Raw genomic sequence first — 72,089 nt, forward strand, 5'->3', positions numbered from 1 at the left:
CTGGGATGCACAAAAGCTGCCACTCAATGAGAAGTGCAAGGTGCTGTACTTGAAAAGAGGGATCAAGGCTGTGACAGCCTGGAGGGAGAGAACCCAGGGCATTGAATGACTGGTGCTTGCTTTTCCAGATAGAAACAATTTTGGCGAGGCACATTTTGCACAGGAACCTCCTAATGTTTTCTCATGACCTCTCAGAAGTTCTGCTTAGGAAATGAAATGTAAAACACGTTTATCTTGTTGTATGTCATTTCCTAAGTGACAGCTGATTACATTTTAGGAATGTTTTCTCATTTTCTGAATTAAATCAGTTTGGCATTCTGTAGCAGACAGTACTCATTAACCTTTTAAAGACTGCCAAACTAGTTTGAAGCATTCAATGGAGGAAAAAAAAGAAAAGGAAAAACCCCTCTGTTAAACATCTTTTTAATCTGATGCTTCTGAAGCAACAGGCAACAAAGTCTAGGTATTCTTGCTGTAATGTATTAGATGTGACGCTGGTTTACACTCTACTTGAGCAGATTTGAGGAGGGTACAAAATATGAACCAAGCTTGTGACGTGTAGTAGGAATGTAATTTATCTTCTTATCAAAGTTTGATGTTTAGAATGATACTGATTTTCATGATTAATCATTCCATATAACTCTCCTAGACTGTTGAGAAGGAGAAAATAAAAGTCCACTTTCTGAGCCTCACTAAGCACACATGGCAGAAGCCAGGAGATAAGGAGTTGCAAGATCTCAAACCACTGGTGCTGATGAATCCATGAATATGTAAGTAGAACTAAATGAGAAACTTAATGTGATTCTGCGGGTTTTTTGCTTCCCTTACCTCCCCAGCCCTCAAAATACATTATGGATAGTGACTGCATAATATTCAAGCCATGACTGTTACTAAAAAGTAGCTATTGAGTTGGTGAGAGAGGGGAAATTTTTAAAAATGCTGGTACTATATGTGTACTTCCAATGTTTGTGTGTCTGAGCAGCATCTATGATATTTATCTTGTTAGTCTCTGCAATAATTGTTGGTCTCTAATTCTTCAGTCTGTAAAGACTTCATAATATCCCTGTTTTGGGAAGGGTCAGTAATAAACTAAAGATACACAAATTAATCTGTTACTTGATTTATATCTTCCACAAGTACTGTGTAAGCAGAAAAGGTCTGTAGCCACATCCCCAATAATGTTGCTCTTCCATGCAGGGCATGTGTGTGCCATCACAAAATGGCATCTGTACGTGTTTTGGTGGGCTCTTTGGCTAATTAGGTTTTAAAAGAACATGGTTAAATCCCTGGCACAGCTCTTCTCACAAGAGAGGGAGCTGGCTCAGACACATTACTTTGGGGACCAATCAATAGGGATCAATTCCTGCAGTGTGGGGCTAGAATGTTCCCAGATCCAGACTTCTTGCCCGGGGGGATTTCTCCCAAATCCACTTTCTGGTAGCTTTGCTACCTTGTAATGCAATGAAGGCAGCTCCTAGATCATTTGGCTCACGAGGAGTGCAGTACTTAGAGATGAGTGTGCTGGTGCCATGGAATCAGCCAGCTGGCCATAATAAAGCCAGCCAAGGCAACTGGAGGCCAGCTGAGAGAAATCCCCCTCCTTTCCACAGCTTCTGGCAAGGTGGAGAGCTGTCCTCAGCAGATCCATGGCAGGAGCTGTGGCATTTTAAGATACCTTCTTTGCTGTACCTCCCCGCCCATTTTTCCTCTTCTGAAGGTAAGAAAAAAGGCAAGTAAAACTGTGAAGATATTGAAACTTATTCCTCACATTCCCCAAACCCAGCTTGGAATAGAAAAAAAAGAATGCAAAGGATACCAGTGTACCATCCATTCAGCATTGCCAGAGTAAAGATGTGTCCTTTGGCTTTTTAGGAGGCTTCCATTTAAACAGCAGCCATCACCACCAATACTTATCTAGAGGGTATGGTGAGATATTTTTTTTGTGCTGCTGAAAGAGCCACACAACACACTGAAAAAGTAGGAACTCTTGTAATTAAAGGAGGTTTTATGGTTCCTTTAAATTGTGTCCTGGTGAAACAGTTGTGTGGAAAACCCTAAGACACGGAATTGCAAATTAAATCTTTATAGGAAATGTCCCTGCAAATACAAGATGTATTTTAACTTGCAGTAAGCACAATATAACCACAATCATATGGGCTGAACATCAGCAAGGGGAGTATTGCTGGGGATTGTGAGCTTTTCAACTCTGTTGTAGGTAACTTCTCACACCAGTAGTGAGTCATGCCTAATATGCATTGGATTTAAGCCAAATTTACTGAAGGGAAATGTGGTGCACACACCCCACTCCCTTGTACCTGCATATTGAATGCCTGGCCACCACAGAGGAAAAGAGGTGAGGGCAGACTCCTTGGGGCTTTTTTTCCTGCCTGATGGCACAAATTTCACTGGGTTGACAGGAAGGTCCTATCAAGCAATGACTCTTCCCGAGCTTAGATGGAGTTTCTGGCCACCAGAACATGTCAGCTAAGTAGTATTTAAACATCTGTGTAGCAAAGGCTGTATATATATGAATTTAATGTTATATTGAAATTATTTTCAACTCATAAAATTTAATTTTATATTTTTTCAAGAATTTCTGATCTCTCAAGACAAGTGTTGTTTAAAAAATACATATTCATATACACACTTATGTAGCAGTAATATACAGGTTAGAATTTTTCTCCTTGCCTTAAAAACCACAAAGGAATGGAAAAAAAATTATATGTTTGGTGTCCACACAGTAAAAGCAATTAACAATTTAGAGCATTTTGAGACAGAGGAGCCCAAAATGGGGGAAGAAGTAAAAAAACTGTATCCAGCATACACACAGAGCCTGGCACAGCTCAGCCCATGCTGTGGGTGCCTTAGTCCCAGCAGTTTGTGTCCCCACACCCTCTCCAGGGACAGAGCTTGCCTAAATAAGCAGAAGGCACACACGGTTATCTTTCTAGAGCATGGTTAAGAAAGCAATCCATCCTCTGATGTTGTTTTCTAATTTGTCCCATCCTGGGATGAATGCACAGCCACTGTACATACCAACTGTGCTATATGGGGCTGTCCTTCCCAGGCCCTCTGCACTGGGGCTCAATGGATGTACGAGGAAGGTCTGGCTGTAGAACCATTGCCACAAGATGCTTTAAAGAAGATAGTGTTAATTTCTTAAATATGTTTCACCTTTCCACATGCATGAGGCTTCCTAACTGGCAGCCTTTGGATTTTGTTGGTTCTGGCTGCACACCTGCGCCTGTCTGTGCATTAAACCTTGACTGTAGGACTCTCGTCACAAATGAACTGTCAAATCATTACTACGTTTGATGCAGCATAATCTGTCTTGAAACTAGAATTGGTCCATCCAGGCTCAAATTTCACTTGCTACTGAGGCTAATATGCTGTTTTGAATATGCATTCATGGAGACTCGCATCCATTGGGATCCAGAGGGAGTACAAGCTAAGAGCAGATTTTCTGAATTAGCATGTCGAGAGGGAAGGGTCTTTCATTTAGACTGCTGCAGATGCCTCTCCCTCTTGTTCATTACAATTGCATTTCATCAGCTTTATGATGTCCACATGTCAATTGAGTGTGAGGATTTTGCACACAAAAGAGCCTCAGGGAAAACGACTTCACTAGCTAATCAGCTGATTATCATACCTCAAATGGGCTGCAGTGTGCTGCTCCAAATACTATATCAGCGAGAGTGGAATTGAAGATTAAGACAGCAAAAAGAAAGCTCTACAGCCCAGTTTAAAGAAATCAAACAGGAATTTGTCAGGGATAGAAAGAAGCAAATATAGCCAGGACAAGTGCCTTGAAAATATCCTGAGGCTGATTAAAAAAAAATAACAAATGCCTTTCTTCAAAAGGTGTTGGGGGGTGAAAGGTTAATTAACTGTATTATCTGCCTGTTTATGCCCAGCTGTGTAAAGCTCAATAACACAAGCTCCCACCCTGGTTTTAACATTGCATCCAAGAACCAAGACCAGTTGCAAGAACAGCCTCTCCTAATAATTTAATTAGCCTCCGAACAAGCTGGATGCTCACAGCAAAGCAGGCTTGTTCTCACAGCCTCCCTTTATGTGGATCTCTGTTCTTTTTGGATCTGCTGTCTGGATGGGGTTCTTAGAGACCAATTTCAATAAATGATCCAAACAGTAATGAAGAGGCTGCTGTGGAGTCTCGCACAATAGCTCCTGGTTGCTCGTATGTATGGATTCCTCCAGCCCATGAATACAGATCTATAAGAAGCACCATTTAATGGTTAGCCTGGGCTTTTACTTTTTGTCTGAAATTTACCAAAGTTTTATCCCAGCTCCCAGGAGTCCTCCCCAAGTCTATCTAAAATGCAGTTAGAGCAGAGGCTGTCTTTTGCTTCACAGAGCGTCTGCCTTATGCTTTCATCAGAGTAGTCTAACTCACACAGATGCACTATTTAACAATGCCATCCCCTGCTTTCATCAGAAGGGGGAAGGTTGCAGAGCTGAGCCCTGAAGAATAAGGGGGGCAGGTCCCCTGTGATCGGCGAAAGCTGAACATCGGTGCCAGTTTCCATCTGTCATGATAGCCTATCTCCGAACCTTCAATCTGTCAAAAGCTTGCTGCCTAGCTGAAGGCTCCAGGAGATTTGGTGCACTAAACACATTTGACAACAGCATTATCACTGCAAGGAGCCCAGCAAAATGCCATCAATGTGTTAATTGTAGCCGGCTATGTAAAATGTCACTTCCCATATCATTTTACAGCGGCTTTGCCTATTTTGCAGCTCCTAATTTTCCACCCTTTATAAATACGTGGATTGTTCATGTGGAAATGTGGTTCTTTTTCATGTCAGCTATAGTTTGTTGGGTTTTTTTTTCCCCCTCCTTAAATGGAGGTATAATTTGGGTCTAATACATTGCTCCAAGAAAGCAGCAGTATCTGTGGAAAAATAAATAAAAAGCATTCATGGAAATGAATTGTCTGTACATTGCTGCTGTTCTAATTTTATATCTCAATGGAGATTTATTTCTGGGTTTGCACATTCTTTAGTGTATAAATGATTCATTTTGCTGCTGTTGCTGCAAACTCCCTTTATCGAGTGCATGGTATTTTTACATTCCTGAGAGTTTTCCTCCACCATGATGCAAGAACACTTTTGTAATGATAAACATGAGAGTACAGCATAAATAAATGAAAAATCCCCCTTGAAGGTATGAATGTGCTTTTTAGCACCCAAGTAACTAATATTCAATTTCTGGTACAACCACTGCCAGGTGTTAAATTTCTCTAGTTACTGTCACTAATGCAAATTAGATTCTTTTTGCGCTCGTAAAAAATCAAATCCACATTAGAAATTAGCTATAAAATGTAATGACTTAAATGCTATAGTGTTTTACAAATCTCCCTGCATTTCTATAGCAGATAATGCTATAAAACTAGGAAAGGATAATAAAATATGGTAGAAAGTTGGGTTATTTAAAGGTCTATTGTGACTGCTTATTCAGGGATTTGATGTATTATTTTGCTTCCTTTCCTCGTTGGTTGAAATAAGCATGCTTATGATTTCATTTCTTTACCAGATTAGATGTAATCAAAGCTCTCCTTTGAATTTCATGTTACCTTAGCTGCAAAGGCTGTTTGTATTATTGGAAAATATCATGTGGTGAAGTTTATAATATATTTGCAACTTTTAATCATTGGAATCGTAAATTTGTCTGACAGCTATTAAGAAAGTTGCAGTGATCTTAGTAGTAGTTGTAATATTGAGCTATATGGGGCTCTGTGACAATTTTCTAAATAGATTCTTTTTTGCCCCATCCCCCATAGAGCTTTCAAAAACTCTGGTGAAAATAACTAATCAATTTATTCTTTTATATATTGAGGTAAAGGCTTTAAAAATGGTGAATAGCAAAAATTGTGTTTGCCAACCTTTAAATCCAAGGAAATGTTGCCCATGCAAAATGCCCATTTTGTCGTCTCTTGCCAAGTATTTAATTAAAGGTATTAAAACAAAATTACAGTAAAACTCTTAAGTCCTAGGTGTATAGCATATTTCCTGCATACTAAAGGAAGTTTTAATTAAAATTAGCATTTCTGAATTGTTGCGTTAGTATAAAGTGAATTCAAGCTCTGCAGTTCACATTCTGCCTCTTTTCCATAGGAAGCATAAAAGAAATTCATGCAGTCCCCCTGCAGTCACTGCCATGGGATGTGACCAGGGCACAGCACTTTCTCTGCAGAGCTCAGGCCCCCCCTACTTTAGAAGACATTTTCCCTGTTTCCTGTGTTCCCAAGACAAAAGTCACTGGAGAGGTGAAGTATTTTTGTTCCGTGTACAACCTGTTATGCATCCCAGTTCTCATTTCGTAATTGCGAATTGGATAGTCCCAATGCAGGTCCCATCTGCATCTAAGCATAAATCTATGGACTGGCTCAAACCCAGTTGGGGAGACTGGTAGAAATCCCTTTTAGGAGTAAAAGTGATGTGTGTGCAATTCTCAGCTTTGAGTTACTGTGGTAAAACAATTAGCTTTGTTACCTGCAATTGGACAAGAGGAGGAGAAATATGCAATTGGAGAGAGCAGAAATATGGCTTTGACAGCTAGCTGGGAGAGTGATGGTTTTTTTGAGAATGATCCTGTTCAAGATTGAGACTATGGAAATAGTCTCAATACTATACTCAATACTATTCAACAGCTAGCTATCATTACTGTCTCATTGTTTCACAGTTAACAGTCTGTTCTGGCACCTAAAATCTGTGTCACACCGTTCTTTTTCTTGAATTCTAGGTTTTCAAAAGTGACTAGGAAGAAGAAAGAGTGAGAGATTAGTATGGGAGTCCTAGCCTTCCTTAGAAAGTGCTATGGACCTTCTCTCCAAAACTCATCTGAAGCGTTGCAGGTACAACAAATAAAAATCTGTGGTGCCTTGAAAATCTTGGTGCAAGGATTCCCCGTCAAAGCAGGGAATGTGCACTCCTTGGGCACCTGGCTGGTGAGTCAAGTCTTCATCCCCAGTAGCACAGGTATGGAACATTGATATAAAATATAAATATTTATTGATATGATAGAAATATATATATATATATAAAATATTAATATTTATTTGTATAAAATATATCTTTAAAAGAGTCAATAATTTAGAACAAAAGAATGAGGTACTGAAACATAAGGGGCAGTACCTGCTATGGAAATCTCTTGGTTCCACCATCAAGAGTGGTTTAAGGGCTGGGGATGGGCAGAGCACTGCTCTGTGCCAGCTTTTCCTGCTGACCCATGCAGCCCCAGCCACACCAGTTAGTGATCTTCATGAATTGTATGAAAATGCAAAATGCAAGAATGCTTTGATTTTTGTTGGTTTATTTGTTTGTAATTTAAATCTTTTCAGAAATTTCCAGTAAAAGCACAGCCTCTACATTTCCACATCAGAACCCCATCAGTCAATGTCTCACTTCTACATGTTGAGTTCAAGCAAAGCTTGCAAGACATACACTCATCTCAGACAGTTTGTGTGTATGGCCCCAAATTAAGTAATTAAGTAATTGTGCCATACAATGTGATCAAAAGCTATTGGGAAGTCCAGAGCTGAAGTCTAATGCACTGTCACCAAATATATAACTGGTGTTAAACAACCTTGGGGTTTTCTGTATTCCCAGCATCACACAATCCTGTTTAGGCAGCTGAAAAGGTAAATACCAGAAATTATTCTGTTCCTGACTGCTCAGCTCAAAAGGACTGCATGAGAAAGCATCTGTACTTCTAGCAGACAAAAGTACTCGAATTCTTCTGTAATTTCTCTGGCAGTTTTTATTTATGCATTCAGCCCTCATGTATGCCTTCCAGGTATTGAGGTGCTGCAAAATTAAAACTGAAATCAGCACAAGTGATTATTTAGATTAGATTGCTTTATTCTAGCCAAACTTTTCTAATACTAATTAGCAGTTTCAAATATATCTTGTCAAGGCAGGTCCTTAGCTGACACCTTGCTGCATGTTCTCAGTGGGCCTGTGCTACCAAGAATTTGTCCTGCCTTGTAACAAAGTTTTGCAAGATTTTGTAGCAGTCAGGATTTAGCTCACACTGCAAGAAGTAGAAACCTAATTTTTCTGCATGCACTTGAGAGTCAGCCTCCAGAAGCTTGAGCAATGGGACTTCAGAAAACATTTCTGTTCTGCTCAATGTTTAATGTGTAGTCTTTCCATTTGCAGTGCCATAAACATGCAAAGAGGTAGACAATATTTTCCTGTGATTGTCTGTGGTTAGTTCCTCTGCTACAAATGTTGAAATCTTATTTCTTAATTTTTGCAGATATTGTAACAGATTGACAAATAGACACTTCTGCTGTTAATGAAAGGTAAGGAAGTTTTCAACCATAAAAAGAAAAAAATTTGAAATTTAAATAACAGTAACAGAACCCTAATTGTAAAAATAATGCAGTCATAGTAAGAAATATAAAATAATAGCACATTATATTCTGCCCAAATAAAATGAATGGATAACACTTTCATTTTAAGCAGCAGACATTCTATTTGTTATTTTTTATTTAACAGTTATATTTTAGTGAATGACTGAATGACTTTGTATAACATATATACCTGCAAAAAATATAAACTCTTTGAAGAGCCTGAAAAACAGGGAAATGGCACCTTTCTCAAACTATTTAGCTGAACTGTTGATTTCTGAGTTATAAAAAAAGTTATTATTTTTATCTGAAGGGATATCCAAATGCTTTTGTCAATAATGCATCAGCTTCTAGCAAACACATTATTTACTCTGAGGTAACAAAGATAAATAGTAAGCAAGATGAACAAACATGTGATCAGAAGTGTGATCTTTCTTTTTATATTCTCTGTATTGATGTCACTAAGGCAGTATTAGGCAGATGCCATTGGGTCACCTAATTCTGATTTGTTTTCTGGACAGAATCATGGACTCATCACCACAGAAGCCTCTGGGGTGGCATCTTCCAGTTCAGTATAGGTGGCACATAAGTCTGAACTGGAAGGTTTGGTTCTGGTAAGTAAGTTCTTCCCTCACCAAAGCCAATGGGAATTTAATCACTGACTGTGGGAACAACCTCACCATGATGAATCTTGGGCAATTTCTGGATTGTTTGAAACTTGGAGGGAAAAGGGTTACACATGCTTTAACAGTCTGTGCTGAGCCATGAGGAGAGAGACAGCCCTAAAAAGCAGAGATCTGTTATTATGTTTTACATGAGTTGTCATTAAGACCTCATCTTCACTAAAATGAGATTTTTGAACTCTATTTTCTTTCACCCCTTTTCTTAAATTTACTTTAACATCGCAGAAACTGCTTTTTCTCAAAGCACACTAATGATAGCGTGGGAAAAGGAGATCTTTACTTTCATACCTCCTTATAGGCAGTTTTACAAGATAACCATATACATGTTTAGCATTGCTACCTATGACAGTCTTTGTTATCTACTAAGCAGAATGTTGTTTTTCCAGCAACATATAAAAGCAGGCAAATGGCTGCTCATCATCTTCTTTTCAAGAATGTTTTACATACAATTCTCTCCTGGCTAATAGCTCCTTCTATTGTCCGTGACTTATCATTGTCAGGATTCTGTGCATTTCATCCGAATCTATTTTGTTGGAAATCTGACCATTTTCAAAGGACAGGCTGAATATAAATAGCCCATGCAGTATAGTCTCATGTAGAGTAAAGCATATATTGTTTTAGAATGTATAAGAATATTACTTTCACTGGTATGCTTTTGCTCAAATTCTTTCCTTTTCTCTTCCTCTGACTCACTCATTTTTTTAAACTCTTCTAAAGCACTATAAAGTAAGTATCAAAGGTATCCTGGGTAATTAGCCATTACAATACTGTCACAGAGGCTTCTGCAGTCAATACAGAGATAATTTGGGCAATGGTGAATGACAGCATTGTCCAGACTTTTGGGATAATCAAGGACACATCCAGCTGTACCAGACATCTGTCAGACCCATGAATCATTTCAAGTAGCTTTGCAATATCCAGGCAAGTCGAGCAAAGATAAACACTTCAGCAGCACGCAGCCACGGAAAAATACTGCTGCCACCAGAAAGCATTTAGCTGCTCAGAGCTGCAGGCCTGGCTCTCAGAGCACAAGGGGTACCACACACATCTCTGGGAATTTGAAGGGGCACACACCTTTAACATTACCTATTCTAGTATGATTGAAGTGGCATCCCCTGCACATGCACACACGTGTTCATTAGAATTACTGAGGCAAAAAGAAAACAAGGGGAAAAATCGTGCAAAAAACTCAAAGGCTGAAGTAATCCTTATAAATGCAACATGCCCTCTTGCAAATTTGTCCTATTTATGTTGGCCTGAAATGGCTAGTTGTACGTTTTCTAGGTTTTGCATACCTGTGGTGGAACTGTTACTCTAAATGTGCATCAAGATTAACAAGGAGCTGGAAAACTCTTGGAGTTTCCTGTTGCTGTCACCTTAGTCACATACTTGTGTTGGAGAGCTGAAAGGAAACAAAAGCAGTGCTTTGATGTCCTGGGTAAGTAATGAGGCAAACCTCTGGAGCTGTGAGGTTTGGATTTTGCTGTGCCACAGTCACCTGCATGGCGTGGGCAGGTATTCTCCAGTCTCTGTGATTTGGATTCTCCCTCTAATTACAAAGCCCATCTTTGCAAATCCCACTGACACCCCTCCTTTGAACTAAGTTATTCTCAGTGCTTTTTAGGTGTGTGGGCATGGCTGCTCTGTCCTAGCACACTGGCTCTCAAGGATGAGTTAAGATGAAGGGGAAACAGCTGGCAGGATCAGGTGAGGCAGTTTCCTTTCCTGTTTGAGGTGACCACAGACTATGGAGGTGAGCAAGGAGTAGCACAACTTGCATTCAGACAGTGTGGGTTTTGCTGCACTCTGCAGGCAGAAAAACTATATGGAATTGCTCCTAAAAATTCTATAAAAATGCTATAATTACGCCAGAAAGTAAAGCAGATTTCTGAACAACTGTGAGATACCTGTCATACGAATATCTGCCATAGACTTCTTTGAAATGTCACAGTCCACACTGGAGTTGAAATTGGTTGTGTTTCTCCCTTGTTATCTTTATATGGCGCTGATGGGAAAGAGTGTTATTAAGATTTCAGAGTAGCGCTGAAGAGCTTTGTTCAACTCCATCCAAGAGCCTGTGTCTAAGAGCAAAGCAGCACTGGCAGAGAGAGCTCCTGAAAGCTGTTGCTGCTGAGTGGAAGGGCAGCATGGATGGAGCTGGGCTGGGAGGTGCTGGAAGCAGTTGGTGATCAGGCAGGATGCAGAGATTGATTTGCTGTGAGTGCTGTGGCTGAAGCAATTGCTTTTGGAAAGCAAGAGGAAGAATTACTGGTGAGATATCAGGGGCTGTGATTGACAGATTGGTAGCTTTCCAGTGACAGAATGAGGGGCACTGAAGTATTTGGGGAGAAAGAGTGAGCCCACCACAGAGAAAATGCAATGCATTGATGTTGCTTCTGATTATGAAGATGCAGAAATGCACCTTGAAGAGCTGACAGAGGTGTTGACAAACTGTTGCTGCATCTTCTAAACTTGCATTTGTCTTTGTTCCCTGCTTTGGCATTTTCCTCTACCACCATTCCCAGCTACCACTGCAGTTCAGTGTCATTGTCACTTAGCTCTGAAGTTTGGGTAATTTAGGAACGTGGGTTCTGTTATACCAACAAAGGTCTTCCTCTCATTTCCATGCTCACGCATATTTTTCTGTTGTGATAGAACTGTGGTAGATTGCCAGTTTCTACCAACCCTTGCTGGTAGAGGACAGGCCCAGGGCAGTCAGGGACACTTCAATAAAACAGTGTACTTGAGCTCAGGTATTCCCCCTTGATTTCTGAGTTCTGACACCAACTGCTGGTGGTTCTGTACTGACCCACACTCTCCACAACTCCAGTTCCTAATCTGTAATGCAATGCCCATGCTGTTTTGATATGATATTGGCTGGACATAAGTTTTTGATATGATATTGGCTGGACATAAGTTTTTGCCTCAGTGGTTATTCAAGTCTGAGCACCTGAGTAAAATAATGCAGTTGTTAGGGATTGCAACATCCCTCCAGTTGTGTTGGCCCCTTAATGTCCCCATTTGCATTGGTAAATAATTTGATCATTTGATAAGAGAGTAGTTATTGATTGGAATACACAGAAATAATGCTGTCCTTGCCGTATCTATTTAATTTGTAGGTTATTTCTGTTATTTCAGTTTCCCAAGTTTAAGTGTAGAAAGATGCTGTTGACTTCATATATCCAGATGAAGATTTGATTTATTGTGAAATCATTTCTAGAATCTCATAGTAGCAATCTCTTCAGGTCACCTACCCTGTCATCCTCAAGCTTTTTTTCAGTATCTTTATGGAACTATTTCAACCTTCTTTGCTTTAAAATAATCTCTAGTTAATTGCAATTCATTTTCCCCAGTAATATTCTTCAAGCTTTTGCAGTTTGTGCAGACCTCCAGAACCAGAATCCTCCCTGTAGCCAAAAGCCTGGAGCGCATTCATTATTTCTGTGCTGAAAGCACTTCACTAATTTTGCTGTGTTGCAGCAGGGAACCTTTAAGTTTATTTGCTTTTATACCTGGCTTTGCACAGTTGTGTTCATTCATAAATGTGGAAACTCACTTCTCCTACTTCCTAAAGTGTACATATAATTCTTCCACTGGAAACTGTGCAAACTGCCTGGATATTTTTACCTCTTTAAGGAAACTACCTCTCTTAAACACACTGCTCTCATATGATAGATTCTCTAGGGCTGTTACTGCTCTTTATTCTTGTGGTTAGCTTTGAAGAAAGATTTGCTCCAAGTCAATGGGTCAAATTCTTTGGATTGGCAGAGCCCTGTCAAGTACAAATAGCAATGATCCTGAGGAACTCCTTGCCACAGAATATCCTGAACACCAAGATTATTAATGGGTTTTTAAAGTGGTTAGATAAATTCATAGATATTTGAGCTATTTGGTAAAAATTAAATAAAGTGATCCTGAGAAAACACTTAATACAGCCAGTCCATAAACATCTGGTTATTGGAAATTAGTTTACTATAGCTGAGAAGAAATTACTCTGCACACATCTTAGATTTTTTACTTGCTTCCTAAAGAACCAGAGCTGTTGGAGAGGAAGTACAGATGCAGGAGGATATCTGTCCTAACCCAGTTTATACTATCAGGCAATGTTTGTGGCCTTCGAATTCTTGTAAGTTCATATTTACAAATAGGCTAATCAAAATATATGAAAACTGACCCAAAGTATCCTAAAAAAAAAAAAATTACAGGGGTTGGTACAGTAATATGTCTTGTGTGAGCATGGGCAGTTGAGTCTCAATAACAGAACTGGCTCCCAGTTATTACAGGATCTCCCATCAGGAACCAGTTCAAAGGTTCCAGGAAAGGAGAGACTTTGCTCCTCAGAGCCACAGCAATCTCTAGCCCATCAGCATAGGGGAAGAATCTGGCTGTGCACTTTCAGCTCACTTTAATCACACAAAGACCCAACCATCCACTATTGCTTTTTCATAATCTGCTTTAATTGTCATTGATTTGTACGTTCAGGATGTGCCCTGAGCTAACTGAAGCATTTTGTCTGTGTTTGTGGCTGACTGCCTGTGTTGCAGTTCTCAAACTGCTCTCCTTGGGGTCCCTGACGAAACCTTTTTCTGGACAGCACCTCTGTGTTGTCCAGGCAGGGTCTTGCTTGCAATGCAAGGATTACCTGAGGCAAGTCCCTTCTGCACAGGTTTCATTGTCACATTGTTATCCTCTTCCTGGCTTCCATTCCTCACAGTCATCCACACTTAAAACAATGAACAAACATATTTTAACAAGATAAACTGGCAGACAGATATTTAATCAATTATGCAGGAAAAATTTATCACTGAGAACAATCTGGATGACCACAACCCACAAAAATCACATTTAACCGAAAGGACAATGAAATGAAAGAAAGTGTTTCCTTACTTGAACTCTGTGAAGTGACTACTCCAGTGGAGACTCTAATGTGATCAAGAAACCATTTAACACATGCAGGTATCTTTCAACTTGAAACTTACAATTTTAATTTACAGTTAATCTTCTGGGCATTCCAATAATACACAGTCTGATTTTTAGTAACAAAGTTGCTGTGTTTTAAACATGATTTGGTACTTTGCTGATTTAAGAAATGAGGTAAGCTAACTGGACAAAAATTCCATGAAAAGGAAGGATGGGTCAAAAGGACAGAAAGGATGGTTTCTTCTAAATGTCATGTGTCATGGTGAGCAGGCACATATTGGGCTCATTGATCATACTTCTACCACCTGGAAGGAAGTGTCATTGTCCCTGCTCCATCTTTAGTAAGGATGCTGTGCCTTGCACAACACAGGCAGCCTGCAGCAAGGATCCAAAGCAGACAAGAAGATGGGTAGTTTAGTTGAGTGAAATGATTAGAATTCAGTTTGAGTAAGCTGAGGTGCTGCTGGGAATTTTGATGTGACCTCCTCGTTTTGATCACCTGCAGTGCCACCCCTGTGGTGACAGACAATTCTCTGCTTGGGGCAGCTGGGAAGGGATGGGCTGGTTTGTGTCCATGTCCTCCATGTGGAGGGCTGGGCTTTAGACGTGAGACAGAAGTTCAAGAGAGGGAGCCATTACATCAGCAAGTGGGACCAAGGGTAACCTGCATCTCAAGAGGGTCTGGGACTGCCACAGGCACCTCCTGCTGAGAAGCAGATCTGGGACAGCCTGGGGGTCTGGAACATCATTTTCTGTGGCACCAGAAAATCTTAGCGAATATTTCAGATTACTTACCAAAATTCCGCAGTAAATATTAAATAATGGAACTTGATCTTATTTCTGCCAGTAATGGCAACATAACAAAAGAAAGGAAACATTAAGAAGACTGAAAAATTAATTTAATTTTTTGAGTACCTATCTCTTAAAACAATTTTAGTTACTCTCAATGATGAAGAAATAAAAAGTACAGAATACACAATGTCTTCTTAGATTAGCAGAAAAATATTTTTTATTTCACTTGTACAGACAAAATTAAAATATTGGGGTGGGAGGGGGGGAATTTATGGAACCAGGCACAGAAAAAAAGTAGAATTTGCTGTGTAGAAGTTTTTCTCAGGAAAATATTCCTTTAAAAGAGAAAGAATAATCTCTTGAGAATGATCAAGAGCAGTAACTGTTAATATTTTGCAATTTTTAATAGTCCTTATCACCTGATAGAATTGTGGCTGCTCATGATGGGACTATAGCTTGCTGATAAAAGAGCTTGCTTGTCTTTGCTTCCTCTTGCAGGTCTTTACATAGTCTCTGGATTCTCAGTGGTTACCAGAAGCTGTTTAGCCATTGTTGTAGCTGAATGCAGTGTGGCCTCAGTGCAGGGGAGAGGGATTCTGGGAATGCTTTAGGCCTCTCCCATGTCTGTGATTTTATAACTGAACTTTGTTGTATCTTCTTAGTACCACAAAATATTGGCAGCAGCAGCAGCAACAAAATCCTACCAAATTTGTGTGGTCCAAATCCTTGTGGCTGCAGAAAATCCTGCAGGAAAGGGTAAGGATACTCCACTAGAGTAAACTCCGCACTAGATTTGAAGACTTCTCACAGCCACCCGTGTTGTAAACTGGGAGGAGACTTGGCAGATGGTAAGTTCTCTCTTTCCAGTACCTTTCAGGATGAGGCTTTGTGGGAGTTCTCCAACAGGGAAAAAGAAGATGACAGAGGCTACTTAAGTTGCTTTTATTTTCCCATGAAATGCTAAAGGCACAGGGTTTGCTATGTGATGACTTCATGCCTCAGACACTTACCTACATCTTTGCATTCTGCTTTGAAACACAATGGTGGTGTACAAAGGCAAATCCATAACCTTGGCAGATAGAGCTGCCCAAGAACTGAAAAAATGTTGCTTAAAAACATCCTTTTTTTTGTCCAATGATGCAATCAATATTTTTAATATCTCTAAGAATGACTTAGTAGACCTCAAAAGCACTACTCCAATGAGCCTAAGGGGAAAGAACATTACTTTGCAAAGCATTTTCCTGATTATTTATTCAAAGTACTGCTGTGGCTGTGGTGTAAGCACAAAGAATTTGGCAATTCAGAAGTTTTGTAGGGATCTACTGATGTTGTCATCCCACTGTCATGGGTAGCCTGCCAAGGACAGTAATTCAGACTTAGGAGGAACTAAGTAGTCACAGATAATCCTCAGTGTACAAAACATTTTTCTAAGTGTCTATATTTGTTCTGTGGATTAAGTTTATTTTGATAATACAGAGTAATTTCTGCAAGCCAAACTAGACACGACTCAAAGTTACCTGGGCTTTACTTATGTTGTACTTGCTGGTACCAAGCTGAGTTCTAGTTCTCTATGTTCCAGAGGAAGTTAGAACTAGGAAAAAAGATGCAGATGCCCAAAATTATTTAAATTTCTAGATACACAGTTTCTTCAGGTGCAGTGTCAAATCATGCCAATATCACTTGATCTGTCTCCACTGAGATAATTTGAAAGTTACTGTTTCTGTATTGCTCCAAATCTGTGGGATGGCAGGGGCAGGGGACCCAAACAAAAGCAAAACCCAAAACACCACCACCACCTCAAAATATGAATAAATCTCAGCTTTTAACCTTAGCTCCCCTTAACTCCTGGAGCACCATCACTGGATGAAGAAGAGGGTTTCCCTTGTAGCCAGGAAAGTAAGAATAATTTCAAAGAATCTCTTTGAAGAAATTTCAAATCAGTTATAGAAAATAAATTGTGTTCATTAAACTGGAACACAACAGGAGCTTCATCTGCATGTTCAAAGGCAGGATTTGTATCCTGATCTGTATTTGTCCATCAGTATAGCCTGGACAATTCAGAGCATTAATTTACTTTGAAGGAGAACTTAGAAAATTTATATGCCACTTTGGCATGCAGTTTTCTGAGCTGGTTTTCTCAGTGTACCCCCTCCCATGAAGATTATTGGTAACACCCAAAAAAAGATTGCATTCCTTTGAAATGTAATTGAATTTTTTGAGTTCCTAAACATTTATGCAAAACTGTCGATATGTTGTTTGTAGGTCACCATCATATCAGAAGTGCCATAACCCTTTTTCTGTCCAGAAAAGCTTGTTGGCTTTTGCAGTGTGCCATCAACAGGAATATAGAGTATCTGCAACAAATTATTTTGTAAACAAGCAACAAATCAGGAATTATTTCCTTGTGTTATAGTACAATAACTTCCAATAATGAATGTATTCAAGAAGGCAGTTGTCTGTTTACAGATACTTCATGAACTGAAAAAGTGTTAAACCATATTTTTATGAAATATTAATGTACTACAGCATCTGACTTTTCTATGTCATTGCACTGTTTTGAATATAATTTAGATTTATGTGAGAAATAATGGAAACAATATATTAATTCCAAATTCTATAGGCCTTTTCTGAATCAGGGAAAGCACGTTAATGGTTCCCTGCCATATGGATAAAAATAGAGTTATTTTTTTATTGTAATTTTTAGAGTTAATTTTTTATTGTAAATTAAAGACCAAGATAAGAAAAGATGTTAGAAGATCCAACAGGAAAGATCTCTCACATCATCAGGTTACAGATTCTAAGTGGGATATTTGACATTTTCAAGAGATTCCTCTGCTCTCTTAGTTTGAGTTTATAGGCTGGCCTTCCACGTCTCTTGAGTACAGCTTGAGACTTTCTTTCATGCAAAAATCACATATGGGTCTGCTTTTTACAGAGGCATCCATCCTGAAATTCATGCATGTAAGCTTTTGATCTACAAGTGAAAAATAAATTCACTTGTAAGCATGTAGTTGTACATTTGCCTTTGTAAAAATCTGCTCTATAGGTTTCACTTAGCATGGTGACCATCTTAAGCTGTGTGTAATTAATCAGCCATGGAAATTAATTGTTTATTTATTACATAAGTATGCCTTTTAATAAAACTACTTTGTGAAAACCTAATTGCTACTATAGTAATATAGCATAACAGTTCCTCACATAAATACATGATTATTATGTACAGTCGCTTATCTGTGAACGAGCTCTGCTACTACTTTCCTTAATTAACGATACAAAGGGCTCCTTCATCTTTGCATATTCCCTAGCTAGGACATTGATACTCATTATTTCCTAAGTCCAAACACTGAAACTGTGTCAAGAATGCATCTATCACCAGATGGGTACTTATAGTCAGCGGAATTTTCCACTGCGTCAGCAAATTCAGCAATTTGCAATTTCTGTACGTCTGACGTGCTTTTATTGGTGAAGATCACTTTCAAATACCAAGATCATGAGACTGATTCCTTGGTTAGTCTCTTCAGCAGTCGAATGTAATGATAGTAATTAACAGCCTGTGATTAGGAGCCACTCCAGAAACTCTTCGAATGTTAATTTGCTTCAACTAATATGCAGCACTTCTGTGTAATAAGAACTATGCTATATGGGTTCATGTGAAATCAAATTATTTTCCAGCATTTAATCATACAAATGATTCTCAGTTAATCATTTGAACATTAAACCTCAATGTTCTAATATGTGGCATTTTTCATTTGATGTATTACAAATATAAGTGATGGTATGGTGAATCAAGTACCATTTCTTCAAAACAGGTGAAGAACACACCATGTGGTTTGCATAGTAACCAAGGGGATCTCATTTGATCATTTTGAAGCAAGGCATTTTCAACCTTTCCTTTATCCTTCACTTTTTGGCTCTTTATCCTCTCACTATCCTTGGGGTGCTTTTCTCTATGACACCTGGAGTGTACCCCTGAATTGCATTTCCTCTTTTTCACACTGCAGATTTCCAGGAAAACTGAACCAGTTGCACTCCAGTGCACTTGAAGAGGGTTGTAAGGAAGCAACACAGAATGAGCTCACCTTGCCAGTGGACAAGAGAGACCATGAATAAACCACAGTGGAATTAGGTAATAGCCCGGTGAGTTGCTGCATTCCTTTTTGTGTTTATGTCCACAAAGGCAAACCATACTGTTGAGGATAACCAAATTATTCCTTAGGTGAAGGAATTGAACATATCTGAAAAAAAGAAAATGCTCATTACCTAAGTGTAAGCTTGAGACAAAAGGCTTTCTCTCATCTTCTGGCTTTTTGGGCAAACACACATTGTGAGTAGTGACACTACAGATCTGGGACTCTAGATTTCTGCTAGAAATCTATACTAACCAGAGCCCCTGCATCAGCATTGTCCCACCATGGGCCCTGAGATCATACCCTTCTCACTGCAATTCTGTTGTCTAGTTCAATTCAAAACTGGGAGAAAGGAATAAAAGAGGATTAGTTGAGTGACATACTTTGAGCTTGTTTTTAATTTACTTTTTTAAATTAAAGTTTTCAATATGTAAGCACTTGCTGGTTTGTCCCTTCCCATGCTGGATACTTTGTCTTCTAGCAGCTTTACTCTAGGCATCTTTTTATTCAGATCTTTCTCATGACAGTAACACAGTTCTTCACCTTGAAGAACTGCAGCAAAATCCAGTCCTGGAGTGAGTATAATAAACAACAAGTTTAGCTGCAGTTGAGGTGTGTATTAGCCCTAAATGCCTAAGGAATCTTCTGAATTTATTGCAATTTGACTGTTGGACAAATTTTTTCCTCTTGGAACTTAGAGCTAAAAGCAAATCTTATGGCAACCATGCAGTCTCTTTTATTACTCCCAGCACCCTTGGTGTTGCACAGGAACATCCATCTGACACTTCTTGCAGTGTCTGATGCCCTGTTTGGGATACAGTGACTGCAGCTCACATATCTGATTCTGCAAGTTGGCACCTGCCAGTAAGGACAGGTTTGCAGCTTATTTTAGCATTGTTCACCCAACACAATAAAGAGGAGATTTTGAATGTCAGCATTCCTGAGGATAGGTAGAATGAAGGGGAATGGTTCTAATCTAATTGTAAATGCCCTGTTTTTAAAATACTTCTTGTCAATAAATCTTTCCATTAACAGACATTCTGGCAGCCCACAGCACAGTAAAATCAGGAGTCCAGCTCCAGTTATGATATTATATTTCCATTATTCAGTGCATAAAAAAATGTAGAAAGTTACATTGAATTGGCTGATTTAAAAATGTGTTCAGTCTTCAGAAGCTTGTTTTGGTAGAAGTACTGAGAATTTCTTAGACTGTGATGTATTTCACCATTACAGCTTTTACATTGTGCTTAACACCTAAAAAAGGACCTGTTCAGAAACCTATCCACAGACTGAGCATAGGGTTGAGAGTAGGAGATTTTGAGCTACAGTTATGTTTTTGCAGCCAAGTACATGTGTGTGCTTTAGCAGCTCATTTTCCAAATATACAGTGAAGGAAATAACATTTCTCCATCCCAGCGATTATTAATGGTGCTTTATAACTAATTAATATTCTTAAGCATTCAGAATTGCCTACAAAGATGTAAGTAGAATCATTTTTCCCACTAGATTGCTTCCACCACTACAAACTCAGACATGGAAGTTGAGTTGAGTTCTCTTCCTAACAGCTTTTGTGTTGACTTTTTGGTGGCTGTCCAGTTTTCTTCAAACTGCTGTCAGTCTAAGGGATATTCTTAGCTTTCTATTTCTTTGCTACTCCCATGTCCCCCAGCCCTGAATCTGCCTCCATTTCTCTGCTGTTGGAGCTATGCAGAGTATTGTGACACCTCTGGACATTGAGAACTGTATAGCTTATTAAGACAAGGTCTGACTGACTGGGCCACACTCACGTAACTTGGTGTTAAGTCTAACTTTATTAATAAACCCAAAAACCAGTTTGTGAGGTAGGTTATCTCGTACACTTTTCACGTCTTTCTTATTTTAATTTATTTCTTCTGTTCAAAATCTTTTTATTAGAAGCAGGAAGCTCCATCTACTTGTGGCAGCTTTCCTCCAATGCTATCATGAGATTCACTAGTGATGTTCTATAAATGCAGCCAAAATCTATCTGCAAGAACATCTGCTCAACAGTGCAAACCTGATGTAATTACCAACCATCATCTTTTATACTCCTGCTGGGGCAACTGCTCCAAACATGACTTTTTGCCCTGAACCAAAAAGAAACTTGCTGTTATGTACAAAACCTGCCACAGAAAACTAACATGGCTTATACACAAATTCTAATGGAATCTTTCAGCTACAAGAGATAACAAATTCCCAAGTAGCATGAGTCTTGTGGAAATACTTAAATTTTGTCATATTCTCATTGGCTTCATCTGCTTCATGCATGGTTGTTCTGTGAGATAATTTTTAAGGGGTGGCAATAATTATATAAAAGACCTCTTTTCAAGAAATATATAATCACAAAAAAGATGTTGCAGATGCTCAAATTTGACTGTAATTAAGCTATAACAGGATGTCATTTATGTGTGTGTGTAAACAGGTGATAGATAGGAGGAGATGGATATTCTGTACATATAAACAATAACTGTATACTGTATTTGTTTGTAGGAAAAACACAAATTCCCACACTGTATTGTATTAATGCCAGATAAATGTTGCAGAAATCTTTGATATACAGCCCATACCTGTCAGCAGCTTTTTTGTGATTATGTACTGATACCTTCCCCTCCTGGGAATTGTTTCCAACATTGCAAACCTCCAAGGACTTTCAATTAATTACAGTCTTCTCTCTCAAGTGATCTGATTGAGAAATGCTTCCATTTTCCTGGTGCTGTAGCACTGACTTCCAGAAGGGCCATCTACCTTGGTGCTCAGTTTCACATCCAGAGTCTCTGGCTGACTCTTCAGTCAGTGATAGTGCAGTGTGTATTCTAAGTAAATACTCTGAAAACCCCAGCACAGGAAATGTTATAATTACAGGGTCATACATTTCTCAAACAACATTGGTTTTACCTCGTTCCTTGGGAAGAGCATCCAATTTTGATTGCACCTGCATAACCTTGTACCTCAGCTATTTATGGGAAATCACCTACAGTTTGCCAGTTATACTGTTAAGAAAGGCAGGGAAACCTGGACTGCTGAAATACAATCAGAAAGACCCACCAAACCAACATTATTCAATGTGCAAATGCAACATGCACAGGATAAGGTTTCCACTGCATTTCTAAATAAGTACATTTACAAACCCCAGCTTAACTTCTGGCAGAGCATCATGTCAGCATTGCCTGCCTAAGAATATGTGCCGTGGGAACCAAAGCAAGAGCTCCTATTTCAGCCACCTCTCTGCTTCAAATTCTTTATGACTACCAGACTTGTATTCTGGTTCCTGGAGATTTTGATCATCCCTTAGACCTTTGGTGGGATGATGTCTGCATAGCTGCAGCAGAAAGGGCTGTGCTAAAATGGGCTATTTTCATCGATTTAGCAATGTCCCAGACACACAAGTGGGGATTTGTTCTCAGAGGTAGCAGAGGCAGGTAAATTTTGGCACTAAGGGGCATTGCTTGTGATATATATGTATTTCCATGCAGAATGGTGGGTTTTGCACATTCTCTGCTATATTCTGATGGTGAGTTACTCCTAATCAACCCATTTTCAGTAGTGAAGTCCTCAGGCCTGCACTGGGCTGCACCAGCCAAGAACTTTTGTCAGCGATGGCGACTTAATTAAATACTTCAAAGACATCTACAGTGACATTTATTCATCTCTTCACACAGTTGCCCCAGACTTTTTGTTAAACCTGTTGATATTTTTATTTCTCTGGATCGCCTTCCTATTGCTGCATGTCTGTAGTTTATCATTTGAGGAAAGAAGCAATTGCAATGACAGAACTAGACCTTGTTATGCTATGAGTAATATTACACACAGTCCAGCACTTCTGGAGGGAATCTTGAATGCTGGTGCTTTATATACATGATAAACAAGGGGAATTTGGTTTGTATTTGAGATAATTTATGGTATAGGCTGCTTCATGTGTAGCTGCTGCTCTGCTGTTCTTTCATGCCAAGATTCATTACCCTAAATGGGTTGGCTAACATCTCTGGGACTTCTCTGAAGGTCTGTTAAAGAGCTCTAAAAGAAAAGGATACAGATTTTAGCTTCACATGTTTTTCATAAATGTTTTAGACATTTGGAACATGTCATTAAAATTTTTCAAAAGGAACAGAAGTAAAGCATAGTACTAAGCATTTTCTTCTTCCTACTCATTTTTGAGTAATTAATTTTGGATAATGAATTTTCTGCTTATTGAAGCATATTTTGCCTGTTGTTCTTTGCCTGTTGATTAACAAAGAACTAGGTTATCATATTGCTCAGTAGAGGCAGCATTGAGTAGTATTCCATGTCTATTCCATATGAATCTGCCTCTCTAAAATTGTGGTTTGTGCAAACCAGATCCTCTTTTAACACCTAATCAAACTCTTAGGAGCACTGATAAAGGTTTCAGGCAATTCTTCGGTGCTTGCTTAATGGCTCTTTTCATCCACTTTGACAATATACTGTAGTAAAAATACTAATTATTATTCTTACCATTTTCATCTGAAAGAGTAAATAGCATTAGAAAGGTGTGCATAGCATATTTCCCTAAGGCTGAATTACTAGAAATATAAAATCAAGTTCTACTCCTACAAAATTTCCAGACCAATGTTATTTAGATACTAAGTTACAATTTACAGATTTTTATATTCAAAGCTAAGTCAGCTGCAAGGTATGAGATTTGGATTTTACTAAAAGAACACAAAAAAGGTACATTTCAAAATTAATTATGCATGCTTGTAAGTATGTGTAAGTGAACACCCTTAAAATCTGTACACAGATTAGATTTATAGAGTAAAATTCAATAATGTTTTACAAAGCAATAAAAGTACTTGTAGATTCTCATGAAAAACATCAATATATTTTAGTTTTAATAATGACAATGTTTAATAAATGAGATCCAGTTAGCAGCTTCATGGGTACTGCAATGTAAAATCTTTTCTTGCACATCTATGCATTTAATCTTTATTTTTCACCAGTCTTTTCAATTTGCTTTTAATATTTCTCCAAATTTTTGGTTTGATTTTTTTTGTTTGTTTTTTGCTTGTTTGTTTGTTTTACAATAGACCTTGGCAAATTGTTTTACCTCTTTTTCTTTGAATTTCAGGATGAGTAGTTTAACGCAGAAAGGTTATTTTTTTTTTGTGAGCATGTCTGGCAGGGAAATGGGTGTAGCTTGTTTCAGTGATTTTTGCATAGAGTACAACATAATTATTTTTATATCTCTTGGCTGAAAAAGAATCTTGCGATCTACAGTCCTTGAGAGTTGTTGTCTTGGTATTTTCCTGTATTGATTCTGGAAATGCAAACAATGCAAACAGATATAAAATAATCTGGTTTATTTCAGTGAATCCTCTCTTGCTTATACCAGCCTACTAGCTTTTACCTACTACTGAACATCAAATGGCGACACAGCACTTAAAGGAAAAATTAATTTTTCAGAGATGAAGGTGTCTTTTTCTCCAGGCTCCATGGGGTACAACTGCCCTAGAAGTGGATATCACTGATTCTGTGTACCTTTTATATGACCTTCAGATTAGCACAGAAGTTATTCCCCATTGCTGCAATCACCACCTTCGAAGAAACTCCCCATTTCCATTCCTTCTCCTCTGAGCTGTGAAGAGGAGCTCACAGCTCCAGAGTGGCCAGACATCTGCATGTGGTTATGTAAGTACAAAGTATTTGGAGTGAATGTTGCAGTGTGGGATTGGTGGTGGGTTTTAAAATGTGCCCAAGTGCTGAAGCAGGAGGTGTTTGTTACTGCCCATTTAGCAAAGCGCCGGCAGGACCCCTGTCGACCTTCTGTGTGTGACAGTGGGAGCAGCCCCTGCTGTAAATGAGGATCAGCCTCTTCAATTGTTTTTTCCCTTCTTGCCTTGGTGCTGTATTTGGGAGCATGCATTAAGTTAAATCTTGTATTGGCTCACTCAGCTGGTGCCACTCTGCCTCCCCAGAGCCAGAAGGACAAGCGGACAAGTCGTTTTCTGCTTTATTAAGAGATTTGAAGGTCAGAGCATCAAAATGGTAATTTCAATCAGAGCCAGTCTGGTTGCTCAGCAGACTAGCAGAGCTACTGTAGGTTGCAGATCTTAATGCATGCAGAGGCTGTGATCTAATTCTGAGCTCTGCTTCTTGGGTCAGATCTGGTTGAGTCAAATCGTGATGCACCAGCCCATCGGGTCGTTCCTGAGAGGCTGCCTCCCACCTAGGTGGCAGCAAATAAAATACAAAGAAGGAAGGAAATGGAGACCTTGCTTTGCTGAACAAGCACAAATTTCTGCTTTAAGGATTAGCACTTAGAAAATTATCCACTGTTCCCTTTAGTGTAATCTCAGCAGACATACTAAATTCAGTGTCAAAGCCTTTGCAGGTACTGTCAAGTACCAGACATAGGCACTCCTTGCAAATGGATGGGAGTAGAAAGCAGGGACTGGAAGAAAGAGAATAGATTAATTTCCCATTGTCTCTCAATTAATTCTTGTAGTGTCAAATGGTATAATGTTAACTACAACAGGAGATATTGTTAGGAAGTCACATTTTTATCCAAAAAGGAGAGAGGGATTGCAATGGCTTGTTTTCAGGTGTAAATAAAACACTTTTTCTTGACAGTATAATAACTAATGAGGATGTGTAGGCCCTTAAAAGAATAGCATTTTTTTTCAAACAAATATACATAAATTTTTAGACCCTCACTACAGCCCTCCCTGGATGCATAGGTCTGTGCCCAGCCCCAGCACACTAACAATAGCAGAAACAGCAATTATGTAACAACTGTGAGTACCATTTTTCAGACACCGTGGGTACTATATTACGAAAATAAAAAATCCCAAGCAAACAAATTAGGAAAATGAAAGTATAGCACAGCACTTAATCACCTAGTTGTCTCATTTAAATCAGTGGGTCAACTCATTTTTGTGTAATTATGCATGTTTTTAAGACATTCTTGATATGTCATGAGACTGTGTAATCTTATAATTGCAGCTATTCATTTCCCTTATGTTTGCCCTACCTTTAGAAGAAGGAATGCTCCTGTTTTACTGGTCATGGGTAGCTGGTGTACAAGGCAGGGACTTGTTAGTAGGAGCTAGTAGGCACTGCAATAGGATGCACAGCCACAGTCTTAGTTTAAAAATAACTGCTTATGGCTGAAGAGATGGTGAATTACAGAAGTTACTTGACTCCAGTGATACTACAGCAACCCTGCTGTAGACAATGGAAGTGCCAGGGTAAATGGCTTCTGCCACCTTCCCAGTACTCTGAAAAAGTTGAAACCACTGGTGCAGGTAGGGATAATTACGAATGGGGAACTCTGTCTCTGGTGAGTGCAGGTGGTGGGAGAACAGTAGTAAAATGATGTGTTTTATGTTGGTGGTGTCCCGTCTTTTATTTACTTTAGTCTGCTGGCAGGATGTTTGTCTGTAAACATTAGCACAAAACACTTAAACAGGAATAAAAGTAACTTTTATTGAAGGAATTTAAAAGTAGTCTCTGGAAAACATGCAAGAAACACCATGTGGACTCCACATCTTCTTCAAAGTAGAGCGAACACAGCAGGGATCTGCTACTGTCACCAAAACCAAATCAAAATTGCACCGTTTAATATTTATATAATTGAAAGTACAAATCCAGTTTGCTGCCTGAAAGTACCTCTCATGACAGCAAAAAACTCATCTTCTCAATCTTGTAATAACATCAAATTAATCCTGTAGTTTCAGCGTGAACCAGGAACATCAGGAAAAGAGGGCTTACCACATATTGCAAAATACAACTTTCCATTCTTTAAACTAATTAGAGAGGCAGCCAGTAGCACCACTATGGTTCTGCCAGCATTTCCACAATAAAACCCCCTTTTCAGGGCTTTATAACTTGGCTGTAAAAAATTAGCTTCAGGCTGAAGCTTGGCATACTGTGGTTCACCCCAGCAGCAAATCAAGCTGTGCATGTGGTTATGTGTGTGGTTTGTTGATTGTTTCCTAAATACAAATCTTAATTAAAATTAATTTTGCCCCTTCCTGCAAGACAATGATAAAATAAACAAATTTTTAAATAAACAAAGTTACGTTATTTGGCAGGCTCTTGCAGCAAGTTGTTAAGAATATGGAAGTTTGAGGTTCAAAGAGTACAGACTCGTGATGCTTTTTTGTTTGAAATTAAATCATCAGGGGAAGTTTGAAAGCAGGTTATTGCACTTGCATGATGAACTTATTTCACAGGGTGTGATTGCATGAAAACCACCAAGTGGCTTTGACAGAAAAATTCCACACGAAAGTAACTCACACGAGGGCACATGGTCCTTAAAGCCCTTGGAACAGCTGTGCCAAAGGGAGGATCTGTGTCCCTGATTGCAGGACTGTCCAGGCCGCTAAATGTTCATGTGGAGCAGCCATCAGTGCCCTTCTCCCCTCTGCATGTAGCAGTGACAATGCCAGCCTCTCCCAAAGATCAAACTGAGTCATCTCTTCCAGCTGTGGGTGGCAAAGTGATGTTTGTTGAATTTCCATATTATGGATGATCTCAGTGCATTATTAGTTCATAAATGTCCACATAACTCGTTATATTCGCACATTTTGCAGTGAGCTGACTAGTATAAATAATCTTGACTGTAAATGTTTCTGTTTCAGCTTCACTGTGGTCTGTAAGAATGCCCAAGAAGTCATGTCACTACCACACACCTGGAAACACTGCAGATGGACAGAGAAGTGGAAGAATTTGAAAGCAAATCAGAAAGAATGGTAAGAGGAGCAAAGCTGACTAATTGTTTTTTTCAGGGGAATTTCTTAATTTTAATAGAGTTGGATGTTTTGTTATTTTTCTTCAGCATTTTAAAAAGTTAATAATAGTTGATTGTTAAATAGGTAAAATAGGTTAAAAAATAGGTAAAAATATGCAAGCCTTGGAAGCTAAATTTGCTTCTTCCAAAGAAGCAAAGAAAAAGACTCTAAAAACACATAAGAGATGGAGAATGTCATCAATATGCAGTAACATGCTCTCCAAATCATTCTTCAATATAAGTGTCACGAGGAAAACTAACAATCCACATCCAGTATTCCTTGATCAATGAACAGTTGAAGATGAAAATTAATATTATAGAGTAGAATAACCAATTATAAGCTAATTCAAAAGTCTATTCATCATGGACTCATTTTTTGCAATGGGTGGATGAGACTTGAAAGGGAGAGAAAGTGAGTGAGTAAGCAGCACTGAGCCAACTCACCCAGTTCTGAAGCCCAGAGCTTTGTCACTCCCCCAAAACAGAGTTTATGGCTGATGAACAGTGAAATATTTGGGCTCAGCCCATCTCCCCAACTACACGGAGTCAGCTAAGAGCTGCCTCTCATGCAGACATAGGCTCAGGTTCTCCATTAGATCAACAAAATTTTGTTCCAGCTTTAATTTTCTCCCAGAGTAGCTGCCAGGATATCCTTGAACACATAAACCCAATTAAGCCAACCTAAACTGATCATTAGGCTTTCAAGTATGTGTCTGCTGAAATTTTATAAGGCTGTAGTCTGCTTAAAGTTTCACCTCCTGCAGCCACTCACAGTTGACCCTGGGAGTCCACTGAAATAACAGAGAGACTCCTAAATTTCTGGAAGAGTCTTTGAGTTGTCGCAGAATTAGAGAAGCTGCCCAGATCACTGTGGCTCACAGGAAAATTGCTCCAAATTTCTGCTTTACTCTTTTGCTCCTTGCAGCTGCTGAGGTGGCACCCACTCAGAACAGCTGTTGTGACTCTGACCTGACCTACACCTGTGGGCAAGCCCAGAGTGTGCAAGTGGAAAAGAACGTGAAGCAGATGTAGGAGATATGTCTGTGCTTCTTCAGGCACCATTCGTTACCTTGTGGACTGGTTTAAATTTTCTGATTTATTCTCCCATTGCAAAAATGATCATGATCAGGCTGTGACCATGGAGATTTCATTCAGCAAGCACTAGTACCCAGTGGAAAGTAAACAAAACCTAGTGCTTAGTGTCCCACTTCACCTCCCCACCCCAGTTCCAGCTTACATAGGAAACTCACCTTCACACAAACACCTCTAGGTCTCCAGAACATGCTGGCTGAGTAACCAATAACACCAAATAAACTGAATTTGTTGAATGAAGAGGGTATGCATGGCTCCCTAATTCTGCTGCTTCCCACTGACCTTACTCAGTCAGCTTTGTGACCATGTTGTCAGAAGCCAGTTTCACTGACCCAAGCTAAGAAAGCTACATCAGTTCTGCTCATCTGAGCTTTGTTGTCTTGCAACTGTTTAAGTTAATACTTAAACAGACTGCAGGGCTAGGTGTGCAGATGTATTGGAGAACACCTAGAGGGATTTTATACATAGCCATGGGCCAACCCCAAGGCCTCAGCCAATCTCTGTCCATCCTCATGCTCACTTTTCCCTGTCTTATTAGACACTGTGAGCATCCTCTCTCTTTAAGTGCTGCATTTCTTCATCCTTTAGTAGGTTTTCTATGATAGTAAGTATCTCACATACAGTTTTGCTTAAGAGGTGTTTGTTTCCTTTGATTCCCTTCTGGGAGTACTCAACAACCGTCTGGCTCAAGTCCCGTTTTCTTAAACTTGGGGATATGCTGACTAAACTACATGACGAGCCAAATGCAGCCAAAAACATGTAAGAACTTTATTTAACATATCCCACTAGGAAAAAAAATTGCATGCAAAAATTAATGTATTATAGCAGAGGAACATAATAACATAATCTTTCATGGATCAGTTGGACTTTCAGGCCATCGATATCCATGGCCTCTACACTTTCATGTGCTGAATAAGCAATTCCCAATATTTAAAGATATCCTTTGCCTGTTTGGAATCCCTCTGCTTGTATTATTTTTTTCTGAAAGGTGCTGTCTAGCTTCCTTTTTCCCAGCGGTTTTGATTTCTGTACTTCTAAAAGAATCTCCTCTATGATTTGCGCAATATTGCATACAACCCAACTGAACAGGAATCCAAGGGCTGCTGCCAGTGACTGCTGAGAACACAGGAGGGTGAAGGAAGACAAAAGTCTGGCTATATCTTGCTTAATTCCAACTGCTGAAAGAAATACATACAGAGGGCTGAAATCAGAGGTGGAGTAAGAGGTAAGTCAGGGAAAGTACCTGTACCATAACTAGTCTGAATTAAACAATCAAAACTGAAGATGGAATCACAAAAGGGAAATACAGCAAATGATAGCAAAAAAATGTGTACCTCAGGCTGAACCTCACCAACCTCATATATACTGGGTGGTTACATTATGACTTCAATAACTGCCTGTGACTGGTCTTGCACCATGGCAGGGGTTGAAAAAACAGGGAGGGTGAGTGGTAGTTTTCAAATGTATATTTTTGTGCTTTAAAAAAATTCATAATGATCTTTATAAAAGTCTAAATTTTAAAAATAATTTTAAAAAATATATGGAGGTTATATTTCTATATTTGTAAGTAATATTACTGTAGTTAATAATAATGTCTACAGTACTACACTTAGCTATTATTTCTTTGGCTTCCTTCATTAAACTAAAGCCAGCTTGGTGGTTTGTACCATTGTGGCAGCCAACAGGAAAGAGCAGTGAACATCCCATCACAGTACTGGCCTTTGCTGAAACTCTGCATGATTGCACTGTACTGGTTGCATAGCCCAGAGGGCCATCACAAGTTTCCCTTCTGTGTTCTCCAAACACTCCCAGTCATGCTGGCAGGGAACAGTGACTTCCAGGGAAATCAGAATGTTGTGCTAGTGATGAATTTGGTCCTTAGTAAAAAGAGACTGATACCCTTCTTTTCCCCCTGTCTCTCCAGCAGGAAATTCTTCTTTCCAATCCAATGATTCATAAAAATCTCTTCATCTTTTTTTGTGAAGCTCTCAGTCTCACAATGAAGAACAAAAGCTAAATCCTACAAAACAACATAAGGGAGATGCCAGTTATGATTAGGCTAAATTTAACACACTCTCCCATGTATGTTAATGTTCTATGTATATCGTGCAGCTGAAGGAATAGATAGAAAAATAGGCAGGGATATGGAAGAAAATGAAGTTAATAGCAAAGACAGTTTCCCCAAACAGAATGACTGGGAATTGCTTCTTTCTTTTACTCCAGAAGAGTTGCCTTCCCCAACTCTATCTGACAACTTTCTGCAAGCTCCCACTGTTTTAGCTATCAGCTTGCTTTTGTTACCCTGCTCATAGGCAAAGAAAGCAAGCAGACAAGACTGGAAAGCAGTTGGATGAGAATCTGGCAGTGTTTCATGAGAAGCATATCCTAGAGAGCAACAGCAATCTAAATAAGGTTCAACTTCTCTTTGTGCTTGTTTCAAGGACAGTTTGGCAGTTCCATACTTGCCATGTATGGTTTGCAGTTTATGTACAAATCTAAACTTCTTCCCTTCGGTGTCATCCCACAAAGAAACAAATAATAATGGAAAAAAGTTTGAGGGAAATATGTGTAAATTATAAAAATCATCTTCATCCAAAGTGATGTGTTTTATATAAAGATTTTTGAAGCAGCCTTTTTACTCTCATATGTGAGAAAGGCAAAATGCTTTTTTTCATAACCAGTAACTATACAGATAGTTACTCTGGAATGGGGAGGGACAAACAAACCTAACGATGACAGATCTGTACAGAAAGCTGTTAGTATGCCAGATCTTATTACAGAGCAGTGGGAGGCCTTGTATGCTACGTATCAGCTCTATAGGGACCTCCATATTTAAAATGATAAAAAAAATGTGATTTGAAAAGCCCCTCATGGGCAGCCTTCAAAGGCACAGACAGGTTCTGACTGGATTAACATTTATTGACTGTTTAAGCCTGCTTTTTTGCTTCAGGACAGAGATACACGAGTTTAATTGCAGAGGTTGTTCTGCCAACTGATCACTAGAGTGGCAACCAAAGCTTTACTAATCGGTCCTTCATTAAAGAAAAGTCTCTATTACAAAACAAATTAAGCATGCTCTGATCCCAACCCGCAGGTCCAATGGCATTACAGCAAAGTTTAGGCTGCTAGAGCACTGAAAAACTTATTAAGGTTTATCGCTGAGATAGCACTTTTGTATTGATTTTACAATACACAGGTATTATGATTTATGGAGTGCTAGTGTCACTCTAACAAGCTGAAGGACACACAATATCATCTCCAACATCATTAAAATTCAGAAGCCTCTAGAACTAACTCATCAACCACTGTGCATTGTCACAGGCTATAGAGCTCTACTCCAGTTGGAAAATGCCGTGAGTTTCCCGGACAGTTGTCTTCCGGAATAATTAAATTTAGAAAAAAGAAAGGGGGGGTGAGGGGAAGAGACAGAATTCAAACTCTGCGTATGTTTTAAAGCCCTTCCGTGAACGCGTAGTTCTATAGTAGCAGGCACGGGTCTTCACCACCGCCTGTTCGAGCCGGGCTGCTCCGGCTTCTGCTGCCCGCTCCAAGGCGCCGCAGAGCGCCAGGGCTCCCTGGGTGATGCGAACCCAACGGGGACCGCCGGCCGCTGTCCTGCCTCGGTCTGTATCCCGAATGCTTTATTTTCCCGAACTTTGGGCGCGCAACGCATCCCAGCCCTCCGCCCAGGCGGCCGCTCTCGCCCTTTAGGGAAAAAACCAAAACCCGGCGGTTCCGCATCGCGCTCTTTTCCGCCCGATGTAAACAGAACGCGGCGCCGCCACCTGCAGCTGCTCAGCACCCCCAGCCCGTCACCGCCGGCCCGGCCGCGGCTCCAGCCCCGGCCCGGCCCGGCGGCCCCTCAGCCCCGCGGCCCTCAGCGCCGGGCCTTCCGCGGTGCGCGGGCGCCCCCTGTCGGCGGCCGCGCGCAAGGGCGGCCCGGGTCCGCGGCCGGGCGCGATCCTGTGGGCTGCGATCCTGTCCGGCCGCGATGCTGCCGGCCGCGATCCCTGAGGGGTGTGATCCCGTCCGGCCGCGATCCCATAGGGGCGCGATCCTGTCCGGCCGCGATCCCGGTGGGGCGCGATTCTGTCCGGCCGCGATCCCGGTGGGGTGTGATCCTGTCCAGGCGCGATCCCTGTGGGGCGCCATCCCGGCCGGGCTGCCCCTCACACGGCAGCGCCCCCGGTGCGCGCCCGCCGGGCGCTGCCTCCTGTGCCCGGTCCTGAGCTCCTAACGCCAGCTTCGTGTGCCGCAGCTGCTGGGGAAACGCAGAAAAGGTGTAATTCTGCCTTTCTTCCAGCGATCGCCCGGCGCCCGCGATTTTATTAACAGGGATGACAATAGTACCTAAAGCATTGAGCGTGCCTGGGCTAGCTAGAGGGATTTGTCTTGGCAAAATTCTGTTTTCCTGTGCCACGCTGCACTGAGTAGTCGTAGTTTGTAATTATGCCGAAAGGAATCCTCAAGTCCGGCTGTCATATGTGCTACTCTTCATACACCAATGGCATTTACATCAGCGCTACCAAGTCACTTAAAAAGGAGATGCAGAAACAACTGTATGAACCACCTGGGTAAAAAACCCATTTGTTTTTAATGAGGGAAGTGTAGGGTGCCTGGTATTATATTATAAACATTTCCATTCTTTTACTCAGTGATCACTGGATAGCTGTTATTTCCTACCTCAATCCATGAACAGTGCTATATTGCTATTAGAGTTGCTGTGTGACTATAATCAAGTATAGAAACATACATTCTACCACCACTTTTGTGTGCAGCTCCCCTTACAAGCTGTGTGAATGTTTCGTGTGAAAGGACTTTAAAGTCAGACAATTGAGTAGCCAAACTTATTAGAAAGCAGCCTTATCTGAGGGGTTCCAAGGTTTTAAATTGACAGAGCCTCAAGATGTGCCCCATGTTTCTGTTTGGCATATACTTACTATTTTTTCCTGCCAAAATTTGAAATATCTAAATATTTTTATCTTTGAGTATGCTTGAAAAATAATTTAAAGTTCTAAAATACTTCCTAAATTATTTTTCTGACTAGTATTAAACTGGAGCTTATTGATCACTTTAATCTGAAATTATCCCTAAAGATCTTCAGATTTACGTCTTACACGCCAATTAGGGGAGTCTCTTGATCTCAAATTTCAGAAGTGTCATCAGCATAAATAAGATTGGGATCAGCCCATAATAACTGAGTAAAAAAATGTAAATGACTGAATGAAAACCCACACATATTAGCATTTCTGTCTGCTGAGAATTCAGTACCCTCTTTTTTTGGATCCCTTACAAATATTTTAAGACTCAAGCAGTTCTGCAAAATGATACTCCAGTATGTACAGATGAGTATCAGCAAAAGAATGAATTATTTTAAGTCTTCTTAAAATTATTATAATGTATATATAAAAAATTGAACATTTTCAAAACTTGTGTAAATGTGTATTAGAAAAGACACATTAGAGCAGTATAAGTTGTTTATATTTTTGTTGCTTATGTTTTTAATAGTGTATTATTTCTAAGGAAGGAAGAAAAGGCTTTTCTTTACAGTATAGCCAAAGATGCCTTATTGCAAAATTCAGTCCTAAAATTAAAATTAGGAGGCTGGATCAGCATGAAAGCAATTGTGTTATAAGTCAGTGTTAAGATGTTATTGATAGAAAAGCTAATGCAATACATTTTCCTCTGTCACACGTCTCTGGCCCAAAGCAATTTGCCAAGCAGCAAACCACCTCAGCATAAACACCAGGGAGCCCCCACTGGGTCCTGGAAATCCCGCTTGTCTGCAAGTGCACAATATACAAGGCAAATCTCCATAAAGCTCAGTGCCACAGTTGAATACAAACACTCCTAAGGTCCTGCTGTGACTTGGCATACCCCGCTGGACAGCTGGAAACTGAGAGGAAAGGAGCTGCTGCCAGTAACGGGTTACAGGGGATTGTCGGTGCAAAGTTTCCTGGAAACAGGCAGTGACTGACATTATTATTTTGTTGGAGGATACTGATGTGATATAGAAGATATATCCAATGATACACAGTTGCATTTGATAAATATTTGGTAGGATATACAGTAAAACAGCACCTTTTTGATATGATCCATGTATTTTGGCTTGGAATTAAATCCTGAGAAAAACAAACAGAACTTGTCCCACCCTTACGTTTTACCCAACGTAATTCTGGATATCAGATATTGCCCTAAATGTCATTTTAGTATGTGTATCAAAAAGATTTAGTATGCTAAGGGTCATGAATGTGTATCTAACACCCCTGAAGCTGCAGTTTACTGTAGATAGATTGCATACAGTCACTCTTTCATTTTTTTCCTTGGAACCACTTGCAATGAATTGCTACCGGCAATCATTAAAAAAAGATTGCTCTTTTTATGTAGCCTGAATATATGAAATGCTACTTATCTGCATTCTGATGTGAAGAATGCTTCAAAGAAAATTCAAAGATGGAAATGAAACAGCTAAACTAGGGTTTGGCATACACAATCATCATTAGTCTGATGTACAATAATCTTTAACGTAAAGAAGCTGCATTTTCTAAACCTGAATAAAACCCCAGCATTCTCTATGTGTTATAATAAATTAATGCAATAAAAACAGGTACACTTATCCTGTAAAGAAGCTTATTAAGCAGACTGCTAGTGCTGCAAAATTCAGCATACAGTAAACAATACTTTTTTTGTTAGAATAATGACTTACAGTTTATTCTTTTATACTGTGTAGCACTTGGGGACCACATCCATTTACCAAAATAATACCAAATTAGTACTGCAAATATTGAAATCAGACCTTTCAGACTAACCAGTGGCCTAATTTTCTCTTCAATCTGCTCTTAATCTCAATTCATCAATAACACTGCCTTATTACAGGACTTTGACAGTGAGCTAGAGCTTTTGATAAATTATACATCTCAAGCCAGATTTAAAATTTGAAGCTCAAGTGCTAATTATCTGTACAGGCCTAGTTAATAACGAGATTTCTTGTTAAGTATCTGATCACAGCATGGGCATCATTTGTCAAGAACCTCAAGTCTACCTTGGAGACTAGCTCCTCGAATTCTCCCTTGCCTACCATATGTAAAATTGGGATCTTTGTTTCTATAATAACCTTTTATTAGGAAGCTGACATAATGATTAAGTTCGCTGTAGACACATACAATGAGTTAGACAATTACCCTTGCTGCTTTAAACTACTCAGGCTCCTAGCAAGACAAAATAATTAATATTGAATTTTAATTTGATGTGTTCCACATTTAAACCCCAATTTGCAAAGTACACCTGGAAGGCTGCCGCTGTTTCCTTGCAGTTTGTGCTGATGAAATAAAAGCTCCTGCAGTTTGAATGTAAAAGCACAGAAGGCATGATGCACCACAATCACTTCTCAGTGGAGCAAAGAATTTTCGAGCATTAATGGGAAAGGTAATTACCTAGGTCTAACTTTATAGCCTTTTCTCTAATGAAACTATAATCTCCCAGGCCTACATGGTTTAAGTATTTACATGATTTTAACGATTTCACTGCCATAACAGTTGTCACACATGGTAATTTAAAAACTCAGTGCCTTGAAACAAAGATGCTAATTATATTTCTATATTTTTATTATTGAAGTAAAGCTGCACTGTGTGAAGTGACAGAACCATAATAAAAACAGCCATGCGCTGTGTTGCCTAAGTGGAAAGGGGTGGGGGGATGTATTTGTTTGCCAAAAAAAAGGTGCCTAAGAGCAATCCCCACTGTACCTGTTAACTGCTGAGCAGCTCAGCTCCCCTGAGCTTTGGCTGTGGGGCAGAGTACACCCTGTGCTCTGAGGACCTCCAGTCTCTCAGACTTCAGGCAAAACTCCCACTGTGCCAACTTGTGTAGTCCTTTCCTTATTAAAATAGGAATGTTTCTCAGCCATAATCACCTAAAGACCTATCCCATCCAGACAGTACTGGCCTTGTGAGGAGGAGTCCTGGAGCCCTTCCCCTACACAAGCCCAGTGCTAGCATTAGGCAGTCCTGATGGCAAGTACTTCCTCCACGCAGAGATGAATTGAGCCTGAAACATATGGGGAAATGGGCTCTTTGCCTGAAGGACTGGACAGTGCAGCGATTTGCAGGGTGTATCCTGTAATGTGGTTCCAGTTTTTCAGAATGGTGCCTGGAGTGTCTGCTGGGGCGGGATGGGGCTCCCACCCAGCTCACATCATTCTGCTGCTCATGGCCTTTGCAGCCCCCTTCACATCTCTCTCTGGCCTCTGCTCTTACTGTGCTGGGCTTGGCTGTCACCTCACCTCTGTGTCAGACATGTAGGCGGGCAGGGGAGTAACAGCATAGGAAAGTCAGCTTTCCCAATGATCTCAGCTCTGGGCTTGGGACCCCTGCCTTTACTCAGCTCTAGCTAGGCTGGATGACTTCCTCCAGCCTTGGCTTTTGCCTGTGCTTCAGAGCTCACACCTTTAAACAAGCTGAAGTCATTGCTGCTACAATTTCCAGGACAATCTAATTTGATATTCATTGCCATGACACTGCTTTATTGTCCAAAACCTGCTCACGTTTTCTAGCTGTCGGCCTCAGGTGCAAAGTTTGGATTTGTATCAAAATATGAACCTCCCAAAAAGACAGGTGTGGAGATTCCCAATACAGATGTCTTCTCATTATTATTATTATCAGTCTGTGACATAAAATGACACAAAGTGAAACACTTAAACCGAAAAACCAAAAGCCACTTTGCTGATAGGAAGGTGAGTCTCAATGCCATTTAGTGTTAGTGGGGACCCAGAATTTCCATTTTGTAGAAAATTCAGATTTTTTTTTTCCCCAGTTCTTTACTGAAATGAGAAGACAAAAAATAAAAAAAGATTTATGAAGATTATTTTCCTGGCTGATTGGAAGCTACTGGTCTTCAAAAATCAAGACTGTAAGTAATGGCTTTTTGCTTGTAAATTTAAGTGAAAGATGCTGTAAGAGGACATGAGAACAACCTCAGAGAAGTAGAACAATCTCAGAGAGGTAAGCTCTGCAAACCCCTCGGGAGTATTGGGCCTGAAGGATGAAAACGTGGACCATTAACCATTAGCTATTTAATATGGTGACCAAACACTGATTTCTGCTTTGGCCTCTGTAACAATTGTGTTGTTCAGACAAGACCCTTGGATGAAACTGTGTGGACCCTCTTAGCCTAGGGGAACAAGTATCATTAGTTAACCTGGCACCAAAGCAAGAAGTAAATGAGCTGCCAGGCTGGGGAAGGACAAGAACATAGTGCTGGAATGTGGTTTTCTATTTTTTTTCTTGATAGAAAGAATTGTAATTGTCTTCTCTGCCTTAGCTCAAGGGGGACACTGCAGACTGGAGGGAGATCATATGGCATAACAATGTGTGATGACAGCAGCTAAAAGCTTCTTTTGATGGGTTTCCAGCTCATAAACTGGGCTATATCTTTCAGGGAAAAAGACCTATTAGTCTTCTCATCTCTTAACACTTTGAAGGAATATACCAGGATGCTGGATGCTGAGGTAGAAGCTTTGAACCCCAGTTTTAAAGATACCAGCACTGGGAATATTGAATACTTTATCTCTTTAAACACTAGATAAGATTTTACATCATAGGATTTCTTTTTCATTTGAAAGCATAGATTTACAGAAACAGGCAAATGTTACAAAAGATGAAATAAGAAGGTGCATTATTAAGACAGTATAAAATGACAGCCATCTTTTTTAGCTACTCCAGTGTAGTCCCTCACTAGCAGGGTTTCCTAATTAGCCTCCACCTCTTACCCCAGGGAGGAGAAGCTCTGAGAGCTGCTGCTTTCCTGCTCTTCCTCCTCAGTGTGACAAACAAAAGCAGCCAAAGCAGCTGCTCTAAACCACTGGCTTCTTCAAAGGTGAGAACAGAGTGAACGCCTTCTACTGCTTGGTTACCCCTAGCTTGCATGTAATATAGTTTGTATTTTATAATACACGTAATTTTCTCCTTTGTCTCTGAAACATATCAATTACCATTGCTACTGAGTACTTTCAGGTGTAGATCCAGGCCTTGTGAAGAGGTTTTAGAAGCCTTATGTTTTATTGTATGAGAAATATAAAAACTTCTTAGTAGATTAATGACCATTTCTTTCTAAAAGTTTTATAGAAAGAAGAAGGTTATTGTTCCACTACTAGTGCATTTCTGAATGGGCTATTCAGATTAAGAAATCTAACAAAAATTCATCATTAGTTTTAGAAGGAGGTTCTTTCAGGGTTCCCATCACAATTAAAAATTACTTTGCAGGACAGATGTTGATGAAGTAACAGTAAAAACTATGGACTTTTAGGTATGCAAAAATGATGTAATACTCAAGATGTTTGATGTAATAGAACACTAGGATAAAGATTGTTTTAATTAAATGATAAAACATTAACATTTCAATATGTTGCAACAATATAGAAAATTCACAGATATTTACAAATGCACACAGGCAACACAAATCAGACACCCCCTTTTAAATTCAGACATGCATTGGATTTTTTAGACATCATATTACCATGCACTAAAGCAGCCCAAATGACTTATCAAAAACACTGCCAATGAAAAAACCAGGTTTGTCACTTTGCTGGTGGTCTTAGCAGATAAAGCAAAATTGCCACTATACATCATCCTTAAAAGAAAGACAATACCAAAGGGGAAGCTGCCAGAAGGTGCCATTTTCAGATGTCAAGATAAGGGATGGACGTCTGAATTAATGCAAGACTTGTTGCATGTTTTCTGTAACAGACAGCCTGGTACCCTGCTAAAGCAGACAGTGATGCTTGTGCTTGGATGCATTTCTAGGGTGTATAACTGAAGGAACCTAAAAGAGCCTTAAGAAAACAAATAGTATTCCTGGAGGCAGCTGCTATGAGTTCTCAATGTTGCTGTAAGCAATCTTTTAAAGCTATATGGAGAAATAATGCAGAGATTGAATCCTGGGGGTAACAATCCCTTGGAAAAATCCATTAACCCTAAGGGTATAAATTGAGAAGCCTCCTTTAGCCCTCCTGGGACAAGGCCTTCCAGGAAAGAATAACTGGTGTTTGTGTTGTGCACAGACTGTGTAAAACTGTGTGTAGATACTGAGGGTGGGGATCTTGGTGCCGTTAGCAGAGTAACCAGGTTAGGGGGCATTGCAAGGAGCAATGACAACATTGACAGTAATGTAAGAACTACAGTGATTATAGGGATGGGTAAGTGGTGTTTCCTTGGCAAAACAAGAGCCCACTGGGCTGGGGCAGGTTTCTGCACATCAGGAAGCACAAGTTTGGAAGCCTTTTTATTCTGTGAGGTATAATTGTGACAAGTCACAATTGTGTCAAGATTACAAAGAGTGGTTGTCCACAAAGCTACCTCTGCTCTTGGGAGTAAGGAAAGGAAGCTTTGTGGAAACTGCAATGCAGACTTAGGTTTATCTGGGCTTGCATGTAACATCTTTCTGAACCTTTCTGTATGCAGCTAGTGCCTGAGCTTGCTGGATTTAATAGAGTAACCAAGAAAATCTAAAACCTCAGGTGTGTTTAAGGATAGATTTGCATTTCTTATGCAGTTCTGAAAATGGATAGAGATTAATCAATTTCATTTTGACAAGAAAATATGCTTCTTTGAGTGCCTGAGAAATCAGAATTAATATTATTTTGGTCATGATCTTTCAAAATAAGTTACTGTCCAACAACCTAAAGCTTCTTGAATGTGTCATTCTTAAACTGAAACATCTGTCTGTACCCCTTTGCTTTCCTATATCTCCACCTTGTTTTATTTTCAAGCTGTTGAGCTTTCTTTTGCTACCAGAATTGTATTATTGGTGCAAACACAAGCCTGATGCCACCTGGTCCCCTTCGCTGGAGTGTCCTCATGGCAGAGCTATAAGAACATGGAGTCTCACTGAGTTTTCTATTTACCTCATCTTATCTAGAGAGATAAGGGGTCCAAAGCAGGGTATCTTGAACAGGACACCATGGTACCCTGGAGCTCAGAGCTGCAGAGCCAGCAGGAACAAGACAGTCACATGCTACAACTGTAAAATCAGTCCTGTGATGGTCTTGCCAATGTTAAGGCTGTTCTTTCTACAAGGCTGTGATGTGCTTAAAAAAAATTAAAATTTAAAGAATTACTATCCCTTCACTAATACAAGTGTAAATCCTGATCACTCCTCTGATACTGGGAGCTGTGGAGTTTGTCTGTACTGAGAGAACTGAAAACAGAATTTAAATGTTAGTCGCATTCCTTCACCTGTAACCATGCTTGAGTTGGCCCTAGAGTTGGTTTCAAGAAAAGAGTGTTGTAGTGTTAATATATTTAACTGCTAAATCTTTGAATTTTCACCGGTCATGTACAAAGCCAGAGTAATACCTGAATTACATTTCTGCTGACTTCCACTCTTCACAAATGAAAGCTGGTGAGATGACTTGCTAACTCACACAGTAATTAATCTTCAGGAGGGTAGAAGTACAGCATTAAATTGGAGCTCAGGTTACAGAGATGAAATCAAATGAACAAGTTCAGTATCTCTAACATCTTACCACTTATTCCACAAGCTGTCTAAGTACATCAAGAGATTTAATTAATTCTGAGGTTCCCTGATCAGTTGCAGGAAAAAAAGACAAAACGCAGAATATGGCAAAAGAGTTCTAATCAGACTGACCTTCTACATGGCACTGAATTATTGGTGTACCCTGTATACATGCTGCAGATGATACACTGTCTCTGCATCAGTGTGCTGAGATTCAGACCTTCTCCACAAGTTCCAGTACTCAGAAGGGCATTTGGAACAACCTGAGAAGACCTTCACTGATCAATTTGTCAAGTAAAAAATGTTCATGGTGAGAGTTTAAATATAAACCAAATATTTTGTTTCTCATGACATGCAAGACACTCCCAGCAAGTACAAGCTCTTTTTTTGGATTAACTAAGATTTCTGTGCTGGCTACTCTCTTCCCCACTATAAACCCTGTAAAAGCCAAGCCCTGCAGACAGCTAAAGCCACTGTGGAGGAATGAGTGAAGCTTGAAACTGCCACAGGTGGGAAGGGAGAACCTCCTCCCCACAATTGTATCTGAGTAGACAGCAGGGTTTCCCCTGTCCATAGCCCAGAGCTCAGCAGAGAGGAGAGTCACACAGGGTGTGTCTGTCCTGCCCCAGGGGAAGCTGTTTGAGCACCATGGGAGCAGCAGGTCAGGCCTGGCTAGGGGAAGCACCTTCAGGTTCTGCTCTAATTACCTGCTCTTTTGACTTCTGCAAAAGAATGGAAACATTTTTTAGAGATGTGGCAGGTTCATAGAAAAATCTTAGTGTGCTGTAAAGTTTAAGTGGGGCATGGCTTATTTAATTCTCTTTTCTCCAGAAACAGCTGGGCTTTGTATTCCAGCTAATTTGCTAGGAAGCTTGTTTTTTATTCCATTGACTTGCAGCATGAATGTCCCCAACCATAGCTGATAGCAGTGATCACTGCCAGAAAGTCACCAAGACTTTTATGTTTGTAGATTCACAGTAGTCCTTATTATGCCTGTAAAACACATAGCAGTGGATCTACACTATTTATTCTAGAACAGGAACTACTTAATGCTCAACTATGTTAAAAATGCAAAAGTGAAAAAACCTGATCTTGCCTCCATCTCTCCAACAGCTGCCATCACTGGGGAAGAACCAACTTCAGAGCCTGTGACGGTGTTTTCTGATGAGCTATTGGCACATTAGAGACTGACACGTTCACCTGGGGAGGAGCACACCTGTTCAGTCAACCCGTGTGCATGATAATGTATGATCATCGTGCATCAGTGCTTCTGAGGACTCTGTCATTGCACCCAGACTGCTGAGAGAGCCTCCCATCTGCAATGCCAATGTGAGAGCCTACACACAGAATAATGTTGGAGCTTGTTTGTTACTCTTTTCACATACTCGTTTTGGTAAGGAAAGTTGACAAGGTCATAATCTAAATTCTCAATGGACTTTTGATTACAAAAGAGCTTTAGCAATTTACAGGAGCTGAGAATTTGGCCAGCTTTCTGCATCATGTTGGTTGTTTAAGGACTATGCAGAATAATGTTTTTTTTTTAGAGGCTGCTAAGTTCAGTCTTCTGAAGAAGCTGTTGACTACCATTAGTAGTGGGTTCATTTGTTCTCTGCTGGACACTGTCAGCCAGCAGGGGTTTAGGCTGTTGTGCAGCTCCCAGCTCAATTATTTCTCAGGGCTCTTTGTTTAATGTAATGGGGTCAAATTCAGACTGTAGGTGTCTGATGATTTCTCGTCCAATTTACAATAGCCTGTCTGCAAGCCCACCTTGAATCCAGTTAATCTCTTTCGTAAAATGAAGTGCAAACTCTACAAAGTGTTCAGCGTTTTGGTCCGATATTTAGTTTTTGTAATGTGAGCTTCTTAGTAATTTTTCCTGTTCAGAGTGGTCCTGACATGTTTATACAGCTGTGTTGATAGAGGGATTATATTTATTTCCCATATTGTAATGCAGTGCAATGGGAAATTTTTCTGCTGAAAGATGAAGTAATGGGAGCAGGTTGAATACTGCCACTATCTACCACTGACTGTTTTGTAAACCTCATGTTTACAATTAATCATATGCTGCTGATCACAAGAGTGTAATGTGATCTTTAGGAGGCCACAGTAGTCTGGTTTGTCAGTATATAGGCATTGTACTTGACCAATTGGCTTTTTAGAAAAGGTACTAAGTTCCCACCTTGGCTGACTCACAAGCACTGAGAAGGACTGTGAGTCTTAACTGCTACATCTCAGCCCAAATCTTTAAGGCTGCAACATTACTTCAGGGGGTAGAGGTGATACTTACCCCAGGGATGATGCAGAAAGCTCTGGGAATTCAAGGATCTTTGCAGAATAAACTGCTCCATTTATTTCTGTGTTTTATGGAAGGGCTGAAACAGAAGGTCTCAATCTCACACATCTCTGTCTAAATAGAGCAGCAAGGAGGCTACTTATCATCTTCTGGATTCAGGCTCTAATCAAGACTGTAACTCAGTGCACAGAGACACAGAGAACACTTGGCATTTCATGATTTTTGCTGTGAGCAAACGGGTAAGACCATTGAAAAACTTTAGCAATGGTGATCCAGAATGAAGGCCACACTCCTGTATCAGGCTATTTCTACTAGGAGGGTTTAAGCTGGACCTGATGTAGAGTCTTACACATCTTCATTTTGCTGAAACATCTAACTGGAAAGACAATTCATGCAGATTTTGTGTATAGACCTAGTGATTGACATAATCACCTTCTTGCAAAGGTGGAGTAGGAAGGCTTTGCAGTTTTATGGCACCTTTTCCCCTTAAATGAGTGCTCTTTCTATAGCAATCAAAGCAGTAGAAACAACACTGTACCACAGCAGCATTTTTGTTTAATCTGAACTAGGTGTCTATTACCCCCTCTATTGCATTCACTTCAATCCATGGACATTCATTTCTTTGATATATATGTAGATCACACACTTGCTGTTCTTTGTAGGGCAGGAGAAAGAGGCAGATATTTTGCTTATATTGCAGTTATCTGGTTTTACTTGTTTACAGATAGAGAGGCTTAATTTTTACAGCTGTATCAAGAACCTGCAGCTTAGAGATGCTTTCCAAGTGTAACAAAACAGTTACCAAAGTGACTTAAAATGTAAACTAAGGTAAGTATAGAATTCTAAATATATTTGACTTGTTGATAAAGTAAGGCCTATTTGCTGATTCCAAAGTTGTTGGAAAAAGATAGAAAACCAATTCTCCTTTATTTCCTTTGGAGGTAAACACATGGACGGTTATTCCCTGCTCATGACATAAACCTTCATTGTGGCAGTAATGGATGCAGCTTGCAAACAGGAAAGGAGGTAAGTAGGAAAGAACCCACAAAGCTTACTTATTCAGAAGGAAAACTAAACCAGATATTTTATCTTTGAAAGTTATCTCACTATTGAGTAAATAAGATGTCAAAACTAACTGTAGTCCTGGGTCAGCTTCTGTTCAGTTCTTCCTTAGGAATATTGACTAAAAAGTTTGAAAATTATTAAAGTCTGTAAGGACATGAACAGAAGGCAGCAATCTTGGAAAGGCATTGGAGAAGTTTCTAGATGACTCTAGATTTAATATTTGTATTTTACATGTCTTCATTTCATATCTTAATTATTATTCCTTATTTCTACATTCTGCTTTAAGCATTTGTATTGGAGTTAAGTTGTAAAAACTTTCAAAATTTTGAAGAAAGAATAAATATTTCCTGACCTTTTTTTTTTCTTTTTTTTTTTTTAGATGAGTGTGCTTTTGCTGTTCTTTCACTCTCCTTCAGTTCTGGTTGTTAAGGCATAAGAGGTAGAATACAATCTTATGAAAAGTTGAGAACCCTGAAGGTAAAAAGCCTGAAAAGTAGAACATGACACTGTGAGTAAAGGGTGTTGAAGCAGCAGTTTAGCTAAGGTTTTCATGAAATGTCTCAGAAATGTCAATAAAACATTGGAAAAAGAATAAGATGAGCAAGAAACTGGCTAAAGAGTAGATATTTATCTGAACTGAAAGGGAAAGTTCTTGGAAAGAGAGTGTTGGTCCAAAGGCTGATCAAATATAAAGGGCTGAAAAATGCTTTCATGACTACCTGGACAGAAAACAGGTGCATTAATTTGCATTACTGCAGATGATGCAAATCTTGAAGGCACTGATGGTTTAGAACATTTCTGGACTGTTATATAGCCAGAACTTAGGGATAAAGAAGTTTGAAATAAAACTAAATGCAACATTAAAAAGAACTCTAGCTGTAATCGGGAATTCCATCAAAATCATCAGATGAAGTGAAAGTACCCTTTAATCAGTCAGCATGTACAAGTTCAAGCCACCAGTGCAACAGACATAGTGGAGATGTAAATGTTCAGGGTTCCATCTATGCTTTTGCATGTTGCTGTATTTCAGAACAGGGGTGTGCTCCAGGTGTACAAGGTTTGTCTAGCCCACTAATAAAGCTGAGGAGGATAAATGATTCCAGCTTTGCATATAGCAAAAAAAAAAAAAAAAAAAAAACAACCAGAGAGAAATAAGATTCCATTAAAAAATTCATCCCAAATAGAAAAAGATTAATTTCCGGACAATTTAAAATTTAAATGGAAAATGAGAGGAAGACCCATCCAGCTCAGATGTCCACCAGACACCTGAGTTTTAAGGAAATTAAAATGTGTGGAATGTGATAGTTAAGGTAGATCACTTACATAGACATGATTATTTATGGCTTCAAAGCCCTCTGAGTGGCGTTTTCTTCATTGGACAGTTTGGCTAAATTGCAGTAGCATCTCTGGGTGCATCTTCAGCTCTTCTCAGAAATCAAATCTGACCATTAAACTTAGTATCCAGAAAGGATTGTTAAAACTCTTTCATCTGCACGTTGTGTTGATAACTTTCTGCAAACTGACAGTTTTGCAAATGCCTTTCTTGGTGTCTTGAGATATCAGTTTTACCTTTTGAATCCTCTGCATATCTGTGGGGGGAAAAGAGGGTTTTCCTGAGTTCCAGACCTCAGTGAACTTTTCATGAATGTTTAGGCAAAGTAACTGGAAGCATTACATGGTTGAGGAAGAGAGTGCAGAGCACTGTGGAAGGGATGAGGTGTGACTGTTTTGCTGCTTTATCAATTGATAGTTACCCATGAGCTGCCAGACCCTTCCTGCCTGGAGCTCTTCCTGGCAGGCACCCAAGAATGGCATGCTGGGGCTGTACACCATGGTTTTCAGACTCAAGGGAAGATGTCACATGTTTTCCACAGGTTTAGTTCTAGCTGATTTGCCAGTGGCAATGCCAAACAGCCAGGGCTGCTCTTGACTCTCCAGGGTGACTATGGAGACAGTAAACTGCACAAGGTGCCTTCAGTTCAGTAAAACCTTCATGCCACATAACTTCTGGGCATCCCCTTAGAGAAATATGCTTGGGAAAGATGATGTATCAACTTTTTCTTTTTTTTTAAATTGTCAGCCACCTCTAAAGCATTTTGTATGTGTGAGTCACCCTCTAGGCACTCGGTGGAGATAAACTTCCCAACTGTCAGAAAGTCAGAAAAACTGCTGGACCTTTTGGTACAAGAGATCATCCTCTTAAGGATATTTAATGGCTGGGTAGCAGTCTCCTGTGTGAATGTATCCAAGCAATTATAGCTTAAAGTTGTACTAATCACTCCTAATAGAGATGGACTCTTACCCCTGCTGTGTCCCTCACTGTTCCCAGATGAGAACTATCCCAACAATTTGGGATTAGCAAAAACACTTGTTATACTATTATCTTCATAACTTTATTAACATCTTTGATTATAGAACAGATGGATGAATGTTAATAATTCTATAATGGCAGATTAAATAGCTTACACTATATCAATCATGTTTAAGTCTTTGCTTAATAAAACAATAATTTAAGTTGGGTCACGGGTAGTGTTTGAACCCCGGGCCCTCAGATTAGCTGCCGACTTCCTCCATTAAAAGAGTAAACCCATTAGCTGCTTGCAATTGTACACTTATGCCTGTGTACACTGGGCATTAAAATATATGACTCATGCTGTGCTGGTGGATTACACATTCAATTTTGAGATTAAGAATTCCTAGGTTCCTTTTGTGCCTCTCAGAAGGAGTTTTGCCCCCTGAAAAGAGTAGGCAGTAAGAAATGGGTCAGCTAGTGTTAGTGTTGTCATATTTTTCCATAAAACTGGTATAAGCATGCAGGTATCAAAAGACTTTATAAACATGTCTGGTTTGGTTAGCATTGGTTCAGAGATACTTAAGAGCCAAATGAGTGTATTTGGTGTATGGACTTTGAGATCCAGACAAAAGGAGAATTATTGAATTCCCATCCTGTCATTATGAAAAGAATACAACCATGAGACTGCAGGAAAAACTGCAGGGATTGCTTGCAGTATACTTTTTATCATCTATTTCAGGTTAACTGGTTCACTGTAAACAAAAGTTCTCAGTAGATGTTTTTTTCCCTCTATGCCATTTTTTGCTGTGCTACTTAAACCTCAGGTAACCTTAGACACTCTTCATGACCTCCCCCAGAGGCAGCACTGGTTTGCACTGACTCAGAATCCTGAGTGCAGCTTATTAAAGCCCTTTATCTGCTGCTTTTCCAGAGACAGCACATCAAACTTTACTGAAGGTAACAAATCACACCACTGACTGGAGATAAGTTGTGTAATTCTCTGAACATTGAATGAAAGAACCAGTGGAGAGAAGCTTGACAAATCTAGTCTGAATAAGAGGTCTTCAATCTTGACTGTAAATTTGAATGCAGTGTGATTACAATGCCAGCCTTCAACACGCTTTGGTTTCATGGCTGTGTGCAGAGAACTGACTTGCTCATTTTGGAAAATAAACAGACAATGTGTGACTGTTGTTTGACACTTAACACAGAGCTGCACTACCAGAACTGAAGGCAAAGTGTGTAAATTAAAGATCAGCCACCAATACAGAGTTTGAGAATATCACCTCTGAAAGTGAAAATCTCAATAACACACTTAGTGGGAGCAGAAACTACTAATTCCTCATAAAAACCCCACTTCCTGTGGCATTATTTGGCTTCCTTGGGGGGGTCTAAAAGCAGGTTGAACTCCAGTTAACTTTGGAAAGCTCACAGTAAAAAGTACAATTGCATAGGAGCTCCATAGCTGTATATTAAGTCTTATAATTCTGCAAACTTTGCAAGTTTCCCCATCAGTCTTCCTCAAAACTTTACATACATACTTAAGATTAAAATTTTATTTGGAGATGTCATTTCACTTTACTGCGAATCAGTACATCAGCTCTTCTATAAGTGCACTCAGTTACTCCCTGAAGAGAGAGAAACTTAGCAGTGGTATATATATTTCCTGCTCATTACACTGTAAAAACCCTTGGAGAACTGATACATTGATTAGCACAAGTCAGAAGTGCATCTTTGCCTTGATCAATACATTTGTGTGTTGCAGGCTGGCTAATGGCAAGTGTCAGAGTGCCCACCTGTTTGGAATAATTGCAGGATACAGGCATTAGCCTATTGAAAGAATGCATTTATTGGGCACAAAGAAAAATTTATGATCTTCAACTATACAGCCTGTGCAATAACAGTGACTGCCAAGTAGAGAAAAGATAGTTCAGCTATATTAAAATAGCAGGTAAATCTGGAGTCTGGGGTTTGCTCCAGGTATTTAAAGACCTGAGCAGAGCATAATGAAGGAACAGATGTACCACTTCAAGCCAGTCTGGTACATGAGTAGCCTCAGAGGAGCATTGGAACACAAAACGAGAAAAGAGACAACTCTGACCAAAAATATATATCCAAAGGCTCAGAAAATTCAGATGCCTGCTTACAGAGCTCCTCTGTATGGATCCTTCAAATTTGGATATAGATATGTTGTAACTGTAATTCATGTCCCTCCCTCAGGGGAGGTTATTTTTTTATTCTCTTGTAAATGATTTTATTTCTTAAAATAGATTTTTCAGGTGAACTGAAACACTCTGTGTGTGCTTTTAAGTCCTCTGATACTTCTGACTGATTGTATTTTTATTTTAAACTCACAAAATGGAGGAGAAACTCTCTCTTCTTTTTTTTGTTTTTTTGTTAATCCTATAAACCAGGAGATACAAAGTTCTCACTGGAGATAAAGTTAGGTTGCATTGTTGGAATGCAGGAATGATATATTTCCCAGGAAAGCATTGAGCCACAACAGTAAGGTTATTCTAAGATGAGCTGTTTTCAGTGTTTTCTGCTGCTACTCCATACGGCACGTTTCCATACACAGCAGGAGATAACTATTGTCTGGTGGTTCCACATCTCACTTGGTATTCTAATTTTGGGTACTCCAAAGCACAAAGAGGCATGACTTTCCAAGCAGAACAGAGGAGACTCACAGCAGCTGGGCTGTCAAGAGCCCTGGACTAGCCCAGCCCTCTTGCCTTCCTTTGAGGGTGCAAGAGATGGCTGAACACATCCTGATGTACAAAGATGGAAAGTGAGGAGCTTCCAACTACAGCCAGCATATATTTGACTGAGGTACCCTGGATATTTTATATGGTTCTAGGGATGAGCCCTGGAACTCCACAGCTGCCAAAGCTGAATCATTGTGCCAGGGAAACATGAATTGCAGGAAGCAGTCACCTGAGGAAAGCACATGATCAGGAGGTGGTACCCTGAGTGAGTGTCCTGACTTCCCTCAAAAGAACCTGATACAGAAATGAGGAGTTGTTTGATATCTGTTTAACACAAGCTGTTTTCACTGCTCTGTCTCAGAGGCCACAGCACTGTGGCCTTCTCCTGACCCAGTCAGCTGAACCACCTTATCAGGTCAGAGCAGGACTGGAGCTTGCAGTCCATCTGGTGTTAGTGTGATTAGGAATCAGGACCTGTGCTAAGTGGCAAGCATGACTGTTTGAGATTGTTCTCTGAAACCAGATGCATCGAGATTTTGTACAAGTTCCATGGAGCTGAAGGTACATCCTTAACCCTCTTAATTACAGTTAAGAACTGACACTGGAAATCAGATTCAGGACCTTGCATTTAGTCCTTGAAATAAACTCAGATGGGTAATAGTAGTAACTCAAGAAGCTCATGTTTGAGAACTTAGTGGGGTAACTGTTCCTCATGTTAAAGAAATTAATTATTAGAAATTGTAATATCAAGCTTTTTCTGTTTCATTTCTTCAGTGCTAAGTTTGCAGGAGAGAAAATTTACACTTCTTGGGTATCTGGGAAGTGCTTTTAAGTGTTTCTAACATTTCTGGTAAAGTCTGGGAATACTTTAGTTGCAAAGGACTAAAATTGGTTAGGTTTTTGTTTGCTTGTTGTTTTTTAACTTCTGCTAGTAATCTAATACTTTTTTTGCTGTTCTTTTTAGCTTTCTCTAGCCACATTGAGGTTAGTTATATAGATAACAGAAATTTACTCTGTCTTTTATGGGAATATCAGACAACAAAATACTGTTACTGTAACACAGAAAATAATTGCAGTGCCATGGTTAAAGTGTGTAGTGCTCCTGCAATCCACAAGATACAGGAAAATAGGATGGATTTTAAACAGTGATTAAAGGGGAACACTGATTTAATAAAGCAGCAAAGCGACTCCCTCATCCTGTAGTTTTGTTGTTTACATGATAAATCTCCTAAATACTAGTGTTAATTTAGCTCTTTTTTCAGTAACTCTAGGCTGATGGATTCATTCTTCAGCAAAAGCCATCCCCTGAGTGCTGTGGCAAGTGTCCATGCTAATTGGAAAGAACCCTTTGGGACTTGCTCTCAGTACACCTGTCTCTCTCAGTTCAGAGAGCTCCAGGTTTTGAGGCAAGCTTTAACTAAGTGTAAAAATGTTTCAGGAAGGTGGAAACAAGTAGCACAAAGAAACAACGTTCTGGACTTGGCTGCTGAGTTAGATGACCCTCTGATGACCTGCTGAAAGGATTTCTCGTGCATTCAAGAGGAGCAGCATAAGGTAAGTCACTGGTGACACAGGTTGTGGTTTAACATTTCAGGTCCACTGATTTGTTTGTGGACTCTCTCTAGTGAAATATTCTACTTTTGTCTACTTTTGTCTTGCTACTGTTCACAGTAGCACATCTAACACAAAAAATTCAGATGCAGTGTGCAAATATTCATGTGAGGGTCAGTGCTTCTGTTTGGATGCTCTGGTTGGCAGTGATGAATACAGTTCCAGGGAGGAACTGTGCTGCCCAGGTGGATGTAGAATGTCACGTGTCCTCTGTATCTCAGCAGTTGTCACAAACTTGCTAAAACCCCATTCTATCGGTGTCTGTGGGTGATGCCTGCCCAGGGAGAAGACAGTCCAGGGACACAACTCTGCAACCTGAGGGAAGAAAGGGTACTTGCAACCTCTCAAAAATGCACAGGAAGGTGTTTCCTGATTGATGTGCATTGGGCACAGAAAAGCCTATGTGTAGCAGTGTAATTCCTGTAGGAGTGTATGCTCCTCCCGTTTAGAGAGGTTTGTCTGCAGTACTCGGTTGCTCATATCTGTCTGGACTTACTGTACGAAACTGGAAGTTCACATTGCACTGTAAATGTTCAGCCTATGACCTTGTTCAGCCTATGACATGTAATAGAGTCATCCATTATACTGCATTTCATTACATTTCCTTACATACCTTTACACAACCCCCAGATTTCACTGGGTGGGTGATTTCCAAGAAGCAAGACAACTTTTCATCAAGGCTTTTAATTCCCTTCACCATGTGAGTCCAAGCCAGTCTGCTTGGTGTTCACCTTCTGAACTAGGTAAGGAAACATTGCCATAGGGATTTTATAGAGTTATAACTTCTTACTGGTAATTTATTCATATTCAAATCCCTTTTGGGATATGTATGTAACAGAATCTTGCATTATGTTATCTTACCTAATTTTTACACAAGTCTCCAATCCCACTGGATGTTTCTCAAGACCTGGGACAAGTGCTTAATGGAGTAATTATTGCCATAAGGGCTTTACAGAGTTACAGCTTGGTGTTGTTATCATATTCAGTTTGGAAATTGCCTTTATACTGTATAGGCAGATAGGCAAGCTGGAAAAGGCAGATTAAATCTCAATTAATTTTGGATGCTTCTGAAATATTCTGCTTCAGAAATGCAGAACACTTTTAGGAAGTCTTTAAAGATTGAGACTGTGTTTAAAGAACTACTTAAGCATCAGTTGTTTAAGCTGCATGATGACTCTGAAGCACAGGTTCATAAGCTTTATTTTCATCAATTTTTACATAAAGAGTACAAAGAAAAGAAAATGGCTTACTGAGAGGAGTACATAGAAAAAAAACCCCAAAACCAAACTCAGTTTTAAACTTGGAGCTTCCTGTTCTTGTTACATCCTACTCTTCTTTTTACAGATCGTCTTACTCCAACTTAAATATGTTTGAAATACACATGGTTGCCAAACTTTGTTTAGTAAACAGATGATAGTGAATGTTCTCCAGGATAACCTTGGTCAGGGACACGAGTTACCAGTGTTGTTCATGAGGATGGGTTTTCAAGTTGGTGCTAGCTTTTGCTGGACATTTTCTTCCCTGCCATATTTCAGATTTACACATGCAGTGGCACAGCTCTCAGTTGCACTACTGTTTCCATTTCTCCTCAGCATGAGGGAAACAACTCGAATCCTGGCTTGCAATCTGTCTCACTAATGCTTAAGCTGGTGTTCACAGCCCTAAGGGCTTGTAGGCAACCTAATTACATTCATTTCATAATTTCAAGTCATGGTATTTTGTAAACATTTTTAATGTATCATCATTAATATGCTAAGGAAAGAAATCTATTTTTGCCAAGAAAGAGGAAATAAATCTTCACTATCTCTTTAGTCCACTACTTCATGTTTAGAATAGAACACCTTTTCTGAAAAGCTGTTGGAGACATATGCTCCCATTATTATCTCACAGTGATTTATCACTAACTCTAAAATAAACATTATATCTAACTTACCTGCTTGCTACTGCCCTTGCTACACTGTTTCAGAATATCTTAAAGACCCAGTATATAAACATTGATATGGATTTGTAAGGTTTGGGGTTTTTTTTTCCCTGTACTCTTTTAGTATTGTTACCACATGTATTTTTTAAAATTTTATTAAGCAAAAGGGAAAGAAACAAGAACAGAATTGCCAGCTGAAATCCTATCTAGAGAAGGCAAACTCACACACGGAAACCAGTGCTGAAATTTTCTTACTGGAAGGATGATCAGTTGAAAAATTTTCATGTACCAGGGGAAAGGGAAAACCCACTAAAACATAAGGTATGCTATATCCTACAGGCAGAGAGGATCTTTTCACCTATGTATTTGGGGCTGGGTGAGTCCGTGCTACCTTCAATAGCTTGAAAAAGACATAGACCATGGTTTAAGTTGTAATTCTGCTGTCAGCAGCCCAGAATCTCTCTGTTTGTGAAATCAGCCACCTGTTTTCCACTTCCAGCAACTTGTGCAAGTAACAAATAACCCTGCTTTCAGTAGAGTTGAGAAGAAGCTGATTTCTTGTAGCCAAAAGATCATGGTGACCCAAGGCATAAGACAAGTGGAACTTGTAGCTCTCTGCCCAGCACAAGTTGCCTGCCTCTTGGTTAGAAAATCACAGGCTGCACCCACTTCAGAACAATTCCATTAAATTATGGATATTTACTTATATTTGAGATAAGAGTCCAGTGATGCTCTCAGTATAAGGGATGTTATTATGCCAGAGCTGGGTAAACCAAGAATAATTAATAGCTGAATTTGAATTGAGATTCAGGAAGAGAGTGTAACAAGGAAGAGGGTGAGGCTGGGGGAAGTTATACTTCTGTGGTTACATTTTAAAAGAGAAAGATGACTGGCAACTACTGGAGTACTTCCTGGTGGCTAGGATTTTTAATTTTGGTTTGAAATGTTTGATCTATGTTGCAAATCTAGTTCTCACGCTCTGTACAGAATGAGAGATCAATTAAGGAGTTTGGTCACAGGATGCATCATTGCTCCAACTTGAAAAATGAGGCAAAAGAGGGAGGAAGGTCACTACTCATCCCTTTGTTACTGTACCATTATCTCCTTTGTTTTGGTAATCGTTGTTAACAGCTATCTGAGGAAAGCTAGACAAGCTGAAGCATTTCTGCTTTTTCACTAAAAGTTTCACCCAGTGTCAGTAATTCTTCCTTTCAGCCTTTCTGTTCAATGTCTTGGGCAGTGGATTAAGACTGAACATTTAGGATATTTGTCTCTCTTTTGGAAAGGCTGGTTTAGGCTCATAAAGGTCTTTCACTGCAGGACACATACTGACCTGTGCTGTTCTCTGGTCCCAGTTTGTTCTGAGGTTATGCAGTGGCAAAGCTGTTCTGCAGATATTCTGGGATGGTTATTTGAAAAAATAGCAAATAATTGCCATTGGGTATAAAACCCTGATTGAGCACAGGGGAGACTGCTGCTTTAGGATTATTAGACTAGCACTTCATGGTTTTAAAGCATTGAGAAGAATTGCCTTTTTATCATGTTTAAACTGATGTATGCAAATTCAAAACCTGAAGGATTGCCTATGGATATTTACAAGATACAGTGTAAGTAATGCTGTGAGGTCCTAGAGCAATGTTGCAATTTACCCTGTGAAGGCAAGTCCTGTGTTGAGTCTCTTTTTACTTCAAACGTTTCCTATTTTTCAACATCATCTCTCTAGTTATTTGATCTGGTAGGTCTTTAGTATAAAATACAGGCACACAGCACAGAATACCACGGTGATTTTTTTCTGGCAAAAATGCATAGAGCCTCCTAGAATACAGGAGCTGAGGTTAAAAAATAGTTAGTATGTGGCAGTGCAAGGTGGGGATTTGGGAGTTTAAGACACTCTAATTATTCACTAGACCAGTATGCTGCTGTCATCTTCACCAATTCAGAATAACACTTGGAAAAAACAAGTGACCCTCACTATCATACATAATGTGGCAGCTTAATTGGCAAGAAGAGGGTGAAAAGTAGGCTAGGAAAACCCTTTGAGACTGATGGAACATATTTCAGTGGCTTCATCTAGACAATATCCCCCAGGTGATTGAAAACAGCAAATATTTCATCAGAAAGAAATATAAAGGTGCTTCAACCTCAGAACCCCAAATATATTATTATAACCTCTTTTTTTCTAGAAGCCTTTAATACCCTACATATCTAGAGGAAAAGTAGAAGAAAATTATTAGTTTTAATACCCATAAATTATGGTGCTAGTGTAGCTAAAGGTACCTTGCATTTGCAGAGAGGTTTCACTCAGCTAGGCTCTGTGACCATGAAATTCAGGGTACTTCAGTGTTATTTCTGTTCTGGATGTGAGCTGTGTGCTAACCTGCACAAAAATGAAAGCAAATGTGTTACAACTGGAAATCTATCAAGATTCATTAGGGTCACAAAAGCTCACACTTCTTCAATGTCCAGTTTACAGGCAGATTCTATAATGAATCTTTAAAGTATAAATAATGTAGAGCACAAATTAAATCACAAAGTAAATGAAAACTTTTTTGTTGTTGTTGTGATTTTCTAGACAGCACAATAAAATTACAGAGAAAGGAACTTCTGGAATTTCCTGCACAAGTACCCTGATTCTGTTAAATACATATTTAAATAAATAGTCAACTTTAAATATCAATTTTAAACAAAATTCATGGTCTCATTATTAGAAGAGGTATGTGTCCCCACATCAATATAAAGTTAATCATACATATTTTTCGGTCATATTTTCTGTCAAAACGACACCATTATGTGATTTTTGCTTCTTTAACATTACTAATATGTACCATGGCAACTACAATAAGCAACTGATTTGACCCAACAAAACACATGGGAAAATGGAAAACATTGTCATGTGCAGGTAGTGGACATTGTTGCCATTGAAGGTGCCATGTTCATATGAGCAGACTCCATGCACTACAAAGTCTGGATTAACTTGGGTACAGCTTTAAATCACTTAATCATGTTTGAAATGGAAATGTGTTAGCTAGTTGTTAATTGCCAGTTAAAATAACTCCTGATCAGCAGCAACTAAAAATATTTGAGGGTAATAGTGGTAATCCCAGTTTCTGGACTAAGTGTCTGCATCCCAAGATCACAGATGCACATATAAGCTCAGATATGCAGAGGGAAGGTGTTGAGTGGCTGGATGGGCTGGAGTATCTTCTTGGTTTAAGACGTTCACAGATGGCCTGAGCATGGATGTTGTTTATGCTTCTGGAAAAAGAAAAAAATTATTTCAAATATAAAATGGGAATTTTGTCTGATACTGAAGTCCAGATATTTAAGAGCACCACGCTGAGTGCTGAGATTCGATCAGGGATATTATGTTTATATTTTACTGGTTGTCTGATACCTACAGCTTTGACCTGAAAGTATACAGTGTCATTATAATGGGCCGTACATGATGAGAGATGTCTCCTTCCAGCCTTATTTCTTCTAGCAATTTTCAAGGCTGATAAAATTTTCATTCCTGAATCAAATAAGTAAATAAAAAGTACAAGGGAATGTTTCAATTACACAAGCCTGTCAACCTATACAAAGGACTAAACATTTCTTAAACTGACTGCCATGTGGTATGTTAATTAGTCATCACCAGAGAAAGAATGAAGGGCTCCTTTAGCAGGCAGGTGCATGTGAGATGATGTTAAAGGAATATATATGCACGGAGCCTCAAATCTAACCATCTTATTTGCAATCTGTTACTGAGCTAGAATTTAGTTAAACATCTTGAAAATGTACAAAATCTCTTGTAGAGGAAGCACTGGCCATTAAGTAATTGGCAGTAGTGCTACTCATTAGAATAGCCTCTCATCTGAGGTGCCAAATGTGCCCTGTGTTGAGCTGTTCAATAATCAGCAACCAATCGTTCCTCTTCTCACATCACTCAGCATGACAAATCAGTGATATTAACCACATGGGTTAAGGCAAATGCCAGTCATTGTTTACATCTCAGGTTAGCCAGGTCTCTTTTAATCAATACAATGTCTCTAAAAATACAATACAAATAGACTGGTGGTGTAGTCTTCATAAAAAATCACATGACTTCCCCACATTTCAAAAACAAAACAGTAAATTGTAGAAGTGCAATGCAAATGGTTGTATGAAACTGGCTATATTTAACTTGAAGGATATAGGGACTGTTATCCTGGAAGGAACTGGTTGCTGCATTTGTCAATACCCACGCTGTAGGAGATACCAAAATCTAGTTTCAGAGTAACACAGTTTAAAAAGCCCAAGTGCAGGAAGCCCATTAGCTTTTCTCACAGAGTCAGCTTGTCAGTAGTATATTTACTCAGACAATGCCCAAGCCCTTCTCCAAAGCAATTGGAGTTAAAAGATGAGAAGCCTGGGGTGTTCTTTCTTGCATGTGTTACCTCCCTTTGGTTGGCAGTGGATTTCAAAGACTGCTGCACATCTTGTATTTGATTTAGTTAAGTTCCTCTCAAGCTCACAGCCTTCCCTACTCTTTACCGAGCTGAATAATTTGTGCGTTGTATCTGTGTAATCTGTGCCTTTTATCACCTGTGGTCAAAGATCACTGATAAATAAGGAAAGCAATAGAATTTGTAATTCAAGCAGTACTGTCTGCTGCCTTACTGTGCCAGCATTAGCCATGAGGGCAAGCGTCTGTTCACTCTTATCCACAGCATATTGCTGATCATCCCTCCGTTCTGGCATGGAACAGCGCTGTGCTTTCCACTCTTTCACTTCCTGACCTAAGCAACAGCATCTCATAGAAATGTAGCAATGAATCATTGACTGAAATATTTACTTGACAACAATTCAATCCCATACTCTTCTTATCTCATCACTAGTTTTGTAAGCAGTAGTGATGGAAATCCACAAAGTACTGTGACTATCCCAAATTTAAAATTCAGATAAATATGCTTGTGTATGCATACCAAATCCTGCTGATTCTGTCAGTTTGGAAAGAGCTGTAGGCTAAGTGGAGCAGGGTGATGTGCTCTGAAGTTAACTGATAGGACATGAATCATAATTCTAAAGAGAGAGGCTGGAGAGAAGGACAAGGAAAAGTAGCCAGCAATACTGGAAATTTCTTGAGTTCTCTGTTCCTAAACAATATGTAAGATCTGACAAAGAGGCATTCCTCCTGTTCTGCACATGATGTTTTTCATCTGCTGGGTCTTGTCCCTGCAGCCAAGGGCACAGTAACATTTCAGCTCACCTACTTTAATCCCCAGCTGTCCACTTTTAGCCAAGGTCCTGCAACTGGTTAGCTTCAGAAATGGCATCATTTTTTCTCCAGCTTTGCTTTCACTGGTAACAATAACACAAAGAGCAACAGAGGGCTCCTTGAGTAGTGCCTGCCATGGGGTCTGGCTGCAGGCTGAGCAATAACACAGCACTAGTTACCTGGTGGTGATCTCTCAGTGTGGCTCCTTGTCTCTCTCTGTTTTCTCCCTCCCCTCTCTTTTTCCCCCCATTATGTATAAACACAGTCACTTGATTTAAAAAGATTTTATAACATTGTTTTTTGTCTGATTTTTGACTTTATTTCCAGGTGCACAAAGGTTTTGTTACACTGCTTTTGGTTAGTCTCTCTACATAAAGGGAGGAAAAATCTATATCCCACATATAAGTATGTATTTCTTATTTCTGTTAAGTAGTATAGACACTGGAGAAAATATAAGGCAGAATGTAATGCTCAAAAAATCCAGCAAATACAGGCAGGGACTGTTATTAAAAGCACATTCATCCAGAATGACAATGGTCTCCCTGGGCATAACTCCCTTGTGCAGTAAACGAAGCAGCGCTCTGGGAAAATGCAATGCTGAGGGAATTTTTTTGCTTATGATGGGAATAACATAAGAAATACATTCTGAGATGATCAGGATAGCTATTACTGTGCTGTAGCAAGCTTGGGCCTTTAAATGTCTAGCCATTTTTCTTTTTTTAATGGCTCATTTTATATACGGTTCGTCATTGTACCACTGACCTTTTCTCTTCTGACTTGCGCTGATGACATCATGGAAATGACAAGATTACCAGGAGCGATGGAAATAGGTGCTTATCACTGTACAAATTAGCAAAGAGCTGGCAGCAACAGGAACATGATAGGCTGCTGTGTCTGCTCTGGTGAGGATGAGAAAGCCACGTCTCAACCATCTAAAACTGGCAGTCAGAATTCAGCTGGGGACAAAAGTTCCTGTTTGTCCAGGAGCTTCTTCCAGCTTATTCCAGGGAATATCCAGATGAAAATTTGTGATTCTCACCTATTACAACACGGAGTTAAGCTATTTTTCAGCTTCAGTAAATAAATACCACAATTGCTTTTCAATAATCTCCTATTTTAAATGTGGAACTTAAGCATATTTTCTGGCCGGGATTTCAATAATTACCTCCACATAAGAACCTCCCTACTCATTTTAATTCCCTTATTCAGTTTTATATTCACTGTGGTTTTAGAGTCCTCAAGAATATAGGGTTCTTGTGCTACCATTAAAATGCATTGATGTTCCAGAGATGTTAGTCTTGATTCAGTACATTGTTAACATTAGGCTTGTAGCAAAGCTTTATATTAGTAGGTTCAAACTCATGGTAAAAGTTAGGAATGGTCTTAGTACCATATTGAACTGGGGCCCTGGAAACATGACAGTTGATTTACTAGGATAGTAAGTAGCTGCAGAGTGAATAAAATAGTTAAACAGATGTCAGCTAGGTAAGAGGATCACTTAGCACCAAATACTTGTGTAATCACACTCTGGCTATGATGGGAATGAAAAGAATATTTTAAATTGTGTTACCTAGGTGATCTGCCGTTCTAGCAGACCTCCTGTGGCATCTGTCCCTGTCACCACTATTGCCCCCAAAAAACCAAACAGAAGACAAGAAAAATAAAACTGGATGCCGTTTCCTGTTTACAAATTTGTTTTCTGTGCATTATGAGACATTGCAGGTAACTATGGAATAGATGAGGTGAGAAATGTCTGCACTAGGTGATTCCAAGGCCACTCAGGTGCAGCCAGTATTGACAGTGTTGTGATGACTGCAGGAATAAAAGGAGATTCCAGTTTTCTCAATAGCAGTTGTTTGTGGTGGTCTCAGCATCTGCTGAGAATATTTGCTTTTTATCATCCACAAACAGGTAAATGCTTCCGTAAGGAACAGCTTTTCCTTTATGCTCAAGAGTGTAATAGTTTTTACCAAGACCCAGACTAAGAGAGGAAGTGCAACCACAATCAAATATACAGGGAAAAAACATTTTCCTGGGAAAGTCACAATGAAGTAATAAGAAATGTCCTTCAATAGTCTTTGTGATTTTAAGGGAAGTAATTTTGTATCTTCTGCCTTTGCTTTGTCAGAATAGCATCCTTCTGTCCTGTGCTTACACTGCTCCTGTGGATCCTGCATGTGATGTTAGTGAGATTGAATGGGCTGTCCTGGGTAGCCTGGTGCTCTACAACTTTGTCATCAGAAAAAGGTGGCAGAACACCACCTGTTTCCCTAATGGCAGGCATTCTGGTACTCTATCTGTAGGTGCATAGCTGGAGGCTGTACTAGATCTCTGCTCTTGTGGTTTGGTAATTCCAGCAGCAGGTAGCTTTGGCAGCCTTTCATTTCCATAATTGTCTCCATGACTGTCTCTCAGTGGAGTGGATGTGCTCATTTCTGTCCATGATTCTTTTATCCTAATTGAATAACTGCAGCTCACTAATGTCCAGCATGACTCAAACTACAGACTGGGTGATGGCCTTCATACTACTGTGCCACGTCATGGTTTTCCTGCTGCTTTTAGGTATCCCTGTGAATAGCAAAAGAAACCTATGGGTTCCTTGCCTGGGTTGTCACCTCCCTGGGAAGTGGCTCTGTGTAGCTACTCGAATTAATTAGGATACACAGGGAGGGAGAGAGCAAGGGGTTTGGGGAGAGATACCAGCTTTAATGTAGGCAAGCTCATCTTCCTCTGCAGTCAGTGAAAAGGTCTCCTCCATAACAGTTCCTGTTTTTCAAAATATTGACTATGCCAGGCATCACAATTCCCCTTGAGTTTTCTTTTTTTTTAGCAGGCAGCTAAAAATTAGCTAGCTATGACTATGTGAACAACAATATAAACAACTAGCTATGACTATTTGAACAACAATGAATATCAGCAGTCTTAGTTCAAATGTGGAATTACCAAAAATCATCAGATTATGGCAGTTAAGTGCAAAGTAATCCTCAAATTCATCAATACGTGAAAGTCAGTAACTTTCAGAAAATGCGTTCGAGTCCCTGGCCCACTCACGAGTTTCTGAACTAAGTCAAATACACACTTGGTTAAAGTGCTTAGAATAGCCCATGTGTAAAGCTTAATGTGGAGCCTTTCAGCTGTTCATTCTGCATGTGATAGGAGATGCTTCCGTTTGGGCTCTTCATTTGTCTCACAGAAGTGTGGGTGTGAGTCTCTTCCCATCATACTCCATACAAGCAGTCCCTACAGACTTGCTTCCCAGGATAGCATTAGGCTTTTGGAGATCCCTCAGTGTATTTATTTCTTGTAAAGATCCTATTGCATTGTCAGCACTTAGCACCAGATAATAATTCTGGAGCCAGACGCTCCCATCACTGGCCACAAGTCACTTCTATTGATTTCAAGTTCAATGCTGCTTTTATCTCCATTCCATGCAGGAAGGAGTGTGGTTGGGCATCATAGGAGTAACACAAGGAACACATTGGAGGAAGAACCCTTAGATAGAGGCAATGCTGCTTTATCTTAATTTCTAGAGTGGGCACATAAAAAGAAGGATTTTCCTTTTTTCTTTGAAAGTGAGATATTAATTCCAATCAAATTATGGGAGTATTGCTATTGCCTTCAATATACATGGGATATGATAAATTTTCGTCTTCAACTTGTGTGTCTTTTGAGCAGCTGGTTAATGATTACTCGTCTTCATAAGTGGCAAGAAACAAAAAGTTATATCTTAACCCCAAATGAACTGTATAAAAACCAGACAATTTCAGTGAAGATTCTCTTTGAGAAGTCTAGTTTGATCAGGTTCCTTAACCATAATTAGAAGAAGGAGAAAAAATGTACATGGAGTGAGCTCAGGTACCACGTTACCCGAGTGAGTGAGGAGGACACACCTCAGAAATTAGCATGGAATCAATCTGAATTGGAATCAATCTGTCTTGCATTGGAACCAATCTGAATGACTAATGGCGGGGAAGAGGGGTTAGAAGGGAATCTTTCTCTATACACATTACCAAAAAAAGGCTGTTATTTAGGTACCAGTAGAATCTGAAGTTACAGACAGGCATTAGACATGGCTGCTCACAGCAGGACCCAGGTGCCAAACTAGAAAAGATATGTAATGCTTCCCATAGCAGCATCTGGCTTTTTGGCAGAGTCTACACACTTGGGCATTGATGACTCTGGATTTGCTTTGTAGTCTCTCAAACAGTTGCATTGCAGTGGCCCTGGGCAAAACTGCAGAACCTTTTCCTCCACAGCACATCATTTCACATAGCATTTCACAAAAGAATTACCACTGAAAATGAACATAGTCTGTGCAATTAGTCTGATAATTAAGACTTAAGTACTGGACAGAGATCAAAGTGCTTGTAATCTGCAATAAAGTTCCTAGAGTTGTAAGGAATTTCAAAATGTTAGCTCGTGCTTTATTGCACCTTCCATTTATTGTGTACCCATGATAGCAGCAAACACATTTTCCCAGTGGATATCAGCATGTATAACTGCAACACCTGTTACTACAGAAGCCTGGTATTTCTCACAATATGATTACTCTGTCAACGACTGCCATAAAAGGTGGCATCTGTATTCATCAAAAAGAGTTATCAATAAATGTAAAGCCATACCACGATTAGAGATCTCCAAGGAAGAACAAATCCAACCAAAAAAAAAAGCCAACGACAGTATTTAATTACTAAGATTGTTAATCAGTAAAATGCCTTCATAACTTTTAATTAAATTTTTATTTCAACTGGATGTTTAGAAAATCTGATTCTTTGTTTTTGTTTCATTTAACAGTTGCACTACTAAAGTACTGGTGGCATCTGTGAACAGCCTTCCTCGAGGGGACACTTTATGTCTGTAACTGCATTTTGTCACCTACAGAGGGTGTTAAGAATCTTGTTAAAAATAAGGGAAATAGTTAGGAGACATCTCACTGTAGCCATTATTATAGTGCAAATTACCAGGTAGAGTAATCCAGAAGCTGTCAGGAAAGGTTAGTAAGAAACAGTGTCAGGAAATCAACCATAGAGCAATCCATCATGGCCTAACACTAGCTCTAAACTGAAAGCTTTTAAAAGGCATTGTTTTATGAAGTAAGGGACTTTTTTTTTTTTTTTACAGCATTGAATAAAGATAACTAGGAGAGTGGTTCTCTCATGAAAGATATAAAGACATAATGATGAAAAATGTCAATTATTTTATTGCACAAATCTGCAGGCAAGGTAAAAACCAGAGAGAGGTTGCTGCAATTGAAGGAGGCCATTGTAATATAATACCTTACCTTTATTTTCATTTTAATTTTGAAATATGCTGTCTGATTTTTGCAATCCTTATTCAGACAAAAAATGACAAGCTTTCTAGATTACCAGTTCAGTCCTTAGAGGCTCTGTAAGATGTCATGAAAATACAAAATTTGCCTTTCAGGAAGTTTTCACAAGTGCAGTCTTGATACTGATTATAACACAGATTGCCATTGTTCTGTTAAGGGTATTAGCATCCCCAGGGCTCTAAAATAGCTTTATAGCACTTAAGAAGCAGAACTCTGTCAGAAAAGATGACCAAAAACCTGTCTTTATATTCCATATGAAAATGTCTCAAGAAGTACCAGTAACCAGGGATCGCATTGGCATTAAAAAATACGTAAGTGTTAAAAGACAGTTGTCTCAGATTGAAGGCGTCTCATAAGTTTAAGTGATAGCTGGAAGAGCTGTGAAGATGATAAACAGAAATAGTAATGAGCAGAAGTCTGCATACAATGGCAAGTTCAATCATACCACACTTTACTGAAGTCTCTGAGAGCTCTTGGTGTGCTATACAGCCCCATGTAAAACCATGGAGAAGGAAAATACAGTTAGGAATTAAGAATTTTTTAATGGGGCTGACTGATGTTTAAATGGCAGAAAGTTTAATTACAATCACAAACTCACATCAATTGCATTGCTAGTAAAAGGTTATATTTATATCCAGCCTCAATGTGCTACCAAGGGCTAGTCTTCATTTGCAATGTTAGTGATATTTTCTGAAGACTTGTCAGAATGGAGCACTCACTTCTCATGGGTATAAAAATACCCTTATGAACAGATAATAGCATCAATCACTTTTAGTATTTGAATGTCAGATATGTATGAAAACCCTGCTAACTACCTTCAATAAAGAATTTCAAAAATTGCTCCTCAAAATACATATACATGTATTTTAATTCATGGGAGAACAGATTAAGAGAAGTCTCCTTCCATGACACATTGGATGAGAATCTGTCTTGTTGCAGTGCTAAAAATTCTCAATCCATCAACTAAATGCAGATGCAGGACACCATCTCATATTTCCTTGTCAAATAAATTATGTCTTATATCAAAGACCACACAGATTCCTGCTTAACAAAACAGGGGTATGTTTGGACATATCATAAATATGAAATATGAAAGAAAGCAAAATGAGACAGTCAATAAAATGTAAGATTTGTAAGTCAGATAGCATATACCTTAGAAATAATGTTACCAATACTCAGAATCTGTGATTAAAGAAATATTCATAATCTGTCACTAATTTTCCACAGAGATTGAAATTTTTTATAATACTAACCTGAAAATGTCTGAGGGAAATTAAAAGAAGAAAAATAGCAGATGAAATGGTGCTTTAATGTACATTTTTCTATATTTGCATATATATATAAAGATATTTCCCTTTATTTCTCTCTTTTTTTCAATTAACAGCTAAGCTGGGAAAAGGATTCATGTTATCCAAGGACAAAGTTTGAAGATATGCTATTATTGAGAATAGTCAAATATAAAACCATAAATAGAAATTGCCTGCAGCTGTCATAATAACTGTCTGGGCAATAAAATGGTAGCTAAAATTCAATAAGGGCAAAACAACATAGTAAAGTGTATGAAGAAATCAGCTCTAAGCAAACTACTGCCCATCAAGGTAGGCATCTTGCACTGGGTTGCTTCATAACATCATGAACTTGGTATTCCTTAGTTTTCATAAAGCAAACTCTGCCAAGAATAATTTGGAAAGGACTTACAAAGAAAATACTGAACTGATTAGACTTCTGATGTCCTTGTCTTGGATATAGCTTATTGTTCTGGTCAGACTATAATAAAAAGTTACAGCAGAACTGATCTCTAATCAACATAAAACTACATTAATAATGTGAATGTTTCTCATTTTGTTTCCATTTATTAGGAGCTCTGCATACTGAAGCAGCTTCCACAGATGAAGACTCTAAAGAAGCTCTGGCTAAACCAGAAAACCAGCTAGAGGGTAAGAATTCTGAAGTATGTATATAATTAGGTAATTATTTTTTTAGAAGGTTAGGTAATATGCTGTACTTTATGGACAATTGGCCCCTGTCAATAGACTTTCAGACTCATATTGAAAAGAAATTATCATATGCCTTTTCTTCTGCTTAAAAATGAAGTTTTGTGGTATATAATTGAACAACAGCTCATTCAGCCAAACCAGTCAACATCTTCAAAATCTCTTATTTAATATTTGAATAGGCAGAAATACTCATTCCCTAGGAGCTCACATTTATCAGCAATGATCACAAGCTCTCATTAATCCTCCATCAACCCTGCATTCATCTGTAGTACCTGGCCCCCTGCATAAAAGAGGCAGTAGAAATTCACCTCACGGTCCATGCATCAAGCTTCTGAGTTCCTGGCAAGGTAGCCTGCCTCTTCAGACTGACATTAAACTTCATCAGATGAAGATGAATCTGCCATGTGGAAATAGTTCCAGTGTTTAAGTACGCCTTGCACTTTATTCTTGCTTTATGCTTCACTCTCTTCTCCAGTCATTAGATGTTTCTATACTTGTGTCTGTTTATAGGTATCAGATGTCTTCATCTGTAGATAATTATGGACCATGATCAAAGTATATCTTAATTAACTGAACTAAACAGACTCAGCTTATTACAAAACTCTACAGAAAGGTAGGTTCCCACTTTTCAGGGATCTTTTTCCTCAGAGTTTATCTGATATATCAACATAGTTCCGAAGGGTGGGTACATCCCATGCCAAACATGCTGCCTCAGAAATAGATTTGATGTCATGTGCATCACCATTATTACCAATGTCCATGTTTTTTCCCAGTATTTCCATCTACATCTCGAAGAACCACATTAGGTCTCTCTTTGTGCTTCTGTGACATCTCTTCCAGCTGCTTTTCATCAAGGACTTACAAACCTTCACAGCTCCTACTTTCCAAGCATTTCTTTCTGTCCTTCTAACAACTAGTGCATCACCCACAGCTCTTCATTATTTTCTTTGTTTCACTTTTCTATTACTCTTATACTCAGAAAATAACATATGAAAAAAACAACCCTTTCTGAAAATAAAAATAAACCAATATGTGAATGTATGATATCTGCCCTAAGTTGTTGAAATGCAATCACAATTTCTATCTCTCTTCACCACTACAATAATATCTTCTAATTGAGAAGGAAGTGTGATACAAGGAACCTATCATGGGATGAAAAAAATACTGTGTTTCTTGATTATACTGTGAACCTTTTCTGTTTTGACAATTTCCCTCACATTTCATCCTAAGCAGATGAGCAAGCACAGCATACATTTATTTTCAAACACAAAAGAAGCATATGAATTGTGCTAGTGATAGGGGTGATGGGAATAGAAAGGAGATGGCAATTCAGGTTCATTAATCAAAACTGTTTGAGGTCCTGTCCATGAGATCTTGCAGGTCTCTTCAGACAAACTGACCTGGCTTTACTATAAGGTTCTTGTAAGAAGTGGGTGATTGTTTCTTTCCCTAATTTGAGATCAGATAGCAGTGATAAGGATTTTACCAGCTTTGGATTATATGATTAAATTAATAGCAGTAATATCATGTCTCATTTTCATGAAAGAATGAAATTGGCTAAATTGTTCAACACTGTGTTCCACCATCCTGGTATTTTAAGCATATAAAGGTCAAAAATTTTTTGGTGTGAGAGGCAGCAATATATGCACCTACATAGTGGAGATGAAAGTGGTAGAAATATAGGTATGTAACTTCCAATTTAGTTTATGGCATAACACACATGAACAATTTTAGGAGCTGTCTGTCTGCTGTTTGGTCAGCTGCAGCCGATTGCAGGAAGGAGGGAAGCACCATGCTCCTTCACAGAGGCTTCATTTCTGCTCTCACTTTATTCTGGAGTTACAGTCCTTCAGCTGACAGTGAGAGGTGTTCTTCCTCCATGGGGAAAAGTATGACTGAGATTTTAAGAACCTTATTGTGACTCAGTAAGAGATCCATCTGATCAGCTGCAAGCAAAGTTAAGCTGCTAAAGGAGAACATAAAAAAGAAACTTTTCCCTGGCTATGTAAAAGATCACTTTAGATAATATCCTGTTCTCAGCAGCTGCCAGTAAAGCTCTGAAAGCATTTTCTCTCTCTCCATATTGTGATCATTCCTACCAGAGGAAACGTGAATGTGAGCTATTTTACATGCTCACAGCTGTTCAGGAAAGATGAGAAGCTGAAGGCCATGGCAAAACCCTCACCATGTTTTACCTGCCACTCCTGTTAAGAAAAACCTCTCCCCGTCATGAGGCTGTGGGAGGCTTTAGGGATGGTACAGAGGGTCAGAATGGAGTCTGTAACACCTGGGAGGAAATCGGTACAGTTTTTGGGTTTTAATACAGAACTGTACCCCCAAGTATCAGTTACCAGTCCTCATTTGTGCAGTAGAACAAAGCCCTTTGCTAATGCCAGGGTGATTCAGTGGGCACCCAGACACCCCACCAGTCATGGGGGGAGCCATGGCAGCCGGTCTGGGACATGAGGGCTGGGACAGAAGGTGCCCAGGGGTGTGGCTCCATGGCTCTTCCATGGCTTTAGCCGGGGGGAAGGTACTTAAGACTTGCGTGTGTCTGTAATGGCCATAGCCAGACACAAAGGAATCTTCTCAGAGGAGAATCTCAGCTCATCGTGTATAACCTGGAAATGCCTCCAAGGTTTCTATACAGAAGAGAAAAGGCTTGGGGAAAGTTAAAGAAATTTAGGTTGAGGTGGAAACAAGAGAATCTTTACCATTTGTTTACAAAACCTCTCTGTTTCTAAATCCTCATCTAAAAAAGTTACATTAACATCCAAATCAGAGCAGATACTTAAATTGGTTCTGAAGGCTCCCAATATCAAGATGAATACAGGGTTTTGTTCAATCTGTTTTGTATCTGGAACCTGTCCAGTGGAAAGAAAGGTATGGCTGATGTGCTGTTCCTTTGGTCTTGCATCAAAGACAGCAGTCCCCTCCTTCTGCCCATCCTTTCACCACAAAATCTTATATTAATGCTGATCATTCCAATGAAGTCTTAACTACAGAAATAATAGAAAAATTAGAAAAGTAGGCCAAACACTTTCTCTTTTATTTAATTAAATTTCTTCCTTCTTACATATATGTTTAGTCATCTTGGTATGTGGGTCAAGAAAAATAAATTTTCACAAAAATCTGCTGAAATTCTAGCCCAGAACTGTCCCAGTGGAGGACCTGGCTAAGTCACAGACATGACTATGGTCTTCCATGGCATCTCAATTATCTAAGTTCTCTGAAAAGCTGAGCATCTGGTACAAACTTGTGAAGGTGAGAAGGGATACAAAACAAAGTGGGTATCTTTCTTGCTCAGTAGGCCTGGATAAAAGTATATATTTAGGTTTAGAAATCCTTTTTTATTTGTTTGTTTCTCTTAGTCTACTCTGTGTTTATTTCCAAAGATTGTAAGTGAAAATATGTAATAGGGACTTTTCCATATATATTGCTGAATTTTAGAAGCAGGAATGGGAATGGAATATTTGGACAATCCCTGCTGTCACTTCTGAGTCCTGACTACTGCTGTTCACTTCCTTATCATTAATAAAAGATCAAGGAGATGACACAGACACTGTGGTGAGAAACAGCAAGTCTGTTTTGACATGAATTTTCCAGAATAATTCTCTTTCTGTACTGATGCTAAAGCCTCACACAGGGAGGTTTTCTATTGGTTGAGTATGTGCCAAAGAATGTTAATAAGGGAGATGGTTGAGTTAGTAATTCCCTTTCAGAAATGCTCTGGGAGAGTGCACCATTGGGGTTTTGGGGAGTGGTATATATAGCACAGGCATGATGGACACTGATTATCTGCATTGCTGCAAAGTAACTAACATTATAGCTCTGCCACATCCTTGCCCAGTGAAGTATGAGTGCACCCAGTGTGCAAGATATCCATGTGCTCCCTTCGTCTCTGCCAGTGGGTGGGAAGCTTAAAATTGTAAAGAGAATAAGGGGTAAAAACTATAGGACTGAGAATTTCCTGAGTGTCAATAAAAGGGATGAGTATCCCATTTTTACCCAGAGATCTTGAAGGGACCTATATGATCCAGTGACTCTAAAATTTAAAAGTACACAGAAGCTGGATGCCTAACTCTTTATGGCTTTTTCGAAATTCCAAGAAAAGGTGCAGTGTCCATTTCTTAGTGTCTCTGTGAAGAGCACATGCATGGTTCCTAGCCTGATTTGATGATCTCTAAAATGTGGACATATATACAGTCCAGCACCGTAGAATATTCACCAGTAAAATAGGTTAGTGTTATTTAATTTTTAAGCAGTCATGAATAAAAATATAGCAGAAGGCTCTCACAGGCATTTGCAATCTACTGGACTAATCACATCCTAGTTAAATTTTCCATAGTTTGTCTTTGGAAAACAATCCAGAAGCATCCTTCAGCATTTGTTCAAGGCACATTTTTCAGATAAAGGGATTATGCAGGATATAAAAACATTTAATATAAAGTAAACAACAAAATAATAAATTTAATATCAAGTGGAACTTGCCAAGAATAGAAATTACAAAGGAGCTTTCTCATATTACTCAACCTTATTGTCACAGAGCTGTTTTCCCAAAATTTTGTGTTTGCTTGGATTTTTCTGCATATTGAGAATTGATTACAGTATGTTTGTTACCCAAGTTAAACATTGTAAGTAGTTTAGAATCTCTGATATTTTAGCCATGTTAACCAGAAATGGTAATACATTAAAGAAACTCCATCACCTGTGGCCTCACTGTAGATCACTGTCCTCACAGCCTTAGAGGACAGTGAGCCACAAAACCAATAATAATTAGGACTCCTAGCCGAGGTGAAAAGCTATTGCCTCATGGAACTATTTTCCAATCCTCCTCCTTCCAGCTGAGCTGGACTAGTGACACTATAAAATGGCAATTAAAAGACTCAAGTTTAAAAATACCTTCAGCTTCCCAGGTCCCACAATGGCAAAGGTTAAGTGGATTATGTGGAGATAATTCACTCAGCTCCAGGGGGAGGGTGCTGATTGCCAGGGCTGTTGGGTACCTCCCTCTCCCCTCCTCACTTGCTGAAGCAGTGGTTGTTACAGTGGTGTCAGTTTTGCCAGCCTAAAACAAGAAAAAGCCTAGAAAACTTTCCCAATGGACCCTGCAATTACTAACGGGCGCTGACTGGTACTTGCAAATTTCACTTGGATACAGCCTTGAAAGCTGAGCATGGAAGTGGTCCTTAGTCCTCAGCTGACATCTTAATGCTATTGACCATTCATGCAAGTCTTCCAGTAAAAACACCCTTTTTCTTCAAGAGAAAAGGAATATGGAAAAGATTTCTGGCCTTACATGAACAGCTACTCTCCCCCATGCTCCAGCTGAATTAAAACCACCAATTACACCTCTAGTTGTGTGGCAACACCTACACTGTGTTTCCAATTAACTTTGTAAGTTTTTAATCAGTGACAAATGCATTTTTGTAAATTCAATTTGCCTTTTATTGCAGCACCTATAAAATGTCTTGCAGCATTCCGGAACTCTGTGAAGGTTTTACTTGCTACTGACATAACGCAGCTGTCGGACCTACAACAAAGGCTGAGCTTTATGAGCAACTTGAATTAGGATGTAGGTTAAGCAATTAAAGTTCAAGCAGGGGGAGGGGGAAATGGTTTCCCAAAATTTGCACTTGCCAATTTAAAAAAGCACACCAAAAGCATGCTGTACACTAGGATGGGAGAAGGTAAAGCAGCTAAGGAGACCATACTCAGCTTTAAAGTTGCTATTTTGAGAGCATTCCGTATGTGAAAAGGTCACCCAGATTTCATTAATAAATCTGCTCTGCTGTTTGTTTTCTTTTTTAATCAAACTCAAATGCATCCTGTTAAAGGGCTGAGTGATTAGATCATAAATCTGGATGTCCTTGAAGATGATGAAGAAAATGCTTATCTGTAAAGCAATCATCATACTGCCAGTTCTGTCATTTACACATTTTTACACATGCTGGAAAAATGGTTTAATTTTAAACAATTTGCTTGTATTTTTAGGTAAGAAAAAAAATCTTGCAGAATTTACAGTTAAAAGAGCACCTGGATTACTTGTGACATGTGGAAAGAACCCATTACATCTAATCTTCTGTATCTAAATTCAGGGTATTAAAACAACCAACATGCATAATAAACATGAGTTGATATTTCGTCTTAGTAAAACTCAACTCTCAGTACATTAAGTTCTGGTTCCAGTTATACAATTCTCCTAAATTCAACTACTCTGAAATTAGTCAGTTATAATGGGGGTCTAATTTGCTTTGATGGGTTTTATTTGGGCTAGTAGAGGCAATCCAAATGAAGTTACCAACTGTAATTTTGTTATATTAATTCATAGAAATCCTTGTTCTGTGGGGTCCAGACAGTACATATTGTGCTAGATT

The 72,089-nt window shown here is 39.3% G+C and overlaps 1 long non-coding RNA gene across 1 annotated transcript; it reads left to right on the forward strand.

Moving 5' to 3' along the window:
* Window positions 1-24,372: 24,372 nt before the first annotated feature.
* On the forward strand, window positions 24,373-42,589 carry LOC143694459 (uncharacterized). Its single transcript, XR_013182945.1, has 4 exons — window positions 24,373-24,557; window positions 27,512-27,622; window positions 29,842-29,977; window positions 42,376-42,589. It is a non-coding gene; the product is annotated as an uncharacterized LOC143694459 (long non-coding RNA).
* The last annotated feature ends 29,500 nt before the right edge of the window (window positions 42,590-72,089 follow it).

This window comes from Agelaius phoeniceus, chromosome 7 (genome assembly GCF_051311805.1).
Source record: "Agelaius phoeniceus isolate bAgePho1 chromosome 7, bAgePho1.hap1, whole genome shotgun sequence".
NCBI classification, from domain to species: Eukaryota; Metazoa; Chordata; class Aves; order Passeriformes; family Icteridae; genus Agelaius; species Agelaius phoeniceus.